Source organism: Cupressus sempervirens, chromosome 4 (assembly GCF_028749045.1).
Source record: "Cupressus sempervirens isolate cs-2001-9-10 chromosome 4, ASM2874904v1, whole genome shotgun sequence".
Taxonomy (NCBI): domain Eukaryota; kingdom Viridiplantae; phylum Streptophyta; class Pinopsida; order Cupressales; family Cupressaceae; genus Cupressus; species Cupressus sempervirens.
This window is the reverse complement of record NC_143121.1, coordinates 74,348,052-74,420,140: the sequence shown is the minus strand read 5'-3', so window position 1 is coordinate 74,420,140 and position 72,089 is coordinate 74,348,052. Positions and strand designations below refer to the sequence as shown.

Genomic DNA, 72,089 nt, shown 5'->3' with positions numbered 1-72,089 from the left:
GATGATTCTATAGAGGTAAATCAAACATTGTATAGATCAATAATTAGAAAATTGCAATATGTTGTTCACAATAGACCTGACATTGTATTGGCAATTGGAATAGTTGTGAGCTTTTTTTGCTAATCCTAAGGAAAATCACATGATGGATATGAAAAGAATAATGAGATATCTAAAAGGCACAGAAGACTATGGCTTATTGTACAAAAGGAATAAAAATTTTGAGCCGAAAGTATACACGGATGTTGATTGGGATAGAAATGTTGATGACAAAGAAGTAGAACTATACTTTACAATCCATAGCAAAAGTTGAGTATGTTACTATAGCAATAAATTGTTCAAACATTGTATGGATAAAAAATTGTTAAAAGGTATGAAGAAAGATATTATTGAATCTATAGTGATCTATTATGAAAATACAAGTGCTATAAACATTTCAAAGAATCTTGTGATGCATACAAAGAAAAATCTTATTGAGATCAAGTATCATTACTTGAGAGAGTTAGTGCAAGATAAAGAAGTGAATCTTGAATATGTGAACACAAAGAAGAAAGTAGTTGACATATTCACCAAGGAATTTAAACATATGCACATGTGTACTTAAGAGGATAGTTAGGGGTCATTCCCCTATCAGAAACAAACTGAGAAGAGATATAAAATTGCATCAAAAAATTTCATCAAAATAAATTACATATTGATCTAGGAGATCACACTTTAAGATCTTCCTAAAGGTGTAGAGTGATGAGAAGTAGTGAGAAGAGTTGAAATAGATGTTGTTACCTGATGAAGAGGAAGTGATACTATAGATTAGAAATAATTGATATTTGCATGAAAATGGAGATGTCTGATAATGAACCTGATATGGTGACTGGAATGTCTTTGGCATTGTTATCAAAGAGGGAGAGAAATATATGAGAAAAAGGGAGAGAAAATATGATAAGGATATGGTGACCATGAGGGAATAATATGATGAATGAAGCAAGAGGGAGTGATACACAAGATGATGAGAATAGTAAGTTGGTATTTAGAGGGAGCATATTTGAGATGATGGATGAGAATCAAAATTACACTAATGAGGATCTACCTACTTGAACATAGAGGAAGTTGTGCAATGAAACACTTGAAGTTTGTTGATTACTTTTTGGATTGCATGGTAACTTAGAAGATGTTGCATTTTGAAGGTGTTTCCATCAATACCAAAGAGGGAGATTGTTGGAACTGTAGTTGTGGAATAATTTTATGTTGTCACTGATGTCAAAGCTTATTGGTAAGACATTTACTAACATTGTAGATTTTCATATCATTTGATTGATGAAGAGGATTTGAAAAGAAGAGATCATGAGTGAAAGGTTGAGTTGAGATGTGAAGGTGTGATGGAATTATAATGGGAACTTGATAAGTTAGTACTTGACAAGATAATGTGCCATTTATTCATTACTTGACAAATAGTATGAGAATATATAGATAAGATAAGATAAGATAAAATTATTAATGTCCATGAAAAACCAAAATGGTTTATGGGACTGAGCATACAAACAGAAGAGCCAGCCAAGCTAAGGCACCAAACGGTGACTGAAGGAACAAGCAACAAGAAGAAAGAAAGACAAGGTAAGGACTAAGGGTCCTTAATTTTCACAAAGAAATTTTTAATAGAGAGGTACATCTATGGATAATCTATAGTCTTCAGATGTCGTGAAGAACCCCTATAGGACTGATGCTGCCTGTAGAGACTGGTACAATGTCTGACAGATCTAGAATGTGAAGTAGTGGAAGGCCTTTTCAAACCTCACAAAGGAGACAAGGGAGAGAAAAAGGTGGTAATGAGTTGATCAGAAGTTTGTCTCTGATGAAAGGACTGTAAGGTATTCTATCGAAGATGGGTGGCCTCCTAAAGATTAAGTGCTAAACACCGCTGATCAATATAACTGAAGAACATCGAGAGAGAAGAACAATCTCTGAAAATGAAATAGAATCTCCCTCTGATCTCATAGTAATGAGGACAATGAAATATGAAGTGAGTCTCGGTCTCAACCTCCATTAGAGTGCATAACTAGCATAATCGATTAGCCTGATCCATATGGTGATCAGTCTGAGCTCTGAGATGATGAGAACCAACCCTAAAAGAGCCCAAAGAGAACCGTAATGCATGATTCCAATGCTAGTAAAGATAGGTAGGGCGAACAACAATACCATCCTGAATAATAAGAAAATGCTCAGCATAGAAGGCCATCTTAGGTCACAAACCACCCAAGGGATAACACCAAGTAGTGGTAATGTACTGCCTATAGATATCATGTCTGACATGCTCATTCAACTCTTGACGAGAGGGAAGAAGATGAGTTGGGGCATCTAGCAAAAACTGATAGGGAGGAAGATGATCAATCTCAATCTCGATTGAACCCAACAAAGAGGTGGCCTAAGCGTACCAGCATCTTGATCTAGCAGAAGTGTCAAATCTCATAATCTCCATCGAAGAACAATATGCCAAAAAAGAGTATCTATGTCGGTCAGCACCTGTCTCCATAAAACCACGAAGTCAATGAAGAAACCAAATCAAGTCAAAAATAATGGCAAGTTTGAGAGGATGAGCACCAAACTCTGCTAAAATAATGTTGTGACAGGTGAATCTGTGACACCTAATGATACGACACAACATAAGTGTCTGGACCCGCTCAATAGAAGCCCAATCAGAATAAATAAGAGAAGGTCCCCAAACCACAAAACCATAGAGGACTGTCGGACAAACCAAGGAATCAAAAAAGGACAACTTGGATGAAATATCCTGAAAATGATGCTTGAAGCATTGTCTCCCTAGCAAAGCCAGGGAGTCCATACCCTTACTAACTCTAGACTGAATAGCAGGTCTCAAACTGAAATGTGGTCCTGAGAACTTCACACAAAGATACATGTAAGAGGGAGTAATCTCAACCTCCTTCCCCTGGAAGAAGAAATGGAGATGAGAGGTCTTTAAATAGTTAAATAGTTAAAGACCATAACCCGTGTCTTAGATAAATTGACCACAACCTGTCGCTGAGTATAGAAAGAAGCAAGACTATCAAGGAGTCTCTGTAAGCTATCAGGAGAAGAGGCCAAGAGAATGACATCATCAGCAAAGAGGAGAATAGAGAACAAACCCTGATGTAAATAACACCCATCTCCTGGTTGAGAGGATTTCATAAGGAAATCCTCCAACTCATCAATATACAAGCCAAACAGTGTAGGGGAAAGAGGACAACCCTACTTCATGCCAATGGTGCTCTGAATTGGATGAGAAAAGCCCTCCAAAGTTCTGAGCCTACCAATAACCTTCTCATAAAGTCTCAAAATAGCAGTCTGTAACATATCTAAAATCCCAATCTCCTGAAGCCGCTGAAATAAAGCCAACCTAGGAACAGAATCAAAAGCCTCACGGAAGTCCACAAAACAACAATAGACCTTCTAAGAGCGGTGTCTAGCCTCCTCAATGATAGCTCGCAGTGTAAAAACATGATCCATAGTCTGGTAGTTTGTCCAAAATCTAGCCTGACCTCTCACCCTACAACCTCGTTGATCAAGCTCACTGGATAACATGGTGTTCAGAGTAGTAGCATAAAGTTTGGCAAAAGTATGACCAATAATAATAGCTATGTAATTTCCTGGATCAGAAATAGGCCTATACTTGTGAATAGGGTAAACGATATGTCTAGACCAGGAATCAGGAAACCTAGTGCAAACCACTCTATTAAAGAGTGTAGGAAGGTAAGATCCAAGAACTGAAGCACCAAGTTTGAAAAGTTCTGCCTGAAAACCCTCTTCATCAGCTGCTTTGTTGCATCTCAAAGATCTGATGGCCTCCATAATGCTAGAATAGGTGAACAAATGGCAATGGGGAGGAGGAGTGGAGTAGAGAGGAGGCTTCTTAGGAATGTCATAAAGCGTCGTGATATGGGAGGTTAGAGAACGATAGTCGAGAGTGGAGGATGGGGGGAGCAGCGAGGGAAAAGGGTATGCCAGAAGATCTAGGAATTCTGGATAAGCATGGAGCAAAGGGTTATGCACTAAAAAGAGGCAAAGGAACATTTCTTATGATGAAGAAAATGCAGATAAGAAACGCACAGATGGGTATAGGCAAGAGACTGAGCCTCAAAGGTGATAGAACAGAGCGATGGAAAGCCTTGCAGTTAGCATCAAACCATTTATTCATAGGATAGGTATTCCGATGGTTACCTATGAGAGAGAGGAGGGGAACGGTGGGGAATAGAAAGGAGAGAAGAATCCCATATGGCAGAGGCAAGAAAATCAAACATGTCTGAGGCAGTCAGCGAGTCATCAAAACTAGCGAGTGACAAAAGACGCCTAAGGTGATAAGTAAAGAGCTCACCTTCACTCTCGGGGTAATGGAAGCGAGTAGGAAGGGAGACGGTACTAGTCCGACAGAGCAAGGGCGGGGAAGGATGGGGTGAAACACAAATAGAAATGCTAAGAAGAGCATGATCGGCTAGCGAAAGACACGAAATGGTGAAACTGCGAATGGAAGAAATGAAAGAAGGAGAGGAAATGACATAGTCAACAACACTCGCACCACCACAATGCAGCCAACAGGTAAAGAGTTCTGATCCAGGAAGGAAGGATAAACCATTTAGGATCAACAACCCAGAAGACTCACAAAGCTAGAGGAGGTGGCGACCATACACAGAGAACGGCCCAAGAAAATCCTCTGAAGTGCACTACAGGCCCATAGTAGTCAGATCTAACTCAAAAATGCAGTTTGAATCAGAGCCATGATCATGTAAAGGGATCTTATGATCCTTGGTAAGAGCATTGAAATCACCAAGAATAACAATATCTCCTAAAGCCTCAAACTGCGAAATACTCTCGTGAAGGTCAAAATAGGGATCACCATCCTCTGGGTCATGAATAGCATAGGGAGAAGAGGTCGGAGGAAAATAACAAACAATAATAAAAATATCTCTTTGTCTATATTTTCGTCGACCAATCTGGACCCACATAAATCTAGCAAAGGAATCAGAGTGAACAACTGACGTAACTTTGAAAATATCATCTTGAACCAAACAAGCAACACCCCCAAACCCACGGACCCCACCAAACATTTGAACCTCATCCCTACACACTGAAAACCATTGATAACCATGATAACCTAGAAGAGGACGCATAGGGCTCTCGTGAGTCTCAGTAACGGCCAAAATATCTGAAGACCCCACCACATCCTGAAAAAGACCAGGTAATGACCATAAAGAGCCATTACTATTCCAGCAGTTGACAAGAAAAGAAGAAGATCTCTTCTTGTTAGACTGTTATCGGAACTGTCATGCCAATTTGGAGGTTGTCCTCTCTACCCAACCAGCAGGAGGAGAATCACAGACCACAGCCTTAAGATTCTAAATAACAACCCATTTTCTAGCACATCTAGCCTCTGCCACAATACCCTGAGCCTGTTTAAGTTCTGCAACTTGTGCCTTAGTAAGATCTTCATCCAGATAAATTTTAGAGGGGGCAGAGAACAACTTTCTCTTCGCTCTAAGGGCATGAAGCCTATCTGGAAAAGAGAAGAATTTGATAAAAAGGATCTCCCCCGTAGATCAAAGACTTAAATCAAAATAAAGAAGAGTTAAGGTGTGGAGCGCATGAAAATGGTATGAGCACCTAAATGGAATTGTTTTTACATTTGTAGATGATCTTATCAAGCTCACCTAGTATGTAGATTGTAGTCCATATATTTGTAAGGAAGTAAGCATCTGCCTCTTGTATTTGACAACTAAGATCTAAGGAGTGTGGATGACTGTATTATGTGGATGACTGGATTATGTGGATGATATCTTGGTCAAATCTCATACATTCATGGATCATCTTGCTGACCTAGAGAAATTCTATGATAGGCTAGCCAAATATCATCTCATGCTGAATCCCAAGAAGTGTGTCTTTGGGGTCACATCTGGCAAGCTTCTAGGCTTTATAGTTTCCAAACGAGGTATAGAGATCGACCCCAAGAAGGTCAAGGCTATCTTAGATTGGTCTCCTCCCTAGACACTGTGACAGCTTCGCTCTCTTCAGGGAAAGCTCCAATCTGTTTGGTGCTTCATCTCCCAGCTTGCAGATAAGTGTACGCCATTTACACATTTACTGAAGAAGGATGAAAACTTCAAGTGGGATCCTTTATGTCAACATGGCTTCGATCAGCTCAAGCAGTATCTCGCCAATCCCCCTATCTTGGTTCCACCAGTTCTTGGTCATCCCTTGATCTTATACATATCAGCAACACCTACTGCTCTAGGGGCACTTCTAGCACAACTTGATGACTACAGTAGAGAAAGAGCCATCTACTACATTAGTAGAACCCTAGTTGGTTATGAACTCAATTACTCCTATGGAAAAAGCTTGTTTGGTAGTTGTTTTCTCAACTCATACGCTTCGCCACTACATGCTAAGTCATACCATCCAACTAGTCTCCAAGATAGACCCTCTCAAGTATATGCTCTCCAGAACAGCACTTACAAGCCGTTTGGCCAAATGGGTTATGCTCCTTAGCGAATTTGACATCCAGTATGTGGATAGAAAGGCAATCAAAGGGCAAGCTATAGCAGATCACCTATCTAATGCACCTCTAATAGATGCATATCCTTTGATCACAGAATTTCTAGATGAGCATATCTACCTAATTGAAGAACAGCCCCCATGGAAACTCTATTTTGATGGCTCATACACATCTCATGGATCAGGGGCAAGAATATTGTTGGTCACACCTCAAGGAGATTATATTCCAGAATCTTTCAAGTTACAATTCCCTAGCACCAACAATATAGCTGAATATGAGGCTCTCATAGCAGGATTAAAGATAGCTGCAAAATGGAACATCACTGAGTTACAAATCTTTGGTGATTCTCAGCTCATCATCAAGCAAGCCCTAAATGAATATCAAACCAAGGACAAAAAGCTATTACCCTACAAAGAGCTAGTTGATCAACTAACCCAACATTTTACAAAGCTTCAGTTTACACAAGTGCCTCGAATACAGAACAAAGCAGTAGACGTTATGGCTACTATCGGCTCACTCTTGGAAATTCCCCAAGCAGCTACGCAATATGAGTTTTTAGTCAAGTAGCTCCTCACACCCGCCTATGTGAATGAGGATTCAAACCATGTTTGTATCTTGGTTGGTCCCCAATCCCCTTGGTACCATGAGATTCACGCTTACCTTAAAGATGGTATCCTATCCCCTCACCTCACACGTACCCAATGCCAAAACCTCATCCAAAAATCATCTCGCTATGTTATCATAGCCAATACCTTATATCGTTGAGGTTATCACGATACTCTCTCTCGATGTTTAGACCAAGACGAGGCCGCGATGGTGTTAAAAGAAGTACACTCTGAACTTTGTAGTGCCCACACGAGTGGTATTCTCCTAGCGCGACAAATCCTTAGAGCAGGCTACTATTGGCCTACCATTGAAGAAGATTCCTATGACTTTGTCAAAAAGTGTCTCCCATGTCAGCAACATGCCAATCTTGTGCACGCTCCAGCACAGGATCTACAGCCTATTGCACCACCTTGGCCTTTCGCTTGTTGGGGCCTTGATCTAGTTGGAACTATCACACCTCTCTCATCTGATGGACATAAATGGATAATAATAGCTATAGACTATTTCACTAAATGGGTGGAAGTAGTCCCCCTAGTCTCAGCTACAGGAGTTCAGGTCTCCAAGTTCATCTTGTACCACATTGTTTGCCGCTTCGGCATCCCATCCACCATCTTCATTGACCACGGAGGTAACTTTGAAAATCTCAACATGGAAGAATTATGTACTTCCTTCTGCATCCATCACTGCTTTTCTAGCCCATATTTCCCACAAGGTAACGGCTAGGTAGAGGCAACTAACAAAACCCTCCTCAAAATCCTAAAGAAAGTTGTCAATGATTCCGGCTGCGATTGGCACCTACAAATAAATCCAGCCCTATGGGCCTATCAAACTTCCTTCCGTACATCCACAGGCACAACTCCATACTCCCTAGTCTATGGTTCCAAAGCAGTACTACCCATAGAGGTTGAACTTCCCTCCTTGTGCATATCTTTGCAAGGGAAAATATCAGATGAAGAATACAGAGTAGCCCGACTCACCCAGCTAGATCTCTTAGACGACAAGCGACAACAAGCCTATGATCATCTCACAGTATATTAAACTCGTCTCAAACAAAATTTCAACAAGAAGGTGCTTCCACGACACTTTCAACTGGACAACATGGTCCTCAAAGAGAATATGAAAGTCTGGGCCGATCGAGAAAAGAAAGGCAAGTTTGAACCTACCTGGCTTGGTCCTTATATTGTCACTACATCCTTTGGCTCCGAAGCCTATCAGCTATCTACACCAGAAGGAGAACTCTTGAATGATCCTACTAACATCATTCATCTCAAGAAGTTCTATGCTTGAAAATCCTTGGTATACTCAGCTTTAAAAAAATACAAAAAAATAGTAAAGAGAAATAAGCATCCAATGGTGAAAACTTGGCAATTCAAGCGCCTTGGATAGGTACCTTGGTGAAAACCTAGTAATTCAGGCACCTTGTGTACTAAGACTAATCCATTATCTATCACTATCCTATCCCTCATCCATTCACCCACCATCCCATAATACACCTACTTGTTCCCTTGGTGTTCCAACCCCATATCCAAAATCTGATGAAGCTTGTAAATACCTTCTATACAGCTTTTAAATCTTGTACCTTAGCTTGTAAATCTTGTACCAAATCTTGTATCATACCTTGTAAATCTTGTACCATACCTTGTATATCCAAATCTTGTCTAAAGCTTGTACCATATTCCAGCTAGTAAATAATCATGTATCCTAGCTTGTATCCTATCACATGCACACAAAGAATCATATTTTCACTTCAGCTTTTTGCAAACCATCTACCTATGCGCCTATCAACTATTGCAGACATCCCACCCTTCACAAACATTTTCATCTCACAAAACCCAAACATGAACAACCCTGTACATTTGTAACATATCTTGGTCTGTCAGCTTATACATCCTCTTTAGCTTAGTACCATTGTACTATCTAGCTTTTGTGTCAGTTCTTCCTTGATCAGCATCTTGCACACATCGTACAACTCTTGGTTAGCTATTCCCATGCATCCTTTAGCTAGATCTCCTGTCACCAAAGTGTTATCCTTCTTAGTTTAGCTTGCCAGATGCATAACTCATCCAGATCCATCAGCTTAGGTGCTCTCCGATAGATCCTTGTAGGATATAGCTTTCCTCATGTCTGATCTTGGTTCGTTAGTACCTCGTCCCACCCATCTCATTGGCAAACAGTTCTCTTTTGGATTTTCACTTTCTTTCAATTTGGAATCTTCCCTTTTGGGTCTTGAAATATCTTTTCCAAGCAATCCTTTTGTTCCCTCCTCCAGGTTGCAACAATCTTCCATATCATGGTATACTGCGAATGGGGCAATCTGAGCATAAGGTCTTGATCAAGTCTTTTGTTTGTTTTTCTTTTCTGCTTGTGGGTTACCCAATGTTGGTTCCATACTGCTTCCTCCGAAACTCATGTGTGATGTTGGGGCAATCCTTGCGTGTTTGTTTTGAGTCAGTTCGTCAATCCTCTGGATGGTTGGTGAAAAGGCCTTGATGTTCTTGGTAACCTTGGCAATTAACCAATAGTCCTATAGCAAATCTAGTGCTCAACCACATGGTGGTAATTCTCTTTGAAGTATCCCCCTGCTCAAAATGCTTCAATGGATTCCCTTCATCTCCATTATCCCCCATCCATATCCAGCATTCATCTCTCCTACCCTAGCTTGTGCAACCGTATCTCTCAGAATCAATCATCACTCTTAGCTTTAGGGATCCACAATCCTAGTCTTAGGGATCCACCCATCAACTCAATCCACCAAGCGTCATCTTTCGAGATCCACAATCCTAGTCCTAGGGATCTCTGAAACCCATCTTCTGCCAATCTGACTCTTTGAAATCCTGTTGCATCAGCTTTACCATCCCATCACCCATATCCCTATCTTGGATTCCTTTTTATAGCACTCTGCTCCTTCATCCTCCATCTCCCCTGAAGTCTTAAGCTTGCTTCCTCTTATGCCTTTGTTAGCCCTTTATCATTCTCCCATGGTGAGAGTTTGAGCTAATTCAACCCCTTCTCTTTGCCAATCTGTGTCTCTGCTCATCTCGATTTCTAGTACTTTTCAAGAAGCTGTTGAGCCTCATTTCTCTCTTCTCCGCCTTCTTGAGGGGGCATCATCTAAGTCTAGTCTCTCCTCTTCTTATCGGAGACTGGGGCAACCTTGTTGCTAAAACATCTTCCTCGTGTCATCTTCATTCGAACTTCTTTGAAATAGTGTTGTCTCAACACTATGTCAAAGAGGGGCAAAATGTAGACACCTAAATTTGATTACATCGCTTTGGTAATCCTATTTAGTTATTTCTAAAGGCATCATTAATTAAATTCCTATTTAAATAATCCTTTGTCATCCCCTAGCTGATTAATTTAATTAATCATCTATAGTCCTAATTGATAAATCAAATAACCTATCATTTATCAATTAAATCCTATTCTTCTATTTAATTCCAAAATTCTCATTTATTAAATAAATCTATTTGATAAATAAAACCCTCAAATCTAATAACCCCTAACCTATCCCTAACCCTTCATTTAGCCTAATCCACCCTATCCACCCATACTAACTAAGCTTAGTCACTAACTCACCCACCCTCATTAAATGCCATCCACTTGCAAATCTCTAACAAGCCTAATCTAATCTTAAACCATCTCTAATCCCCCTCCTAACCTTGTCACATTTCCTAAGTAAGCTTAAGACTTTTCTAAGCCAAGCAAAGTCAACAATCTCAACTCCCTCCAAAATATCCCAACCATAAGCCTTCAATGCTCTTACAAAGGCCATAAAGACTCTTACAAGCCCATTCATTGCTCTTACAAGCCATAATGAAGGGTCTTTATCAAGATATTATCCCTTGAGCCTCCTTTGTTGACTCATCCTTCCCCTTTCCTCCATCCACTCACCTTGTGACATGTGTCACTCCCTGATTAGTGCTAAACAAGCAGAATCCATGTGCTCCCCTTTGAGTACATCCTAGCCCTCCTTAGGCTTTCATCTCTCCTTGCATCTTAGCCCTCCATCCCTCAAGCCCTTAGCCTATAAATTGAATCCCCTCCCAAGCCATTTCAATCACAACCTTTAAGCCAAAGTTATAATGCTAGTTTGAGAACCAAAAGTCATCAACCATACCCTTATAATGCCAAATTGAGAGCTCACAAAGCTACCAATTTTCCATTTTCCATCTCCATTGAAGCTAGTTTTGAGAAACTTGAGCATACATACCAAATCTAAGCAAATAGACTCATCCCCAAAGCAAGTGACCATCCTCATTGGGAGAGCCATTCTATGGCTCATATTCTTATTTGAGGGTTTCACTTTGTCTCTCATATATGTTATGGTTTTTATGCTAGTTAATGCTTTTGTTTTTTAATAGATTAGTATTACTTGCTAACATATTTCTCATATACAATTATGACCAAGAAATTAATCAACCTATGAGTAAAGATAGTGTGATTTGAGATATCGTAAAATGTTGTTCAAAGGTAATTCAAAATATTCTGATAAGCATGGTGTCAACTATGGAAGATTGTTGATGGCATGAATGTAGATCTAAACATAATATATTTCATAGAGTTTATACTATTGAAAATGGACATGTTAATATCAAAAAATTAAGTTGTTTTTAATGGATTATAATATTGTATTTCAAATGAAAGGTAAAAAGTGTGAGAGTGACAATTTTTAATGAACCAAAATATTTTCACTTAAAATATAAGTGGATGTGTTTTACTCTAGATAAATATTTATACAATTTTTTGGATGAGTAAGTATGCTAAAGGTGCAGTATTGTTTTTACTAAAGTAGAAATTAGTGAAATTGTTTACTAAATATTATATTATAAGTGAAAATAGTTTAAATATTTTTGTATGTGTAAAAAATGTTAATACTTTCATTTCATGCAAGAATAAATGGAAGGATTTTGATAATTCACCAAAAAAAAAAAAAATTGTTTGCAATTGAAAAACATTTTACAAAAGGAGAAAAATGGAGAAAATATGCAATCGAATTAGGTATAAGTGTGAAGTGGTGAATGTAATTAAAAAGGTTTATAACTTAGTTAAAAGTACATAAATGAAGAAAATAAAGATTATTTATAATTTATCCACTAATTAACCCCAAGTTAATAAAATTAGAATTTAATTAATAAAAATACATTAAATTTTTATTTCATAATTTAAAATAAATTTTGTTGAATTTGTTTATTTAATAATATATTTTAAACAATTTTATCTTAGAGAATAGAATTTTTGAACTAAAATATATATAGAAATTAATTAAATCGTCATAACTTGTTAATTAAAATAATGAGTTAGTAGTTGTAGAAACATTGATTTTTAGATTTGGTGGACCACAAGATTCTTATAGGTTTATCTAATAGTAAAGTTAATATGTTTATCAATATTTAATATAACTTATTTATGTTAATATATATTTTTAAATAAGCTAATTCACATTTTTTCCCTCTTGGTATATACGGAATTAATTTTATTTCAGTCAATTTTCTTAATTGTCTCAACATTTAACAAACTTGATCCCAATTAAATATGTTTTAAATAATAAGAGTTCAATTTTTTCATTATTGAAATTAATCACCCTTTTTACAAGAAGGTTACTATGAGTGGGTGTACTACTGAGCTTTATTCATATATCCACAAATTTTGAGGTTACTAATTGTTCACATTTGTGTTGCTCTTTAGCCCAATATAGACAATCGATTAGAGACATTTTTCATGGACTAAGTTATGTTTGTTGTCAAATAGGAAGTGTTGTGTGTTTTTGACATATTCTCGAACACTTGAAAATATTGTGTGTTTTCAGCAGGAGTTTGGCTTATCATAGGAAGATTTTATTGTTCCTTCAACATGATCATGAAACAAAACTATTGTGAGTTTTCAACTTTTCACATGATCCCAAATTAATCTAAAGAAATAATAACTTTGGTGTGATCTTATGAAAGACAAAATTGTTTTGTATTTATTACTTCTTGCATAATCACAACTGGATCTAAAGAGATACAAATCTTGTTGTAACATGAAAGTCGAAGGTGTTGTATGTTTTCAAATTTTCACATTATCATGGGTCAATGTGAAGGAAGGGAATTTTCGATGTGATGGTGCAAACGGCGAAACAATGTTTTTGAGCATGTGTTGTCTTTTTCTAGTGTTGTGCATTTTTAGCTTTTTGCATGTTCACAAATAAAGTAGTGGGAAGGAAATATTTGGTGAGAACATGCGCATGCCGAAAATGTTGTGTTTTTTAAATTTTCATGTTTGCAAAAAAATTTGAGAGAAGGAAATATTTTGCGTTAATGTGCACAGGTTGAAATTGTTGTGTTTTTTACTTTTTGCATGTTTGGAAATATTTTGTGGGAAGAAAATATTTGGTGCGAACATTCACAAGCCAAAAATAATGTGTGTTTTTGTCATTGAGTAAAATGGCTTATTGAAGAAAGTTCTTTGGTCCATCTTGGCAAACAATGTTACTCGATATCTTTATTGAATAACATTTTTGTTGTTTCTTCGATATTCTTAGAAAGATGAAAACATTTATATGTTTTTGTCATTGGGTAAAATAGCTTGTCATTGGAAGATCTGTGGTCCATCCTAAGAAATAATATTATCTGATAGCTCTATCAAATAACATTTTGTTGTTTCTTCGATATCACAAAAAAAATTAAAAATAAAATGAAATAAATGTAAGTTCAAAAAATTAATATCTTTGAAAATTCAATAAAAATCTTAAAGATTAAAAAATAATAATTGCATCAATCAAATCAAATAGTTGAGATGAGTTTGCTCCTTTGACAAATACATCTATCTATATCAGTACTTGGCAGTCCTTTGTTTCCTTTCATTTACTCTATTTGGAATGGCTAGCATGCATGGTATATATGCATAGTATGTTTTTGTTGTATTGAGGTGCAATTTGTATGGAGCTTAGCTACATCCTAAAATTTAATATGGAAAACTAACTTGCTTCCCAACGCTAAGTTCGTAATTTCCACATAATGAGTACCCATATGAATAAATCCAATGTTACCATCAATTAAGTTAACTATTTCATTCATTATATTACCTTTCAAATATCAAGTAATCATGCAACATTAAATTATGTTTTTATTGCATAGAATCATAAGATTTTATTTCTATATTCCCCCAATGTTATTTCATGGTCAATATAACTGTGATTGATTTAAGCCCTTTTTCTATAGTTTTCTTGTTGGTTTGCTTCCAAAGTTCAGAAGTTTTACACGCTAGTGTTAATGTTCAAATTTCAATGCAATTATTGTCATATTTCGATGTTTATTAGTTTAAAATTGGTAACATTAGATTATACACCAATTTTTAATTTACAATTCTTGTACATCTTTTTATTGTCCATCTCTTCATATTTTACCTCTTTGGGTTATTATAATAGAGTTAGTGCAATTAATTGTCAATTCTAAAGATTGTCTTGTCCTTCTAAGGCAAGTTGGGAGTGTATTATACATATTGCTTTATCGCCATCATTTCATCCTTAAACATTTATTTTCCTTTTCTTGTCTTAATTAGAAATTTGGCATTAGGATCAATTTCTTCATACTACATCAAACCTATTTTCATAGGCAACCAACCTATTCTAGAGAGTTATATTTTTCTTCCAAGTTGTACACTGAAGGATAACTCAATATTGCAATTGATACTAGGGTTCAAGCTTCTAGGGTGCATTCTTGGGTGTTAACACTAGCCATTTGCAATGTGACCAAGATAAGTCAGTGCCCAACTAAAATGACCATTGTGGCAATTATTTTGTTCTTGTAGCAACACATACTACCTAACAATACCAACAAACAATGGGAACACATACAAGTAATGCAACAACTACTTGACTACATCATTACCTTTTCAAATGCCTACTATAAAAAAAGAAACCACTTGCAGATTGATCAAAAGACCTACCTACCCTTATCAATGAAGGGATCAAAAACATAATGATGTACCACTTGCCACGTCAATACTTTTCAACAAATCTCAGAAGTAAGGAAACCAAAGGAATCACAACCACTTTCAAAGGCAACACCATTTACTTGAAATAGAAATTGCAATGACCATACTAAAACAAGTAACTATCACACATGACACTAAAACTACATCTATCAAAAATGTTACTTGGTGACTTTACCCAATCTCCATGCAAATGGGTAATTTGAGGTAGGAGGATAAATGAATGTGATGTGCATTTCCACACCACTGCCCCATCAAAATTGGGAGCCCTCTCTTTGCATTCCTATTGCATGATTAGGAGAACATTTGAAGTCCTCTTGTCATAGCCAATGTTTCCTTAAAGTACAGAGTTTTGAAAAATCCTTTGTCACCATCAAATTCTAGTAGGTGCAAAGGATTATGACCTCTCAATAATGTGAATTCCTTTGTATCCCAACCTAATACTCCTCTCCAAAGTTTGATTCCATAGGGTTGAGAGAATTTTCTCATCCCAACAACCAAAATTTTGCTCCTCATTTTGTACGAGAAGAGAACGAAGATTGCAATCATCAAAGGATTTCATTAGCGGAGGATTTAGTTGTCCTCCCAACCTCAAAGTTTATGCTCACCCAAAGATTTATTTATTTTTAATTAACCTTAGAAGGCCTTCTTTCAATTTAATAATTTTAGAAGGTTTTGTTTTAGTTAATTTGTTTTTTTTTTGGTAAGTTGGTCAGGCCTTTATGATGATTCAGGCTTCGCCCTTAGCATCTTCTATATAAGAGAGATGGATTATTTTATTTTACAACTCCAAATGCACAACAAAGTCACTCTTTTTTTTTAAATTTTTGACTTACGATTTTGAGTGAGAGAGAGGACCTAGGAGATTGGTGATTGGTGGTATTTAAAAATTAAGAATTTTAAAATGGTTCTTTCGATTTTCTTTATTAAGGTGGAAAATTATTAACAGGGGAAGTCGTAGTTGTTTTTTTTTTTAAATATCATTTTTCATCCTTTGTTTATTTTTTTAGTCCTAATTTTCTTATATTAAATAATTGATACATCACGAAAAAATTATAGCTACTTTTTTCTCTTAGGTGCCATGAGGATTTTAATTAGATTGTCTTTTAAATTGAAATTTTTTTAAAGAAGCTATTAAGTATAATTTGAGACAAAATAGATATATAATTAACACATACAATTTAACCCTTTTTAATTTTCTTTGCTTAGAGAAAATATTAAAAGGCTCTTTTCAAATCTTTAGAAATAAAGTTCACTAATTTACCAATTAATAAACTCTAATCTATTATTTGAACTGAAATCGAATTAAATAGTTTTGATTTTAGAGGGCTAATAAAAGGATTTTGTTTTGGCATGAGGAAACGTGTTAGGAGCTAAGCCATGAAATAAAAAACGGAGAAGTGATGAGATCTCGAGAGTCCAAGTCTGTGCTAGAAGAAGAATTCAAGTTTGAAAATTTCAAATGAGAAGCATTAAACATCAAGGTTATCAAAGACAAATTTGAAGATGAAGATTAAAGATTAAGTTCACAAGGGTGTAGGTGCAAATTCAAGCCAAGGTCATGCAAAAAGTTCCCAAGAGATGGAGACGATGCAAAGGATAAAGCAATATGGGAAAATGAAACATCACAATCACCCTCAAGAAAATGATTTTTGGAATAATTAATCAAGAAAGTTAGAAATGTTGAGTATTAAGAGATATTTTATCTTCATCAAATTATTAAATAACAAGATAAGAATGACAAGGTGTTACTAAGTCATCTCCTCCAATCAAAAAATTCCAATTCCAAGCATAGTCAATTACAGCATGCCAAGTGTCAAATTTTCTTATTGGTTGGAAGAATCGTTGTAATTTTCTTATGGGCTCACGATGTGGTGCCCTCAGATAATTGGTTGTAAATTTGGCAACCCCAATTAGGGTTATTAGGAAGAAATCTCAACTCTTGATCTTGAAACGATCTTGGCCCTTCATTGTTATTGACATCAATAAAAGGCCAAGGTCTTCTCATTCATAATTCATTAGTTTAAGGGGTAGGATTAGAGAGCTAGAGTAGAGTAGGCTAGCTAAGGGAGAAACTCGATTAAATTGTTGCTATGATGCTTTCAAAGTAGTAGATAGTTCATTGGTGGTTCTTCATGATGAATTACTTATTATTTCTTTGAAGTGTTGCACGAGTTCCTAAATCTTTTACTTGGAATAGATTTATTTTCATTATTGAAATAATTTTGTTGGATGAAAGTATTGTGGATGTTTGACTCAAAAAAATTCAAGCCACTAGCCTCTTGTTGATTGTAAGTGTGCCCTGTGTGGTGAGCGGATGAAAACATTTAACTTCAATTGGTGTTCAGTCTTTGGTTTGCATCCAGATAATGGGGTTGGAGAGAGGATATCAATGTGAAAAACCATGTGTATTCCTATAAAAACTTGCACTAAATGGGCAGAATCGTTGGTTAAACTCCATCTAGTAGAGTCCAAGTTCATTCATGATTCCTTTCATTCATACCTATAAGTGGAAGTAGAAATAGAAGTTAGAAATTCAAACTACATTTTCTTTGCAGCAAAATCTTTGGGAGTGCAAGAGTTGATTGCCTTTGAAAAAATAGCAAAAATCTGTTTGTGATAACTAGCATATCACATCATAAAACTGAGTTAAGCCCACGATTAAGAAGGAACACTGAAGTTATTTCATGATCATACGTTGCAAGCTTGGCTTGAGAGATGACCTTATATCAAGAGAGGATTGAGAGTTTGGTGTTTCTCCTTGAAACATTAAATATTTGATTTTGCATGTTGTAGTGGAACAAATCTCACATCAACAAAATGGTAATCCATGAAGCAAAAATTATTAAACATGTAAATCTTCTCAGCAGCCTCCAATGGTCTAACCAATTGAATAAAAAGGAAATGGAACATAAAACAGCTAGGTTTCTATTTTGTATTGTGTAGTTGATAAGTTGGGTAAAGAGTTGTTTTGCACTATGATTTATAAGGACTTCTTTGTACAAATGATGTATTCATGGTTGAATCCAAACAGCTATTTATCATTAGTCTACTTTTGTCTTCCAAACATGCATGACAAAATTGATTGTATTCTCTAAGCTTTCAAGGACTTCAATGGTACATCTAGCAGCTAAGTTATAATGGGGTTGAAGTAGCAGTTGGAGGACCCCACCATGAAGCGAAGGACAATTCCCATCTCAAATTAGCTATTGGCTTTGGACAAAATGCTTCAAGTAGCAAGTTTGATAAGTGTAGCTTCTATATGATGTTTGCACTTCCCTATTTAGGTGGTGGGTTGTTTAGTCAAAGAAAAAGTGTTTTGCATTTAGTTAGAATTTTGTTGGCTTCCCTTTTTCTAATGAAGCTAGCTAAAAAAAACTATAGCAATGATGTGGAGGACTTCAAAGAGAGGGAAAACTTGAAAAGGGAAAGAGCAGGAGTATGTGTTAGAAATGGCAAGATTTGTTGGCATACTTGCATCAAATTCATGGTTGTGAAGCAAGTTCACATTGATGGAACTTTGCACACTGAAATTTCACTTCAATAATATGAAAGCCAAGCTGCTTTCTTTTCCTCTTTTCTTATGTTTATTTGTGCTACATTTAATGGGTTAAAAATGGGTGACATAACTTCAACTGTTGAGCATGCTACAGCTAGTAGCAATGTTGAGAGAAGATCAGACCAAGTGAATTTGTAAGCAAAGGGCCAGCAACATGTAGTTTTACAGAACATTGTATTGCATGCTGGAAAAAAATCATTTAAATAGGTGAAAGGGCAGAAGAAGCAACAAATGGAGCAGAAGTCGCAATATAGCATGACATTTTGCCAGGCAGAAATCCCAATCCATAAAGATATCAAAAATGTCCAAAAAACTTCTTATATTGCTTTGCCTATCAGGAAACAAAATGAATATTTCATGTTGTTAAATTGTTTTTGTGCCAGACACATTCACATTTATTGGACCCAATCTCATTAAAATATGATGATAAAAAATGATGCACTACTAAAAAATTTACAGGTAATCTTCTTGCTTCCCATCAATGATATGTAGAAAGGTTACTAAAAATTTAATGCCATAAAATTGACTTTGCCATTATTAGAGTGAGTCTTCCATGTGCCTCTCACAGCCCAGTCATTGAAGCTTTAGCACCAATAGATTGATCTACAAAAATTGAATCAAGAAACAGAAAAATTATATATCAATTTTGGGGTGATGCATTAGAATGTTTACAAAAGCCATTTTTAAAGGCACACCACTCCACTCAATAAACTACCACCCATCATCTAGGAATCTTCATGTACAAACCTAAAACACTTATAAAACCACCAAAACTGGCATTACATCATTCATATTACAAACATATGACAATTGACATAACACCCTTTAGATACAACTTTTCACAAGGGAATTATTTTTCCCATTAACCTTATATTTACTTGTAGAGTCGTACATAAACAACTGATAGATGTACACCAATAGGAACCATACAGAATCTTTATGTTATGTAAATCTGCAGAAGAGCTATCTTGTTTTTTTTAAACAAACCTTGAAAGGCATGATTAAATAGAAGGCACTGGAATAAAGATATTTTCATCAATGAGTCTGTGGCCCTACAACTATCAATGCTATAGTTTTTGTGTCACTTGGATTTACTTTAACTGTCAAGCTCTCCACTAGAACTCTTATCACATCCCTGCGAATGCCAATATTAGTTGCATACCTACTCAAACAGTAGAAACCACCTGCAATTGCACTCAAAGCAGTTGTGCTTGTAATCAACAATCGCAGAGGAGATGAAAAGACTGCAGTAAAAACACCAATAACTGATGCTGCTTGACCACTTGGACCAACCCCACTTCCATCTACTACAAGCAAACCAGTCTTACAATAAATGGAAAAATCTTCACAATTGTTTTTGAAAATGTTATAGCAACCAAATCCACTCTCAAGCAAGCATTTTTCCCTATGTATGACTATCTCTGTAGAGTCTGTCTCTGCAAGTGTACAAGTTCCTCCTCGAGCTTTTGCAACAAACAAGGCTGATTTGACACCATACTCAAATATGTATAAATTCTCTCCAGCAAGGAAACAGTCAAGACAAGAACATATTACTCCACTGTTCTTTTCTTGATTATTGCATGTTTGGCATCCATTGCTATTCTGAGAAGATCTTGAGCTTAACAACAAGATATTGAGCATAGCATTACCTGTCGCTTCTTCATATCTTCCTCGAATGAAATGAATGACTTGATTGTCCCCAATATAGATACCTGCAAGAAACTACATATTAAGGATAATGTGATAACACATCATGAAAGGTCAAAGGGGATGAACTTGAAGTGTTCAACTATCAGGGCTTCCATAATGAAGACCTAGGTATATTTGAATCCTCAAGGATTATGTTACATGCTACTGAGTACAAATGTTGTGCTTAAAATGAGTAAACTACCACATCCATTCTGTGTGCAGCATGCTTCAACCCCAAAGAGTAATTACTAATCACAAAAATAAGAAAATGTATAATGATTAAATAAAAATTACAAGGTTTTAAACAAAAGTTGTGTTAAATCAAGTTAAAAGGTATTAGTGGACATAAGGACATTCTAATTAATTTCTATTGATTCTTTCTTACTTATTCTTGTTGGTTTTTCGGATCTGCTGCAATGTATTGATCACTAGAGAATCCATCTCAACATGGTTCACTCCCTCTAAATCAATAAGATCGAGATCATCGAAGGTTGACTAAATCACATCCTCTATCTGCTCCCTCTCTTTCAAGGTTGCCTCTAATGAAATGTCAGGTTCCCTTTGAATCTCAATTTCCCCCTTCTTGCAATAACATTCTTGGAGGAAAAGATCAAGGCACATAGCTCTTATAGTATATACAGAAATAAAAGAATAAAAAAGAGACTAACATAATTTTGTATTATGATAATTTCAATGTAATATAGATAAAAATCTAATTTAAATATATACTTTGAACATATATATATATATATATATATATATATATATATATATATATATATATATATATATATATATATATATATATATATATATATATATATATATATATATATATGTTCAATCTTCTAAGTATGTATCTTTCATCTATATTTTCACATATTATTACTTATCAAATAACTAAATACGATCATAAAATTCTTATTAAAATAATAAGTAACCCATACATATTTAATAATAGTAATCAATACCCAATATGTATTTAAAATGTGGCATACCCTTAAATTAACATATTCTTCTAAAGGTCCAATAATGAAAGAAATAGGCATTTACTTGCCTCAAACATCACTTCAAATCTCAAAAAAGTGAGAAGCTTTCCATCTTGATTCTCTCCATTTACTCTAATGGAATCCTTCTCACTCCACATCAACTATTAAATCCCTTTGGGCCCACTGAGTTCAATGCCTACTCATTTTCTATCTTCATTTTGACTAGCAAAAAATTCATTTTCAGAAAACGGCACCTTGTTGCAACACAAATTGAATTGTGTGATTAATGGGGGAAGGATATTGTTCTCCTTCTTCTAAAGGTCCAATAATGAAAAAAATAGGCATTTACTTGCCTCAAACATCACTTCAAATCTCAAAAAAGTGAGAAGCTTTCCATCTTGATTCTCTCCATTTACTCTAATGGAATCCTTCTCACTCCACATCAACTATTAAATCCCTTTGGGCCCACTGAGTTCAATGCCTACTCATTTTCTATCTTCATTTTGACTAGCAAAAAATTCATTTTCAGAAAACAGCACCTTGTTGCAACACAAATTGAATTGTGTGATTAATGGGGGAAGGATATTGTTCTCCTTACTAACAGTCACTCTTCCATGCACGGATATATTTATTCAATAATTGTCCATTCTTCCTTGCGGTCACATATTCTTCATTTTCTATGGGACAAGGTGGCTCCCTTTTTGTTTTTGTCATTATCAGTATATGAGTTCAAGCCTATTATCATCTATCTCATTATAAGCCCGGTGGCAAAAGTAAATTATTGTTTGTAATCATATCTATAAGAACTGTCCGCCTATACATATGCTGATTCGATGGACTGTGCATGTTATATTTAAACATGCATACAAAGTATTGTTAATATTGGTAACTCTAGTGACCCTCTCAAATATTGTTCCTATACTTATTGTTGACTTTCTTAGTTTCTTTCATAGCAACTGAGATAGAGTGCTTATCACATATCGTAGAAAATAGAAGATGCGAATAGAGTGGAGGATTCATTTTTCAAACAAAGACTATGAAAAGTGTGGCTGCCTTGGACCACGTTCGGTTTGCGTATGGACGTCAACAGTATTATTATTGAATAATAATCCCTTCATGATGATGCTACTGCACATATATTTATCCTTCCTTAATGCCTTGTTGACTTGACTAAACTTTCTCATTTTGTATATTTTGTCCATTCACTCGCCTATTTTATCCATGATGCCTGGCGTATTGTCTCTACGTTCTCCTCTATATTTTCAAACATACTATTGCAAACCATTCCTTCCTTTTTTTGGTGCTCACTTGGATATTTCCTTCCTCTCGATTGGAAGTTTACAATAGCAAAGCAGGAATTACTCTATCATCTCTCTTGGGTGATTTCAAAATGTGTGCGGTTGCTATTAGTACCTCTTCTAAATTCTCCGTCTTTAATTTTACTTTCTTACATTCACAATCTGGCTTTAATACCATGTTGGTTTTTCGGACCTCCTACAAATGTATTAAGCACTACCTTAGGTGTGCATTCCAAATGCAACATCCTCTTAGATTTATATATATAGAGAATAGGCCATGTCCCATGTCTATTCATTAATCAGATAACTAATAATAATAACAAATTTAATCCCATATATATTTTTTTATTTTTTTTAAATTTCTTTTTTTTGGTCTCTCATATAACAATGACCTTATATCTCAATAGAAAGAACACACATATATATAAATTATATCTCATATATCATTATATATAGGTTTATCTGACTGAAGCTATCAAACATCAACAATTATTATTGTCTATAGGTTTACCCTCTGAAGTTCAAAATGAAAATGCCATCTGGCTACTATTCCTTAACAACAGCTTGCAGACTTCTAAGATTGAACATTCTCTACCACAAGTGCAATACTCTAAAGCTATTTTGAGTATTTTGAATGGATCAGAATATGTAGAACCCTTTCCACGATGTAGTATTTTTTCTAGGTTACCGATTCGGATGCGGATCCGGATGCGCAGGTGTGTGGTTTTTCTTAGGGGGGTAAGCGGATGCATACACATACAAAATTAAAACATTTGATAGCTTGTAAGTTCAGCAATACATATTAAAAAACATCTATGTTCACGAATCCAGTGCAAATCAGCAAATTGTTTTTACATCCCAGGTTATTTTTACGATTCCAGCGCAAATCAGCAAATTATTTTTTCACATGTCTATACTCTTCCCAGGTTATTTTTGCATGCATTCCACATACTTCAATTTTTATTACTAGCATATATCTCAAAGAAATGTAAGCTAGTGAACATATGATAAAATAATAACCTAGGATGAGCTCAAGCGGTAACAAGTGTCAGACCGTTTGGTGTCCCTGTTGCAGACTGGCCCCTGTTTGATGTATTTGGCAGTCCCTTTGACCCTATGTGGTCTTTTGTTGGACATAAATAGGTTTTCTTATCCAATCTATCTGATTCATACAATTGAATTTTTAATATAGATGCTTTTGAATGGTTGTTTGCTTTTGTCCAAAATTGGCAATTAGAATAAAGCTTTTGGATACTCTGCAAATACTCCAAAAGATCAAACCATTGGATAATAAACAATGAACTTCAATAGAAATGCAAAATTAACCATTATCCAAAGTATCAGAGTTAAGATGTTATTGTTATCCTAATGCAGCAGAAAACCCCATGAAACAGCCATCTAATTGCAAAAGCTCACAACAAATCAGGAAAAAAGGGCAGGCAAGGATGAGAATGAAAATACCCACAAAAATCTTGGATATATTGTTATAGGCTAATTGCCTGTTCAGATTTTAACCAGAATATATAGATTGCAATAAACTGAAATCACAATAACAGAGACCACAAATATTTTCCTGGGAAAACCCTCCTCCACTTGAGGATGAAAAACCCAGCCCCACAAAATATAGACCCTTTAATGTGTGCTCAGCACAATTAAAATATTCTCATGCTTATGATTGATAACTCTCATCAGACAATCAATAAGCCATTTTACAGTTTGATTGCTTTAGCTATGTAAATACACAGATATCATAAGCTATAAGTATCTTACAGATCCTTTTGACAACACAAATGCCTCTTTTACAATCATGATCATACATGATCATGAACAGAGCAATTATGAAACATGAGATACACATCCTACAGCAGATTTTTCTACTTAACAAGTGAATCACAAATATTACTTCCTAAATAATCATAATACCGAAGCAAAGATATTTCCCTTATTATCAATGATAGATGAATGCTTCAGAGTTCAAACACTTAAAAGAACCTTCAACTGCACACTCTGAGATCATGAAAAATCTGAGAATGCACATACATGATTGTCTCTATCTTCAATACTCCCTTTTGATTCTTTCTCATAGACATATGACAGTATCACTAAAACTTAGCACACAACCACAATGCCACCTCTTGATACACAGCCAAGCTAGCAGCTCACAATACCCTACCAAGCTACCAGCTCACGATACACAAAAGAAAAATATTACCCAGATGAAAATCAAAGCTGACGTATACAAAGGTAAAACTTCCTCACTGTTGACACAACAAAACAAGGACTCTCTTTTGTCTTTTCTTGCAATAATACTGAAACGGCATACAATACCAATAGACTCCATGAATACTCATAGACGGGAGTTAAGAAACCACTGAGGCAATTAGTAGGATGAACCAACACCTCCATGGTATAACCAATGCTCAAAGAATATTGATAACTGCCATCATTAGAATTTTGCATGCTCATGATGCCATGTCATCGCACATGGTGCCAGGAGAGATCCAAATCACAAACTGAAGAAATAGAATAATATCACACCATATGATAAATAAGGAGAACATAGAGCAGCGAAAATGCTCTAGCTCATGACCAAAAGAGACACCGAAGGAAGACTGCTTCTGCTGGAACCCAAAGATGGAAAGCCTCACATACAGTAAGGAACGGCTACAGGAACAGCAGCTTGAAGATATACCGTCAGCCATCATGACAGAGAATTCTCAGCAACAGGTATAAACATCTCTGTCACAGCCACTGACTTCTACATCGCCATCTTAGAGCAGGTTGGAGAAAATGCTTACAAGCTTGAATTAGTTCATGAAATGTACACTGATCAATTATAAAAATTTGCACCCAGGATAGAAGTTGGAGATTATCATAAGTGGATAGTGGAACTATTTAATCCTATTTGGAAGCAACCTACTATTTGTGGATGGAACAAACCAGAAATTGGTTTGGGAACCAAGAATGCATGCTCTGAACGGATCACCTATGTTGTATGAACAACAACAACAATTGGTAATAATCAATAGCCTCCATCAAAGCTTGTGTTAAGAATTTTAAAAACAAAATATCCCTAATCAGCATTTCTCACATTTTCTATCCTTTTCCCATGGCCCCCCTTAGATTCTTAGTGCACTGTAATACAAAAATATAAGACAATCTTGCATGTTCATTGTTTCATGTTCCTTATCTTGATCCCACACTCGCTTTGTTAATTGGCTATATCTCATAGTTGAATGCTAATTTAGATTTATTATCCCTAATCAGCATTTCTCACATTTTCTATCCTTTTCCCATGGCCCCCCTTAGATTCTTAGTGCACTGCAATACAAAAATATAAGACAATCTTGCATGTTCATTGTTTCATGTTCCTTATCTTGATCCCAAACTCACTTTATTAATTGGCTATATCTCATAGTTGAGTGCTAGTTTAGATTTATGGCTGCCTTCGTTCTTTACAACTGATTCCTGCATCTTAAGGTTTCTTGGTTTGTATGCAAGCCGCAAGCCCATTCCCACTTATCATTGGATTACTTTGATCAAATGGTCCAGAAGGTCTGAAGTCTAATTTTGTGCGCTTGGGCTTTTAGGCTTCCCCAGCCATCTATCAGGTTCTTTTAATGATTCTCAAGAGTCCATGGAAAAATGAAGTTTTATTGGCATAAGTCCAACCACTGGTCTGTTTTTTGCCGGTGGTGAACCACTTCTATGTGGCTGATTCCATAATGATTGAGGCTCATTTCTAGTGGCAATGAAGAGGTGGATCCACAGGTAAAACAACAGGCAAAGGTGAAATGGACATGATGAAAGCATTATTTTATTTCCCATAGAGCTTATATTAACTTTGTAGTTACTAATTGACAGTTAATAGTTCATAGAGATCTCTCTCTCTCTATGTGTGTGTGTATTCCCCTATTTTTTATGATAGCTGTCCCCTGCCATCCCCAAAAAATTGGCCCAGAACCATACCTGTACCAAAAACATGCCTGATCTCCTAAAATGTCTAAGTCCCCAAAACTCTCTGGACCATAGGAAATTTTTGCCCACCAAAGTGAAGTTGTCTTTAAGAGGATAGTGAATTGCAAGGTGAGACTAAAAAGTCCTTAAATAAAGACAAAATCCAAAATTCAATATGAAATTCCTTGTATAATGCAAACTCTCAAATTGATTCAGAAGGACACATCATTTTATTGCCTTCACCGAAACATGATGGGGCAAGTCTTTTTCAAAAAAATAATGTGATGTGATATCATCGGCTAAAGATATGGGGAGGGAAAGTTGGATCCCCACAACTCCATTGCATCACTCACATGTGAATGTGACAATCTTGCATGCAAGAATGTTTGAATGTGCTTCACCAAATTTGGTGAATGATAAAGCAGGCTTTTGGGTCCTTGTGAAAGCATTTGCAAACATTCCATACTACTAACTTGTTTATACTTTGATGATAGAGGATATGAATTTGGCAAACAAGTACCAAATGACAGGATTGATTGCACAATAGAAATTATTCCCTGTTGTCCTCACCTTGGTCTTCAATTTCAAGAAACAATTTTGTGGGCATTACGTGTCATTTGCAATGAGCAGTTGTGTATCGTTTTCTGAAGAACAAGCAGATGCCAGAGATTGTTTAATTGTGAGAGCTGTCAAAAATGCCACATGGAGTATTGCCCATGAAACTAACATGTTCTAATTCCTCTGGTTGCAGGGGAGAGACCTTTTGCATGGCAGATAACAGATAAGAATTGCAATGCCATGTTCAATATGCAAAGTGGCCAGTGCAGGCGAAATGTAAGATGCATCATTGTTGAAGAGGTTTTGTCACGGATGCCAAGAAGGATTATTTTCACACATCATGTGCTAGCTATGTTCTTGTAAAACTCTTTAGATTTGCTATAGTCTTTCTCTGCCCTAGAATTTATTGTTGGGAAAGTGATTAGGCAGTGTGTCATCTTTGATGAATCTTTTCTCTTAGCAGCTCAAAACAATGGTTTTTGGAAGGGAGATGCTCATGTGAGAGGTTTGTTTCCTCTGGTTTCTCCGTCCAATGGTCATGCATACATTTTTTGTACATGATAACATTAAACTTTCCCTAGAGACTCAGAATTTGTGTTTCATTAGAAATGCCTTGCATAGGCACCAGGGAGCTTTGGGGGCAGCATTGGTGCAACAAATTTGTTCCAAAGTGAGTGCTCTTTTTATTCTGATTCAATGTGATCACTTGCTCGATGACCCACTTCCTGTTCCAGTTTTAGATGACATGGCTATGCAAGAGGATGTTTATGGCTATGCAAGAGGATGTTTATGATAACGGGAGTGCTAGTAACCAACCAATTCATGCCGAGCCAAGGGTAGAAGTGCAACTACACCTTGAGGATAGAATAGAAGAATAAAATGTTCACCTCCCATCCTATTTTGCTTCTTCTAACACTTTTTGCATTGATTTTACTTATGGTCAGCTTTAATGAATAGCTAATTTTATTGCAGCTTTTCATGTGTGTTTAGTTATGGGAAGTACTTTGATAACAGATTGAGTTATTGCCAATCTAGAGTTTTCATTTTGTTAGAAGGTTTTTGAGCCTGTTTGTTTGTTGTTGGTTCTGGTTAAACTTGAGAGTGTAGGCTGAAGATTGTATAGTTTGGTGGAAGGATTTTTGAAAAACTAGTTGATAAGAGCCTTTCTTCACATAATTAGTAAACTATTATATATTAATAATATATCAGGATTTATGCCATTTGCCCCAAAAAAAATGATTAAATTGTAAGTTTGAGAATAAAATTCCTTGTGAAACTTCAAGTTTTGGAAATAAAAATCCTTAAAAGATTTAGGAACCTATAAAATGAAAAGTGAAATTTTTATAGAACGAGGAATTCTAAAATGACAAGTCGATAAAACATTAAGGAAGAAAGGAATTACAAGGAAAGAAACACAAATCCTTGAATGACTTTGGGAATACCAAGTCAAACAATATCAAAAAGAACTTTCCAAGTTCCAACAACACATAGAGTGCAGAAGATACCGGAGGCTCAAGATATGCTCCAATATAAAAAAATAACCAACTTGGCTAAAAACGAAGGCAACTAGTCAACTTCAAGCAAAAATGTGGGGGTCCACAAGAGCATGATAGATGATGAGCAAGTGAGTAACTACATCGACAAGCACACTACACCAACCTCTAACAAGTCACCTGCAAAGCACCACAAACTACAACACCAATACACAAGAAGCCTTTTGTAACCATGTGAGCCTATGCTCACACTATCCTTTGGGCACTGAGCTATATAAATAGGAAAATTGTAATTGATGAATATGGGACTAAAGTCTTTGCAAAAATGGTACTCTTCTAATCATGGGCCCACCTTGAGCATTGCAAAAACCCTAATCTTAACATACTTTAGAAAAATAACAAATATTTACTCCAGATCATAACTAGCAATCGCACCTTAGTGTGCAATGGGTACACCAAATAGATATGGAAGATCCACTAAATATTCGTCCTTTTGTTATGATCCCCCTCATCCTCTCTATATATAATTTTCTCTCCATCAATCTATCTTCTATCTCTCCCTATTTCATTCTCTCTTCTTTATATTAATATCTTCCATACCCCCCCGGTTCTCTCTCTCTCTCTCAAGAGTTTGAGAAAAGTTGTACACAATTTATTATGGGTTATATTTGACCCTGTTCCATTTTATGAACCTTTAAATATGTCAAGGGAGTTTTAATATGCTTGTTATGTATTAAATTTGACTATGTTTCGCAATTACAAATTTTAAGCATGCATGTGAAGTGAATTATCATATGTTAATTATGGCCTACGTTTGATTACGATCAATTCTTCCTATATATCTCTAGATCTCCCTTTCATCTATATCTCTACATCTCCATATTTATTCCCCCATTTCTTTCGCTATTTATATCTATGAGTATGGAATCGATAATTTTAAATGAGCCTCCACTAACAAATAGTGCTTAAAACTATGGTATTTGTAATGTTAAGAGAATAATGCTTGAATATGATCATTTTGTACTCAATATATGCTTCAAGATGAAGACTCGCACATACTATCACAATCATTGCGAACAAATATACTTGTCACAAAATTATACGAAAAATATGTTGCATTGAATGAAATAGACATATGCTTTCATATACAAATGTTTGCATTTTCCCTATCTATCTTAGTCATGTATTATGTCATACATTCATACTATGCTTTGATTTTGTACTAAAAAAATTTAATAACTAAATTTTTTTGATACATTCTTGAAAATGCAAACTTATACTTATCACCATCTTTGTTGTAAGAAGATATACACTAGGCGAAATGTATATTACATTGAATGAAGTAGACACATGATTACATATATAAAAGTCACATTTATCTATATATCTTAGTTGTATACTTCATCATGTATTTATACAATGCTTACATTTTATGGTTGAGTAGTACTTTTAATACACATTTCCTTGATCTTGAAAAGAAAGATATTACTTTCCACAACACAAAGTTTGTTGATTCATCCCATTTAATGAGGCACAGGTGGGAAGTTGTGGAATTTGACTTTACACCTAACAATTGTATTTTCCTAATAGATTCTAAAGCCTTTTTATCCAATCCATTTTGAGAGTAACCTGTGACCAATACAATCCATAAAAACACATTTCTTTCAGGCACCGTGACCAAATTTTCCTATGTCATTTTTACTCTCAAATTTGAATTTATATCTAGCAAGAGAGTTACAACTAAAATATGTGACAACATTCCTCTCTCTCCTTTATGCTTTGACAAATACCACTATTTTGAAGCTCCCATTTTTGTATGGGCAAGGGATGCCAATATGGGTTATAGAATCTGCCCTTATGCCTTCCAACTACATTTTCTTGACTTCTTTCATCAACAACAAAATCATTCCATTTAATGAGATGACATATGTTTGAGGCATTTTTTCAAACAGTTCATGTGCCTTCTCCATTCTTCCACATGTTGTATACATGCCTACCAAAGCAGTTGCAACAACATTTTACAAAACTCATCTATTCTTTATGCTTTGATGGATGTCCATTCCCTAATTGAAATCTCCCATTTTAGCATACACAAGAAGGGTTGTGGAAAAGGTTGTAGCATTTGGGTTTACACTTGCTTGCTTGGATATTTCTTAAGATTTTTCATCAAATCCATTTTGTGTATATCCTACAATAATTGTAGTCCAAAATAGGAAACTTCTTTCGAGCATCATGTCAAATGGACACAAGCAATTCCAGTGAAGAATACAAAGAAAACCAAGAAGGCAACACAACAGTTGCATTAGAGGGGTCCAAATTGGATGATAGTAAAAATAATGAACAATTATTGAATGAGGTGAGAATCATGTCATAGGTGAATAGCAAGAACCCAGTAAAGCTTCAAGGATCTCATTTCAATGGTAACCAACATTCTAACTTAATTCCTTCCTAGAGTGTTTAGCCTAACAAACAAGGCATTATTTTGAAGGGGAGAGCTTACTTTCTAGGGAATGATAACTATTTCAAGGAGTGTATGCCTTCAAGCTATTTGGCATTTAATTTCTCATAGGACTAATAACTCTATTGATTCCATTTTGTGTAAATCTAATCTGTAAACAAAAAGTACAACCATGTGATTCATCTTAGTCGTACACATGTGTTGCTCATCGACAATATTTCCTTTTTTCTTCCCAGTTGAGAGTTTTGTTCTCCATTACAACAGCGTTGACATGACATTTCCCTAATCTTTCAATATTTTTGAGGATAATAACTTCTTTGCAATTGGTTGTTACATCTAAGGGAAAAGTAGAATGTTTTGGGCACAAGAGATCTTGTAACTCTGTGTAAGCAGATGCATTGCCAAACCATGGGACTATAAAGACAATGGTTTTTGCAAGGGAATCATACTACGAAAACAACTCTGCAATGAGATGCAATCATAATTATGAAATCCTTCCCAACGCACTGTTGTTGTTCAAATAGTGGTCTTTTTGTTAGGGTCGTTGCATCAGAACACATTGTAGAGCACCTCTTGCCCCAGTTCACTCATGAATTGTTAAAGCATGAAATCATTGTCAAACTCAAAAACTTGAGGATCTAAGAAGTTCCCCATTCTTGACCCTAAAAAGACCATCACGAGATTGTTGGTTTTCCAGTATTGAAATGACACAGGAGTCATAACCTCATAAACCATGGATTTCACCAAGGGCATGTTCTCCAAAGCTCGCATGGTAATTTGACTACTGCTAGTTGTTCAAATAGATGCACAAACTTCATCCACCAAGTTCTTGTATAGTCGTGTGCCCAATTGCCTGCATGCCTAATTATGAACTGGTTGTATTCAGTAGTGCATATGACAAACTTTGCACGGTCAGGTTCAACATCGTTGATGTTGGAGTCGAAGAAAGCCAACTCTGAAGACGCCAAGATCACCTGCATGCGAGAACCTGTCAAAGAGAAGCCATAAAAGGGGAGAGCATGGAGCAAGGGCAAAAACCCTAAACGGACATGAGAGCCATAAATGCAAACACGATAAGAATGTATTTACAATTTGCAATATGTTATACAATGAGAGAGAGCCCGCTTATAAAGAGCTCATGGAAGCTTGTAGAACAAGCTGGAAGGTGCTAGGAGATAAGTGTGACAACTAGAAGGGAACAAACTCCCGTGTTGTCAACAACTAACCACTACATGCATTAAATACTAAAGTATTAAATAAATGCATGACCTAAGTAAGCTTAAGAAATAGAATAAATAATTAAATATTAATTATTTACTCTAACACCCCCCCTTAAGTGCAACTTAGGGAAATGCCTTAAGCTCACAAAACAAAGATGAATGCATAATGGGTCCCGGCAACGAGGCCATTTTAGGTACCCAAGTACAATACAAGAAAAATGCAACCTCTATAAGCGGGGAAAGAGAGAAAACCACGTGGGAAAAATCCTCCCCCAAAAAGAGGTAAGAACCCAGTGAAGAGCTGAAGAAGTCTCCAACTAGGGAAATTGTCCCCTAAAACAGGAAATGATCATGTAGAAGCAGCATCACTGAAGCATGAAGAGCCGCAAATCTATCAAACTGCTGATCAAAAGAACCTCCATGGAAGAAGAAGGCACGAACCGAGCATGTCTATATGGTAGATGATCCATCTCACCGAAATGCATAGGTAGCCAGCCACTGCAATCGCCTTGTATATAGGATCAACCACTGAATACATAGTTCACACTATCAAACCATCGAACCACAGATGCATTAGAACAACACCATAACCCCCCCTTAATGCAGACGGGGTGTGATGATAGGCAACTGAGAAGGTGAGCCAAATCTCCTGCAAACGAACCAAGAACGAGGAGAGAGGAAAAGAGGTACAGACACCGATAAAGACACGGTCTAACTGACTCTGCATGGGGCTAATGTCGTGGAAGGGACACTCACTTGAAAAAGGGAGAATGCCTAGAACAACAAACAAATAATCCCCCCCCATGGTGCTTTATGAAATAGTGCAAGTACAACTGACTCAAAACAACGTTCATGACTCCCAGAATGCAAAAGTGATAGTTTATCTCAGTGTGAAATAGAAAAGTGCTTCAAAATGATAGCTACAATGATCAAAACTGAAAAAGAGCTGAACCAAAAGAAAGTACAGCCGAAAAGAAAGCAAACCATGCCAGGAAAACGATCCTCGGGCCTAAAATAGTCAAAATATCCACCATATAGCTAAAATGCCAAAACTATGATAGAAAGAGCAGAGGCCAAAAACTAAGGAAAATGACTTCATTTCTGAAAAGATGAGAAAACCAGCTTTCCAAAAATATAAAGTTTTCCAAAAACGGGCATGGGATGCAAAAGATATGCATGCCGGAGTCAAAAATAGAACTTTGGACTTTAATAGAAAAAATGGGCAATAAAAATGCATAAAAACCAAAAAATACCTACATCAAAGTCTTCGTCTCGGAACCAGCTTTCTGGCGCTTCTTTCAGATCGAAAAAATACCTCTGTATGCAAAAGTTATGGCCAAAAAACCACAAGTAGGTCCAAAACAAAATAGGAGAGGTGCATCCAAGGTCTTGGATGATGCAAGGATGATGTCATGCTGATTTCAGCAGACCCAGAGATTAAAATTGACGGTTTGGTAACCGTCGCAGCAAACAAAGTGCCACGTGGCACGCCACATGGTAGGTCCATGTGGCAAAACCGCGTGGCAGGGGTGACGTGGCGGGTTGCCATGTGGCGCCCAGGTCACGTGTCACCCCCGCAGTGGCTGCAGATGCTGACGCGGCGTGCACAACTGTCGGGCGGAGGTGGCCGAGCGGAGGTGGCCGCAGGGCGGCAGAGTCAGGTTGGGCCGCTGGTGGAGGTGGCCGCAGAGCGGCGCCAGAGGATGAGCCGCCGGTGGACGGGAGGCGGGCGGGTCGCGATGGAGCCCGGGCGGGCGGGCAGGCGGTGTGCGCGATGGCGCGGCGGCGTTGTTTAATATTTATTATTTTTTTTATTTTTTACGATTATCACACGTCCGTACGACCATACGGTAAAGCCTTGGAATAAAAAATTTTGCCTCCCGGAGCTCTGTCTCCAAAAATGAAAAATTTTATTTGAATCCTGACTGTAAACGGCCTTCCGGATCCAATGGTGATGTCCGTTTGGTCCCAAAGTGCTCCAAAAAAAATTTGATCCCCCGATTTGAAGAAAAATTGCACAAACAAAATAGGGTTTGTGACTCCAAATCACGGCTTCAAAATTCTTCAACGAAGCTGCAGCAGGAAGGCTCTGATACCATGTTGGAGTCGAAGAAAGCCAACTCTGAAGACGCCAAGATCACCTGTATGCAAGAACCTGTCAAAGAGAAGCCATAGAAGGGGAGAGCATGGAGCAAGGGCAAAAACCCTAAACGGACATGAGAGTCATAAATGCAAACACGATAAGAATGTATTTACAATTTGCAATATGTTATACAATGAGAGAGAGCCCGCTTATAAAGAGCTCATGGAAGCTTGTAGAACAAGCTGGAAGGTGCTAGGAGATAAGTGTGACAACTAGAAGGGAACAAACTCTCGTGTTGTCAACAACTAATCACTACATGCATTAAATACTAAAGTATTAAATAAATACATGACCTAAGTAAGCTTAAGAAATAGAATAAATAATTAAATATTAATTATTTACTCTAACAGTTGAATTATACCATATAGAGTTCTTTTGCAGACATACCAGGGAGTTCAGTTGTAGCTTCATCGAAAGCAATTGCCCACAATACTCCAGTATGGTCTTCGATCTTGACTTGAAGTACATATCTATAATCACATCCTGAAAACGTGGTGAGACACTTTGGGCAGTATCACTTGCAGTCACTATTTTGTTCTACCATTTTCTTACACTGCTTTCCTACTATGACAAGGGGACAAGCTAGATAACAAAATTTCTTCCTTACAACAAAAACAAGGGTCGCTTTGAGAATGCATTGGAGAGGTTTTGAGGAATTTGGACACTTATCTTCAATCATGGTAATAGTTTTCCGTGCTAAAATTAGAAGTGGATCTAGTAGGGTGGGCGTTGGTGTAAGACAATTATGCTCATGTTTGGCAAACCAAGACTATAGTTGGTGTAGAACAAGAATTAGTATGCAAAGAACATTAACAAATAAAGTAAACATTCACAAACCAAAAAACTAAATTCACATATATGCTTAGACAAAGAAAGCAAACAAGAAGTGCAAACCTCACAAGAGAAAACACTCCATGCTTTCTTGATTCTGTAGATGTGTCCTTTTTCTGTGGATGTATGCTCAAGATGCTCAAAAGTTGCTTCAATGGAGATGGGTAATGGCAAATTGGTAGCTTTGTGAGCTCTCAATTTGGCATTATAAGGGTAATATTGATGGCTTTGGTTCTCAAAATAGCATGGTAACTTTAGCTCAAAGATTGTTGATGAAATAACTTGGGATGGGATTCAATTTATAGGCTAAGGGGTAGAGAGATGGAGGGCTTAGATGCAAGGATGGATGAAGGCTTAAGGAGGGCTAAGATGCACTCAAAGGGGAGCACATGGATTGTGCTTGTTTAGCACCAATGGGAAGGTGACACTTGTCACAAGGAGGATGAGTGTGAGAGGGTAGGGTAAAGGGTTGGTTAAAGGCATGATGAGTGGGGTTGAGTATGTAAGAGGGATGTAAGAGGAATGAGTGTGGAAGAGGGAAGAGTGTGGAAGATGGGTGTAAGAGTCATGAGTGGGCTTGTAAGAGTCTTTTATGTTTTGTAAGAGCACTCATGACTTAGTGGTTGGGTTTTTTGAGGGGAGACTTTGGTTTGGATTAGGAAAGTCTTAAACTTGTTTAAGGAATGTGACAACATTAGGGGGTGGATTAGGCTTGGGTTTAGGATTAGATTAGGGATGTTAGAGATGTGCAAGTGGATGGCATTAATGAAGGTGGGTGAGTTAGTGGCTAAGCTTGGTTAGTATGGGTGGATGGGGTAGATTAGGCTAAATGGAGGTTTAGAGATAGGTTAGGGGTTTTTGAATTTGAGGATTTCATTTATCAAATAGATTTATTTAATAAATGGGGATTTTTGGAATTAGATAGGAGAAAAGGATTTAATTGATAAATAATAGATTATTTGATTTATCAATTAGGACTATAGATGATTAATTAAATTAATCAACTAGGGGATGACAAAGGATTAATTAAATAGAAATTTAATTAATAATGCCTTTTTAGATAACTAAATAGGATTACTAAAATAGTGTAATCAAATTTAGGTGTCTACAGTTGGTTGGCTTCTTCAATATCAGGGTTTATAATTAACTATGAAGTGGCAAGTGTGCTTACAACCCTACCATTGTATTCTGCCACACGACCATTTTTACAACAAGCACAGTTGACTTTTGTCGATGATACATTTCTTGTAGTTGTGCACCTTTCATTGTTGCCTATCCCCACAAAGTTATATTGATAGTGGATGTAGAAACATCAATCATCTTGAGATCAAGTGTAGAATTAATATTTGAATTCAAAATCTGTGTGATAGGTGTAAAAGTGTATCGAAGTGTTGGAATTAAGAGGTCATCTTCACATAGAGAAAGTTGTGAATCTTCATTTAAAGTGATTTCAAAATCACTATTCAACTTATTGTAGAACTTGTTTGCAGATTTGATGGTACCACCACACAATGTGTAGGCACTCCCAACTTGGACTTTTTCAAAGTGGAGGTTTGCAACATCATTGAAGCAATTTATCCGAACTTCAATCTTTTTAGTATCAATAATGTCAAAATTGAACATATGAACATTCCAATTCTTTGAGTTGAATTGGTATTTATCCTTCTTCACAATCACACGACCTTTAATAGTCCACATTGTTTGATATGGGTTCAAACTTTTAAATTGAGTGATTATTAAAGTCGACATTTTTTCCATAGAGATGCATCAAATCCAAACATCAATTTAGTAGGAGTCATATGTATTGATGTGCCACTGTGTTCAACATTTGACCCTGTGCTCAATGGACTAACAAAAGACTGTTTTACATTTTTCTCTGGCTCTTTGAATAAGAAGTTAAGAACACCAATGATATCACGTTCTGTGCATAGAACCTCTAGGTTGGAGATTACAATCCACCTATACAGGTAGGTAAAGTAATAATATTAGTAAGGTCACATAATTGCATAATAAAACAAGAAGGGTTTCATTAAATATAATCATAGTAGAAGTTGACTTACCTCGACTCACAAATGGTGGGAATTGAATAGTGGGTGACGTGTATTATAGAACCTTTTTGGATCTTATCTTAAGTTATAAGATCATTAAACTTCCTTGACAAGGTTTCTTTTTGTAAGTGAAGGCCATCGGAGAGCTCTAACTTGTATCTATTTGTTGCTTGAGTTCCTTGTCAAAACGGTGCAGTGCCAAAGACTTGGAGATGTGGTTGCACATGTAAGTTGTCATTGTTGATAAGTCTAATTGCATCTTCTATAAGATTTTGAGACATAACTTGAAGAGATTGTATTTTCCCATTAAGATGAGATAGGGATTATCATTATCTTGTTTAGAATTACAAACATAGAAGTCAAAGAAAAGAATGTAAATTTAGAGGAATATGTGTTTGTCAATATCCTAATAGCCCAAATTACATTAGTAGGGGTGCACCTAAGCAATATACTATGGTACCACTTTGCACGGGAACATAGTGGTTATAGTAGAACAAGAGTAGTTGTAGGTCACTTTGACATGTTTGAAAGAATGTCTATGGTGAAGTGTAGGAGGGAAAGTAATTAGTAACTATAGTGGCCTCCCACTATGAATATAAGCCAAAGAAAATGGAAGGTAACATCAATTTAACTTCATGCTAAAATGATGCATACTTGGAGACTCTTATTTATATATACTTCCTTGTATTAAGTGTGTTGTCATGTATGTGTTGAATACAATGGCGAATAATGTCCTTTCACATTTTCATATACGCTATGAAGTCAAAGTAATATAAGATCCATTCATGTTGTCTACTAAGTAGGAAACTATAATAATGTTAATTGTATTGCGTATCGTAGATTGAAAGCAAAAAATGTACATGTGCAAAAGGAATAGAGGTAAGAAGGCATACCAAGAATATGCAATCCAAAATTAATGTCTTCAACTACAAGTTTTGTGATGCAAAGTGTATTCCTAGACGAGGAGTAATGTTTGCCATAAATAGTTAGTGCGGCTGAAAAAGACATAACTAGTTTTAAAAAATGGTAGACATCTTGTTAAACAAGAAAGGAATAAGAAATTTTGGTAGGGCTTTTAAGAGCATTTGTCAGTAGAAAAATGGTCCTTCAAATTCAATCAAGGTGGGGACAAGTGTTGCAAGGATAACAAGAACTGTGGTAGATCTAGAAAGCTCTCTGAAACATGAAACAACTGTAAAGAATCTTCTCCTCCATTAATTAGTATGCTTCCTCGTTGCAACTGCTACTTTATTTTCTTCCATCACAACTTCTCTTTAGATTGGACTATTATAAATGGTCGTCATTTCATTTCATTTTGCATCAATTTTATTATGTTTTATAAGGCGACCTTAATGATGTGTAATATGCTATTAATATCTTAGCAAATAAAAAATTGAATATATGATGCTTTCCCCAGAAGTGAACTAATCTAGATGCAAAATAATTAAATTTTATAACAATAATAGCGGCCCTCTCCTCATCCATCATCGATGATCAGCATACCATATAACGAATATTGTCTTACATATACACAAAACAAATAATAATAAAATGTAAATGCTTATACAGATGAAGCGATCTAAGTTTTTTTAATACAATGCCACTTTGCATGCTCCACAATTGTTGGAGGATTGGGGATCTAAGTGGAGCCCATATCCTAATGTCATAGGCGCTTCAAGACAGTTATGCAGTAAAACCGAGGAGTGTAGAGAAACCAGTCATAACAGATCCAAGGCCCGTCAAATCTGTGCAGATCAGAGGCACATGAGCTAGGTCAACTATTTGGGTGGTTCTTGAGTAGCTGGGCCAAGAGAGGGCTAGCCGGCAGCTTAGCTCACTTTGAAAGATGGCCTTTATTAAAGGATGGTTGTAATAGAGAAGAGAGGAGAGTGCATGATCATTAACGTATTGCATTCTAGTGGAGAAACTAGGGACATTGGATCCTGAGATATTACTTATTGTAAATTCTAATGTGAGTATTCCACAACTATGTTGTCTAAATCGTAGATTAAACATGTTTTTTCTTTTTTGCTGTATACATAACAATTATCCATGTACTATGCAGTCTGTGAAAAAGCCTTCCTGAAATACCAAAGACATGGAATGGTTGATAAAATTGCTAGTGATGGTGGAGAAGGTGGGACCTTTGAAGGGTTCAAGAAGAGGCTGGAAATGGACTTTGAATTCATGGCAGACGTGGAGGCATGGAGGGGGAAAACATTAGGGCTCCAAGGTTTGTGTGTGGCAGAGTTGAGGGCAATTTTGAGGGAATGATAGATTCAGAAAATGAATTATTTTATAACCGATAATACTGGGTCTAAGTCTACAGATAAAATAATATATAAAATGAGGAACTCATAGTCCATGAAAGGTACTCGTAAGGCACTTATTTGGAGGAGGCATGTGATGAATTATTCGTGATGATAGTGAAGGCAAACATCTTAGTGAGATCAAGTGGGTGAGCAGGCAAGGGAGACCAAACAGAGACCTAGACCATGCGTGTCGGAATCAAATTTGTATGCAGAGTGCCCAACCAAGAATGGGGCATTACCTTCACATGCCTATAACCTGTAATATCAATATAATTCTCTAGATCGAGGAAAAGATCTGTGATGAACTCTATGGGATTGGGTAGGATGTGTGATTTGAACAAAACAGAAGCCAAGTGAAACACTTTTGAATTCAATTGTGAATAACTACAATGCCTTTGAGGTTGCTACTATGCAGCAGGACAGTGACGCATTCTTTTCACACAGATGACAAAATATTGTTTTTTGAATATAGAAAAATGCTTTCAAAAACATAAAACGAAAAAACGAAAAACATGAACTTGAAGTTGCCAGAAGTAGCTGTGATAAGTTGAGATTGTCTGCCAGAAGTAGCTGCAATAGGTCAAGGTTGATTGTGGATACTGCAGAAATGGTGGATGCCGAAAAAATGAACAAAAACTTATCACTATTTAAAGACCCAATATGCAGCCCAAAAAATTAAGCGCAAACCTGTCAAATCATGGATCAGTGGGCTATTCAGAACAAATCCTTTTACATAGTTGCATGCCAAATCTTGTCAAAAATCCAAGAAAATCTTCAAATTCAACATTTAACATTAATGATGATGGATTCAGGTAAAACTAAATTTTCTTTAAATCATTCCAATCTAAAAACTCCTGTAAACAAGCTGATTTCATTGAAGAGTTAATGCTAATATCCATCAAACAGTAGATTGGAGAGTAAATGGAAGATTTAATGTGTATGCCTCTGATGGTAGAGTTAATGTTGATATCTATCAAATCATAGATTTGTTAATGTGTATGCCTCTTCAAGATTTAACATTAACAATGATGGATTTAGGCAAAACTAAATGTGTTTCAAATCATTCCAAACTAACAACTCCAGTGAACAAGCTGATTTCATAGAAGAGTTAATGCCGATATCCATCAAACTGTAGATTGGACAGTAAATGGAAGAGTTAATGCAAATACCTCTGATAGTAGAGTTAATGTTGATATCTATCAAACCATAGATTTGAGACTAAATGGAAGAGTTAATGTATATGCCTCTTCAAGATTTAACATTAACGATGATGGATTCAGGTAAAAGTAAATGTGCTTCAAATCATTCCAATCTAACAACTCCAGTGAACAAGCTGATTTCATAGAAAAGTTAATGCTGATATCTATCAAACCGTAGAATGCAGAGTAAATGGAAGAGTTAATGCGTATGCCTCTGATAGTAGAGTTAATGTTGATATCCATGAAATCATAGATTTGAGACTAAATGGAAGAGTTAACGCGTATGCCTCTGATAGCTATTACGATCAGTCTAAAATATGATCAGAAAATTGTTTTATAATAATTGTTTTGGGTCGGTAAATGCTATTCTGATAGTTGTTTTAAAGTAAAGTCCACCAAGATAACTGAGAGGGAGGGGTGAATCAGTTATCCATTTGGAACAACTCTCAATGTATTTATTAATTATGAAACATGTAAACAGTAGAAAGATAACCATGCTCAATAACACCAGATATGTTAAGTAGGGAAACCCAAAGGAAAACCCCAGTGGGGGTGGTACCCACAAAATGATGTACTAATATAAAAGTTCCTAGTGAAAGGATAGACCCTGTTAGGAGTCAATAAAATACAATCAGTACATATGAGTCCTTGTTAGGAGACTTCAAATCCATGTTAAGAGATTCCAACCTTGTTAGGGGATTCCAACCTTGTTAGAAGTTGATAGGAGCACAACTAAACCCACTATCCAAATAGCCTTAATACTATTCTTTCTAAATAATACAATATGGAATAACAACTGTCCAACCAGCAACTTATCTTGCCAAATCAGTTCCTTTTAAGCTCACTGTGCGTCAAACACACCAAACTCTGCTCTAATCTTCAATAGTTCGCATATCAAGCTCTCACAATGCATATTACAAAGATATGACCGCATACCACACTTTGCATCCAAGAAAAGCATCTTCCTTTATACCAAGTCCTAAAACAATATATTAAGTTAGCCTCCAGGCTTTCTCAATTTAATAATAAGATATTGCAATACACGTTACATTACAATTTTACTTTATCCAAGATTATAGGAAAATTGTCGACTCACAGTCTTCATAGCTTTTCACTCCATGATCTTCTGATTATACCCTTTGAACGAAGGAATCTCTAACATATCTTCAACCTCTGTCTCAGTTTGCTCAAGCCAATTCCATTTCTGTGAGGAGACAAAATCAAAACAACGGTACCTGCTTTGTAGAAATGTTGTCTAAAAGTTGCCTTCACTAAAATCCTCATAACTATGTCCAATCTTCATATTTCCATATGCACTCTTAGCTGTAGCATCTAGACATATTGTAGAACATAACCTCAAGTGTGCATAAGCTGATCTTCAATCCTCGAACCACAAAAAATGCTTCTACCTCTGTAACTCTGTTAATCTTCACAAAATAACTAGTATGTTGACATCAATGACAAACACAGTCATGAATGCAACACATAAAATCTAAATCATATCTCCGACAATGCTAATATACTCCCCCATAGGAATACCATCAGCATTCATGCTAACAGGCTCGACAGGAAATGGTTACCGTTGATAGAAAACAGGTAGGAGACTTGTGTATGCATAAGTGATCTTCCATGAAGATGGTAGAGATAAGGAGTCCACATAAGCATGAAGGAGAGTGACTCAGAGTTCAAAGATGAACGGGACAAAAGATTAAACTGCAGAAATAAAAATAGATTCGAATAGCTGGTCTGCAAAGTTAGTGAAATACCAGAAATTTATAATTTCATTTGAAGCTATCAATATAACACCCTTGCTTGATAAATACACTCCACAATGAAAATATATATTTTCTAAGATCCTCCAAATTTCCAAACCACATTTTGTATTGTAGTATCTTTGTTTTTAATTTGAAACCACTTATACTAGGCACAAAACAAATTTGTGGTTAACGCTATGGTTTTAGCCAGAAGGGTGACAATGCCAAATTTTGTTGTCGGTAATAGCATATTTGCACTAGTGGTGTAGCTTTAGACTACAAACCAGTCATTGCTGATGAATGTGCTATACACCTCTACTATAACAGTTGGTAGTTGTGAGAGAGTTTCTGCTACAAGTACTACATTACCTTGTAGCTACAATGCAAGCATAAGCCTATGCAATACTATGCAACAAGATTTTTTTATTACTTCTTCAACAATACAATTTGCATGAATAAGGGGAAAAATATTTTCTTACAGTTGAGGAATAATGCTCTGATTTTGATGATTTGATACTCAAACTATAAATTCCTGGGACTTCTGTTTGCATAAAAGAAAGTTGGATTCAACCTAAAATGCTCCAAAGGATTATGTATTTTCCAGATTTGGCATGCATCTCTCAAGCTCAAACTATTTTAGATTTGGCCTCTAGTGTCCAAAATGAACATGTCAAAAAGAAAAAATGACATTGTAAAACACTATGACCTCAACTGCGAGCTCAAATTTGCTCAAAAATATGTTCAAAGAAACCTGTAAAAGAAAGCCACAAGTTAAAAACCCAAACTTGGTATTTTGTTAATGCTCAAAAGCATCATTTGATGGGAGAGAAGATCTTATTCACATTCTTTTTTCAAAGAGTTGACCTCTTATCCTAAAAATGAATCAGATTTATGACATATAGCTTTTATATCATATTAGAGTTTGTATGAACAACATAAGTTAATCACAAAACAAACAAATAAAAAGAATAAAAAAGAATTACATTCGGTACTGTAGAGATGAGTTATAAAAAGTAACACACAATATTTGGGCATCTTGGATACATAAATCAAGGAGATGACATGTTCAAGAGGTGTAAGAGTAGTTATAGTTAAGAAATGAGTTAACCCAGTATAACTAAATAGAGATGGCACATAACTAGAAACAATCAGAAATTGATGAAGTAGCTGTGACATTTGCGAACCTAAAGTCAAGGATTACACATCATTATCAGCTACCTAAGTGAGAAAAATTAGATATTCCTATTATCCTAAGAAAATTACTAAACATATTTAGTATCACACTAAGATAAAACATATCCAAGATGAAAAATTGAAAAGTAGTGACAAATCTTATTGAAGGTGGTGACCCTTTCCCTTGTAAGGTATAAAGAGGGGATCATTCCAAGCAAACATCAATACATCATCACTCATTAATGTATCACACAATTAAGCAATCTATGAATCAAACAATCAATTAATTAGCAAAGATCAATTCAACAAGGTGAAATAACAAACAATCAAATTATCATCAATCAATTCACACCTTTGAATCAGAAACCAATCAATTCATCATTAAAACATCAATAATTTATTGGCAGCCTATCCACCCACATTCATTTGTTCAATCGTCAAAAGGAGAAGACATAATAAGAGAAGAAGAGATTATAAACTCAGACTAGCAATCTGGGTATGAACATTGTGTTGCACGTATAGCACTAAAATATATTTTTTCATTGCATTATATAAATGCAGTCCTGAAGTATGATATCATGTGGTTGTTCATATACTGATGCGTAGAAAGACATGTAAGCTGTGTAATTCTAATTAGCTGATAGGCTATTTTATGTGGGAATGACCTCCCACCGGATTCCTCATGTCCCACACCAGAAAACACGCCTTACCAGGAAAAGGAAAATTTGATGCTAGAAAAATATGTAAGGGATGATAAATGATAAAAGCCAAACAACATTTATAACACATCAGATTGCGTTTAAAGTGGTTTTAACACAGTCACACTCCAATTGCATTTAAAGCAGTGTTAATGCAGGCAACACAATGCAAATAAAATATGATAATATGCAAGGCATTCAGAAAAATAAGGGCATTCCAATGTGTAATATGCTCCACCCTTTATTGTGCGAATGGTAAGAAGTTAGGCAAAAAAACTTGGCGAAAGTGTTTCGTGTCCTACATGTTTTTCATCAGATCTCCCATGTATTTGAACCGACAATGAAAATCCAATCTCCTTCAGCATTCAAGTGACAAATCAAATATAAAACTGCAGGATTTTGACATCTTTGGATATATCTAATTACCCTTGGATCAGGTCTTTGTGCTTGGCATTTTAGTTGGTACATGAGTTTATGAATCTTATATGACAATTTTGGTGGCTCACTTTGGGTGGATTCTATGTATGTCTGAAGGTGCTTTTATAAATAGAGGGGCTATTTGTAACAATACATTTAAAGAATAAATTGTAAAATTTATTTTGATAGAATTATGAAATATTTTGTAAATAAATATGTTTGTTTGAAAAATATTTCAAATTAGTTTTTTACTCTGTATTATGTGAATGTGGAGATTGAAGTTTTAGGTATTATAATAATTTTATGTATATGTATCTAATATTAGTCATTAAGAGGTGTGAATTCTAAATAATTATGTACTATGATTACAAAAAAAGTTGTACAATGTTCTAATATGTAATTTAAAAATTATAAAACTTAAAATAAATTAGATACATAGTAAATGCTGAATTTTTTACTAACTAAAATAACTACATGTTAATCTCCCATAAAAATAGTACAAAATGTAAACCTTCCCTTTTCAATTTTTTGTTGATTACATGTTAAAAAATAATATTTAACTTTTAAATATGACTTATTTGAATTTTGTTACACACTTTTTAAATATTATTTCCAGTAGAAAATGTCATACTCATATAATATAATAAAATTCTTTTCCTATTCTTACATGTTAAGAAATAATATTTAACTTCTAAATATAACTTATTTGAATTTTGTCACATACTTTTTAAATATTATTTCCAGTAGTAAATGTCATACTCATATAATATAATAATATTCTTTTCCTATGCTTTAATAGAATCCATATATAATTATAGATATAAATATTGCCATCAAAATAACTAATATATTTTGTAAAACTAAACTCTCAATAAATATTCATCTTCAATACCAAATACGAGAAGAATGAGACCAAGGAGAAGGGTAAGACAAAGTGGAAGAAGAAGAAAAAGGAGGAGGAGGCGAAGCAAAAGAATAAGAAGGAAGAGGAGGAGACAGAGGAGGAGGAGAATAAGAAGAAGAAGTGAAAGAGGACGAAGAAGAGGAGGATGAAGAAGGGGATGAAGAAGAAGATGAAGAGAAGAAAGAGAAGGGGAAGGAGAAGGAGAAGATCGAGAGGGAGCAGAAAGCTGAGACAAAGTGTAAGAACAAGAAAAAGTCATAGGAGAAGGAGGTGGTGGAGGAGTAGGAGGAGGAAGAAGAAGAACAACAAAAAGAGGAGGAAGAAGAAAAATATGAAGATGATGAAGAGGAGGAGGAAGAAAAAGAAGATGAAGCTAAAGATGATTAAGAAAAATTAGTATGAATAGTTGAATTCCACAATAATGTCACCACAAATAGTTAAGAGATAATAGATAGTGTAAAGCTGAAAAAAACTTTTTTTTGAAACTATTGCAAATTTATGAAATTAAAATGATATAAGTTGTGCAAATATACCATATAACATGTAGGTTGTTGGAAACTCTTTTTCAAATGATACAACATACATTGCTATTAGTATAATTATTGCACCTCCTTTTGGTACAAGTGCTAGTTTATATATATTACATTACCAATTCAAGAATATTTTATCATAAGATTTGTTATGTGAAATACTATATGTACTTTCTGATTGCCGTGATTAGCCTTGGTAAGGAAAATGAAGGGATTAAAAACTGGGGGAAACAGTGATAAGGTCACCTTCTAAGCATGCTACCTCATGGTATATTACTAAGAAGTCTTATGGGGCCAAAGGGGAACAAAGGGACTGCCTTTGGGCTTAGGAAGGAGGGAAGGACAACCCGTCATGAATGTTACTCACAACCTCCATCATGCTAAAGAAATGCATGAAGATGCTCAATCATTGGAGGCAAGATAGGAGTAACAAGACTGAGGGAAACAGTGATAGTGTACTGCATGAGATACACCACCTCATATGGATGGTACAGGCCAAATAAGGCCATGTGGGATAATATATGCTCTAGGGCCTAGGGTAGAGAGTCATTAGGACACCTCATCAAGTCATCCTACTTCATCGGTTCTATATGATTGCAACGTCTCAACGTCTCAAATCTGATTCAAGCATTTTTTTTTTTTTTGTTTGATCTGCATTTCTTGTATATGTTTATTTCTAACTCAAGAACATCTAATTGTGAATAATGTTTATAAATGATTTCTAACTTTCTTGCAGGATCTCAATCAAAGCGAAAAGGTATCTTTAAAGCTTATCTGTGTTAAATAAAAAATTGCAATGAAGGGAAAATTTTGGTTGTTCAAAAGTTGGGGAGATTACATACTAATGCCTTATTTGCATTTGATTTTTTTTATAAGCCAAACCATCTCGATCATGGACATGCTTAATAAAATTCTGCGTTAAAGGAAGCATTATTTATCAGCATTCGGTAATGCTTGTAATAGACTATTTGCCAAGGCATATTCCTGCTAATAGCTGAAAATGGTATGGTGGTGTAGGTGATTATAGCAAACGCTTTATTTATGCTCTCCAGGTATTATCTGAGGAACCAATCCTATCGCATATCTGATATATTTAATCATCTGTTTCGAAGCTGGATAAAATAGAATTAGGTTCGAAGCTTTAGTGATGTGCAATCACAACATCACATTAAATTAGAGTTTTAAGGTTTCTTTCATTTTGATGAAGCTGAGGCAAAGATTTCTGGAAAATACTGCATGAATTCGTTTCCTCTGACGTTTCAAGACATGCTACTGGACTCATCAAACATCTAAAAATTCAAGCAAAGTATACAGATCTGTGCCGATAAATCCACCATGTAGACACTTCAAAACTCCCACAAAAATAGAGGGTAAACGTGCCCTAAAAAATATATAGCGTATTTCATCCTGACATATATGTAAAATTATTCAATATGGAATTGGAGCTTGCCGAGCAGCCCACTGAAAGAAAGGGTTGGGAACACAAATAATCTAATATAGCATTTACATGAGAAATATATATACAGTGGTTGAAAATTTGAAAATCGCTTTCCGTGCCTTATATTCCATCTGGAATTAAGAAGACCATTCAAGCAACAAAGGCTACAGTGGAGAATTATTTGAAAGGAAAAGAATGAATGAATGCAAAAATAACGGAGTTAAAAGAAGAGTGGGTACCGTGATGAGCATAAACATAAGTGCACCACCATGAATAGATATGATCTCCCGGCTTCAAATCTTCTCTGCTGATTTTGTTTGAGAATAATCCCATGATTTACTTTGATGTATCTTAATTTTCAATGGAGATTGATATGTTGCCGATGAATGGAGTGGATTCTAATTCATCTGGTTACATGGTCTATCGCAAAATATGGAATATTGCTCGCCGATGGACAAAGTACGATTTCGGTGACTTGTGCGGCTTACTAAGCAAGTTTTGTTTCGGTTCCTCAGTTTATTGCTGCATAGCTTCCGGGCCCGGAAGCGAATGCCCATTGGCTTTATCGGTCTATTGCCATGCCCCCAGCCTCTTCATATCATACCTACTTAGGCTGGGGTCCCATGGGCACCCGCTTGCTTAAAAATAGAGCGAGTGCCACTGAGTTTTTTTAGGAACATTTAGAGGGGAGCGGTCTCATGGCATGACATTTAAATTTGTTTTAAAAAATTAGTTTTTAAATTGAAGAAAATATTAAAAATATAAATTGTGGTTTTTAGAATTTTTGGTAGGATGATTTCAATTTGGAGGGAAAATGAACGGTAGGTTCTTGCCAAGTGGCAGAATTCTTCTTTAAACAGTAGGGGCTATTTCCAGCCTCGCCGCCCCCCCCCCCCCCGCCCCCACTTTTTTGCATCCGCTCAACTAAAAAATAGGGGCTCCTAGTTAATAGGAAAAGATTCGAAATTAAGCTTTAGCCCTCCGAAAATATTATCATGGGACCTCCAGCTCCTTAAATATAGAGCCCAAGCCCCCCCCATGGGACCCCAAGGTTACTATGTACTAATCCATTTGGTTAGTGGAAGATCATCGGAATTGGCTTTTGCATAATGTCGATTTGAAATTTTTTGCATTGAAAATCAAATTTTAGTTATGCTTTTTGAGGAGTGTAAAAACAATAGATTGGACTACTTTAGGTTTTCACACTTCCTACTAGCAACTAGGAATTGAAAATTAAAACCTAGTTATACTTTTTGAGGAGTGTAAAAAAATAGATTGGACTATTTTTTGGAGTTTGCCTCCAACTTCAAGCTTACACATAAAAGTGTGTCTTCCCACTCGTCTTCCCAATGAAACAAACGGTTCAAGTAAAATCTCAAAATAGAATGAAGATTTGCAAAACCTTGATTTGGCTAAATCGACCACGAACCAAACGGACCATATTATTATTTAAATTATTTATTTGCACTATTAACTAGCGCTTGTGCCAAGAACATAGGTGTAAGGATATATCTGATAGTTGCATACGGTCAAACATATCTGAAAGTGATGTGTTCTAATAAGTCAAGGTTTACATCTTATTAGAACACATTACTTGAGAGAAGAAAGACTTATCTATGTAAACAAAAATTGTAGAACATCTTTGAAAGTAGCCTATTCCACCAAATTATTTTTTAATTATGGAACATTGTATTCTTTTGAAACCAAAAATGTCAATGACAAGCAAAGTTTGAATCTTATTGTTCAATGTTAATTATTGTTAGTTGGACAACTGTTATTTCTGACTCGGAAATAGCAGCACTATTTATGGGTAGCTTGGACAGCTGTTCGTCCTTATCTATGAATAGCAGTTGTATTTATGGATGGTTTGGACAGCTGTTTGTCCACTTGCCAAAAATTAGTAAATGGTTATTATTTACTAATTTTAGAGATTCCCTTTTGGACACCTTGCAACCAATTCTATTATTGGCTGTTGAGTTGTCTTAATCTTAGCCGTTGGTTTGATTTAATCTCGGTCGTTGGTTTACCAACGAGAGTAGTATAAAAAGGGGTCTAGGGGGCATTTGGAGAGCAAGGCGATGAAGCTTTGGTGAAGCTGTTTGCAGTGTTAGCAAGAGCACAGAAGGCAGGAAGCTTTTGGAGAAGCAGTTTGCAGTGTTAGCAAACAGTCTTGCAGTGTTAGCAAGGGAGAAGCTTTCGTGAAGCAGTTTGCAGTGTTAGCAAGGGCACAAGAGAGAAGCTTTTGTGAAGCAGTTTGCAGTGTTAGCAAACAGTCTTGCAGTGTTAGCAAGGGCGCAGTGTTAGCGCAGGGATAGCAGTGAGAAATATCAGCGGGAGAAATTAGGAGGTTGTCGGAGTTCTGCCAGTGTGAGGCAAAGAATTTTGTATCTCTTGATTTGCTGAAGTTTAATATAATTTCTCATCTGTAGAACTGGTTTTCCCTTAGGGGTTTTTCCAGGGACAATTTGTCCGAAAATATTGTGTTGATTCTGTTGCGCATTTCTTTTCGTATTTTAAGTGAAGTTGCAGTTGTGTTATTTTTCAATATTAGCTGAGAATTTATTTTCAGCAGTTTAATAATCATTTGTGATAGGAGATTAATAATCAGTGACTGCAATAGTTTGATTTTTCACATGGTATCAGAGCATTGTTAAGGGTAGAAGAGTTTTGCCCTAGGAAAGAAATTTTGATCTCTTTAGATTTATTATTGCTTTAAACCCTTGAGATGGCTTCAGCTGGTTTGAGAGATCAGGATAGATTGGATGGTGCCTCAAATTTTGGTGTCTGGAAGGCCAGAATTTCTTTATTGTTGGAAGAGAATGGTATCAAGGATTATGCTACCAGTGGTGTACCTGTACCAACAGATGCAACACAGCTTGCAACATATAGGAAGGACGATGCCAAAGGGAGGAGGATTATCCTTGATGGTGTCCAAGGATCATATTGTTCCACATATCTCGGAGCTAGATACAGCAAAGAAGATGTGGGACGCTATTCTAAATCTGTACCAGAATGCTACCACTAACAGGAAGTTGATTCTCAGAGAGAAGCTAAAGAATACTCGAATGAATCAGGGAGAAGATGTCACAAGTTACCTCACCAGGCTCAGACTTGTCAAAGATGAGTTAGCAGCTATTGGAGATAGCCCTAGTGATGATGAGCTAGTGAGAATAGCCCTAAATGGGTTTACTAAACAATGGAGTGTCTTTGTTCAAGTTGTCAGTGGACGAGATACTTTACCGAGTTGGGATCGACTATGGACTGATTTCACTCAGGAGGAGTTTAGACTAAGTCTTGTCAATGGGGCCAACAAGAGTCAGAAAAATGAGGTGGAACAAGAGAACGTTGCCCTAGCGGGTAAAGGGAAAGCAAAGAAGGGATCTAGCAAAGGATCAAATTCACAAAGTGAAAAGAAGAAGAAGGACCTTTCTAAGGTTAAGTGCTTTGGATGTCACGAGTTTGGCCACTATGTCAGTGATTGCCTAGAGAGGAAAAAGGGTAAGAAGCAAGTGGCAGCTTCAGCAAGTGCAGAAGAACTCTCCAGCAGAATGGAAGATGAGTTTGCACTCATAGCTTGTATGGTTAGCTCAACCTCACAGTGTGTTTGGTATATAGATAGTGGGGCGTCATTTTATATGACAGGAGTTAGAGAGTACTTCTCCAGTTACAAGGAGGAGGACACCAACATCCAGATTTCTATGGGAAACTTGTCCAAACTCAACCCTGTTGGGAAAGGGACTGTTCAGTTTCAGAGGGAGAATGGAAAGATAATTCCTCTTCATGATGTGTTTTATGTGCCGGGCTTAGGTATGAATTTGATTTCTGTATCTGTTCTTCAGGATAGGGGGTATAATGTACTCTTTAGAGGGACACATGTGTTGATTAAGCACAAGGATTGGAAATCACCCATAACTATTGGAGTTAGGAGTGGTCGCCTTTATAGATTGCAGTTTGATACTCCTAAGGCACTTATGAGCAACAATAATCCTAGAGATCTTGGAGAGCTATGGCATAGGAGGTTGGGCCATATTCATCATGGAGCACTTAGATTGCTTCGTGAGACAGTGACAGGTGTTCCGAATGTGAGCACAGAGCATGACGATACATCTAAGGAGAAAGTTGTAGATCCCACTTTATATAGACAGTTGATTGGTTCGCTTATGTATTTGGTCAACACTAGACCAGATATAGCATTTGCAGTAAACTCTCTTAGTCAGTTCATGGTTGAACCAAAGAGAATGCATTGGAGAGCGGCTAAGCATGTGCTACGTTACTTGTGTGGTACAGTCGAGTATGGGATCAGATATGTTCGAGGTGAAGGTATCAGGTTGATAGGCTATACTGATGCAGATTGGGCAGGAAGTACAACAGACAAAAGGAGCACTTCAGGGTGTTGTTTCAGCTTGGGATCAGGAGTTGTATCTTGGTTCAGCAGGAAGCAGAAGTCTGTGGCTCTAAGTTCAGCAGAAGCAGAATACATAGCAGCTAGCATGGCGACATGTGAAGCTATATGGCTTCGGAAGTTGTTAGTAGCCTTGTTTGGTCAGAAGGTTGAGACTACTGTGATACATTGTGACAATCAGAGTTGCATCAAGTTGTCTGAAAATCCAGTGTTTCATGATAGGTCTAAACATATAGATATCAGATATCACTTCATCAGAGATTGTGCACAAAGGGATACTCAGGAGTTTGTGGGAGCTCCTAGGAAGAGTACTAGACAACGAAGACAACCAGCCAAGTTCAATGACTATGTTAGTCAGTTGGTAAATAGTGAGCCTTCTAGCTATCAAGAAGCTGCAGAACATCAGGTATGGCGAGATGCTATGGTTGAGGAATATTCTTCAATAATGCAGAATGATGTGTGGGAGGTAGTACCTAGACCAACAGATAGGGCTGTAGTTGGATCACGCTGGATCTATAAGATAAAGCACGGTGCAGATGGTAGCATCGAGAAATACAAGGCTAGGTTCGTGGCAAAGGGGTTCTCTCAGAACGAGGGAATAGACTATGAGGAGACATTTGCTCCAGTTGCCAGGTATACTTCTATACGAGCTGTAATCTCACTTGCAGCACAGATGGGATGGCAGATCCATCAAATGGATGTCAAGACAACATTCCTCAATGGTGATTTGAAGGAGGAGGTATACATAGAACAACCAGAAGGCTTTGTAGCACACAGCAAAGAGACCCACGTGTGCAGATTGAAGAAAGTTGTTCGACTACAATACATACCTACAGATGAGCAGGTAGCAGACATTCTGACGAAGGCTTTGGGAAAGGCCAAATTTATCTTCTTCAGAGATAAGATGGGTGTCATGTAGAACAGCTTCCTCGCTAAGAGGGAGTGTTAATTATTGTTAGTTGGACAACTGTTATTTCTGACCCGGAAATAGCAGCACTATTTATGGGTAGCTTGGACAACTGTTCGTCCTTATCTATGAATAGCGGTTGTATTTATGGATGGTTTGGACAGCTGTTTGTCCACTTGCCAAAAATTAGTAAATGGTTATTATTTACTAATTTTAGAGATTCCCTTTTGGACATCTTGCAACCAATTCTATTATTGGCTGTTGAGTTGTCTTAATCTTAGCTGTTGGTTTGATTTAATCTCGGTCGTTGGTTTACCAACGAGAGTAGTATAAAAAGGGGTCTAGGGGGCATTTGGAGAGCAAGGCGGTGAAGCTTTGGTGAAGCTGTTTGCAGTGTTAGCAAACAGTCTTGCAGTGTTAGCAAACAGTCTTGCAGTGTTAGCAAGAGCACAGAAGGCAGGAAGCTTTTGGAGAAGCAGTTTGTAGTGTTAGCAAACAGTCTTGCAGTGTTAGCAAGGGAGAAGCTTTCGTGAAGCAGTTTGCAGTGTTAGCAAACAGTCTTGCAGTGTTAGCAAGGGCACAAGAGAGAAGCTTTTGTGAAGCAGTTTGCAGTGTTAGCAAACAGTCTTGCAGTGTTAGCAAGGGCGCAGTGTTAGCGCAGGGATAGTAGTGAGAAATATCAGCGGGAGAAATTAGGAGGTTGTCGGAGTTCTGCCAGTGTGAGGCAAAGAATTTTGTATCTCTTGATTTGCTGAAGTTTAATATAATTTCTCATCTGTAGAACTGGTTTTCCCTTAGGAGTTTTTCCAGGGACAATTTGTCCGAAAATATTGTGTTGATTCTGTTGCGCATTTCTCTCCGTATTTTAAGTGAAGTTGCAGTTGTGTTATTTTTCGATATTAGCTGAAAATTTATTTTCAGCAGTTTAATAATCATTTGTGATAGGAGATTAATAATCAGTGACTGCAATAGTTTGATTTTTCACATTCAACATAGTAAGGCTGGGTTTTATGGAATAGATGTCTTTAAACTTTAGATAAGAGGTTCTTTTCCCATTCGGCACATTATTCAAAGCAAAATTAATAGAAAGGTTAGTGAGATGAAAACACACTATGGGAAGGACTGACAATTAGAGACAATCCCGCACAAGGTGATATTTATTTCAAATCAAATGTAACCCGACGTGGGAAAATAAACAAAGAAAAAGTTACGCCTACCCGTTTAATCCGTAGTGTTGTACTACAACCAATCAAATGTAATATTTCAAAATCCAACGGCTAAGGATTCAAGTTTACATATCCCCGGATGGGATCGATCGGACGGCCAGGGTAGGTCGAAAAAAGACAATGGGGTAGCTTTAAGATACAGTATAGAATTCTTCACTAAAGTTCATTCTGTGGGAGCGTGAGACCAATTCAAAGAAATTGATTTTAAACTCAAAATGTCTCGAGGGCATCGCCAAGTCTGCAATCAGGAATCTTGCCAAGAGATGAGGCACCAAGTGTATCAGTGGCTTGAGTATTCATAAAATCTTCTCGGAGAATTTCATCAACGATGCAAGACTGTAACCGCTCCATCAGAGGATTCTAGACAGGCAGCCATTGCAATTAATAAGTTTGAAGCTTTAAAAATGTTGATGACGTCTAGTTAATTTTTGCTCCTTGTAGCTGGCTTGAGTTTGATTATTTGTGGCACTTTCAGCAACACCTTTCATGACAACCATTAGCATGATCTGCGTCCCCCACTCAAATCCACACAATACTCAGATTCGCAAATGCATAGTAAGCCCCAATTAACGACTTCAGATTACCAAGGGAAACAAAACTCTAAAATTTAAAGTTGATTCCTAATTGCAAGCGAAAATCGTAAATACACGTTGCAGATTTTCATAAAACTTTGTTGTCATTCCTTAAAATTTAGCAGGAATTCTTGTCGGATACTCTCCTTTATTGATCTGGCTGAGCAAATAAAAGCTTGTGGGGAAATTGTAGATTAAAAAAGTAGGCATACAAGGATACGAGTGACTCCGAGTGCAGAGAGTTTATATGCAGGCAAATCCGATTGTGGATTGTGTTAGTGAAGATGACGACAAATCGAATAACAACGGATGAAATGTTTCTGGCGTCTTTTTGCAGCTTTTTCTCCAGTCACGAAACTTTTTCTGATCTCACCGGGAACGGGGCCGGAATATATTTTACAGTCGATTTTGCCTGAAATGAAGTGAAAGACTTTTAATGAGGTCTACGAGATCACAAGTCTAAGGGACCAGCAAAAGACTCCCTAATCAGTTTGGTGTGAAGTTTCCAGGGTGTCCCTTTTATTATAGATCTGCATAAGTAAGATGGCACTCTTGAATAGTCTTGGTCTTTCGAAAAGTTTTTTTATGTTGCTTTTAAAATTTCTTTGTGTTGGTTGCGAATGTCCTTTTATACAGTGTAATCCTTCACATAGTGCTGCTCTTTTTCCACCACTCCTTTGGTGCAAAATCTACAAATTCTCTCCTCCCACTCTTTCTTAGGGATTTTCCATCTCCTAGTTTCACATCTTAAACGGTGTGATCAAGATCTCAGTTGGGCGATTAAGATTTTTGTCTTTCCTTTGATCTTAACTCCTAGATACTGTTTGTCATCATGCTCACATGTGGGATTAAATTCTCTGACATAATAAAAAATATTCCTACCTAGCTGATTTGTCCACATGTCAAATCTGAGTTTTTCTTCTACCCATTTTTAAATTTTTTAATTGTTTTTTTGGGCACTCTTGGTAGTCAATGTTCCACTTGTTGAACCACTTATCATTTTGTTTTTTCCATGTCCTCTTCCAACGAGCAAGCTCTTCATCAATCACCTTACTAGGCTAGTGATGTGCATCCATTTTACCCTTTTTTTTTAGATAGTTCAACAATCTAACAATTACCGAGGCCTCCACCAAGAACATGCATACCTCTACCAAAATAATCTCGTAAGGAACTGTTGATTTGATTTTCAGATTAGTTGTGATGAAGTGTTTTTGAATTCTTTCAATTTGCTGCCATTTATGCTCGTGGGTTGCCCCGATGTATAAAATCCTATCACATAATGAATTAACTAGCACTTCCACTTGGCGGGTAGGGTGTGCTATACAAACATTTTTGCAGTCTAACTAAACTATAATTGTTGGTTCAATATAACAAAAGAAAATGGCTGAAGTCAAACTGTGACAATGTCTAATATAATAATGGGCCTTGACTTTAGCCTCATAGAAAGTAATCATTAGACTAAAAAAAAGTTCTTTGAAAATGAATTTAATAATGTGCATAATTTTGTTAGAGTTTTGCTTTTGGTTCTTGTCACACACTCTCAATGGACAGAGCCTTGTTATATTCAGATTTATGTGTTGCCTAACGTTGAGAATTGCATTAGGTTCAACTAATTTACATGTCCTCTGTAGATTTAAGATGGCCACTGCATGGACAGTGAACAGAACAACAACCAACTCGTCAATTATAAAACATGCATAACTTGTTTTCTAGTCATAAGAATAATTAAAAAATCCATAAATGTCCCAAAGATACAAAAATATTGATTAGGTGCAACAAATAGAGATGCCAAATGTGTTGTAAAAACAAAGATGCCAAAGATGTATTGATCCTTGTAATTATTGTCATTTGTGCAATAGGATACATGCCCAAATTCAACGAAATATACACTAAAACTTAGCACGCAGCCTTTGCAATAAACATGAGGGGCATCAACACCCAAATTAATTATGGTTGGATTGTAGATCGGTGCCATATTGCAAGCTAGTATGGTCTAAAAGAAATGTCAATCCATTTTGTAACTCAAATAGAATAGGATAACTCTAGGATATGAGATAACCCAAGTCTACAATGAGTTTTTCGTCCATTTGAGACCGCTTGAAATGATACGTAGGATAAATTCAAGAAGGCTAATGCAAAGGGCCTAGGGTTCTATATGTTAACCATTCCTAATTAAGGTTTTAGTCTTGAATCATCCAATGATTCTTGTTTCTTGTCTTTCCACCAATCTAAACCTCCTAAAATTCTGCTCCAACTTACCTCCTAGGTGTAGTTGGTCTAGTGTAGACTTGAACTCCCTTCTAAGACACTAGTCCTACTAGTCCTTCTTTCCCCTTGAATCCTAGCCCTCACTTAGGATCTTATTTTTCCACTACCTTGGAGTCTATTGATAATGTAGATACCCTCCATAACCTTCTTGACCTCATTCAACACTTTTGGTCATAACAAAACCCAAAGGAAACTCAATCTCCTCACTTAGGCTAATTAGGCCTAATGGCTACTAGGTCTAGTAACCTTGTTTTTCTCTCATTCTCCAAATTCTTCCAAATAACCCCTAAAACAAACTTAGGAATCTGGTAGTTATCTCCTAGCACACCAAGAATCCAGATTGTCAAAGCTTTATGACAGCCATAACCCTATTTAGTGCAAAGCCATAGTTTCTAGCCTTTATTTTAGGCCTTTAATCCAATCAGCAATAAAAAATCTCCCAAGCTCTTCAAACTTCATATCAAGCCTCCATTCCACTTGCACATTCAAATTGAGATCCTAGGGCTTCTAGGAACTGCATTAATTCGACCCAACATGATCATGGGTGTGCTCTGCAACATCTCTTGTAAAACTATCCAAGGTCACATACTCCTAGCAATTAGCTTAGGGAATCACTTTTTGGCTTGAGGAAATCCATCACAAAAGTGTAAAACAAAAGAAAAAAGCTATTTACACTATCTAACATATCTCCCCACTTGGTTTCATGCATTTCCTACCATGGGAGATTAGGTTAGAGCCATTTTTACACAGTCAGCCCTGTGAAGGTAAAGTTCAGGCCAGACAACAAGAAAATGTTGTAACTTGGAACCCTTACAACTTCAACACAAAATTGAATATGGAAAAGAACCAAGGAAAGTCAATCTAACAAAAACATGAAATTGATCTCCTATACCAATCCATACAAATTCAGACAACACCTTAAAACAATGGAAAACCCTACAAACAATCCGTATAGAAACTCCACACATGCATAAAATTGATGGTAAACATTCCAAACTTCAAAAAATGATCTTTTATGCTCATATACCCGAGGATGGGTAGTTGCAACCTACCCAACTACCATTTTGCAATTTCTTGCAAAAATTGCAAAAGTTGCTCAAGCAACTTTTGAGCAATTTTGCAACTTTGGAGCAACTTTTTACTCATAAGGCTTTTTGGCCAAATGGGTCCACCTAGGACCATTCTAGGACCCTAGATAGAATACCGAGGACCTATTTAGATAGTCAAAGACCTCAATTACTCATCCCTTCTCATATTTGACCTATTGAGCAACTTTTGAGCAACTAAGACCTAATGAGCATCTTAGCTCTTACAATTGGATTAGTTGCATTCCAAGGACACTTGGAACTTATTATGAGTAACTTTTGAGCAACTAAGACCTAATGAGCATCTTAGATCTTACAATGGGATTATTTGCATTTCAAGGACACTTGGATCTTATTAAACACACTCACACACCTAACTAACCTCTAATCACACCAAAAACTCACATTTAGGGAGGTGCCCTGCACCAAAGGCGTTCACCAAACTCAATCATTCTGAAAAACTCATCAAACACTAAGTTGTAATTCACCTAGGTCATGAAGCATACACAAGGATTCAAGCAACACATAAAACATTAAGTATACATGTGAATATGATGAAGGTACGCTCTGATACCACTTGATGAAGGTACACTCTGATACCACTAATGACAGTACACTCTGATACCACTTGATGATGGGCCACACTACCCTTACCAACTCACAACCAAGAATGAAGACCAAGAGAAAATAAAATGCTTCCCAAAGAACACTTGTATTATACTTTAAAATCCAATAGCAATTACATTAACATTTCTGCAAGATCTCTCAAGATCCAATCCAAACCCAAGCTAGTCTAGATCCACACTCTAGTAGAAACCTCTGAGATCTCAACTTGTGCTCACAAGCCACCAAGCAACCTCCTTGTTTCTAAACCCCGGTCACTAGCTCTTCTCCAACTTTATCCAAGATCCAAGCGTAAACTGCCTCACATTCGGCGCTCTATCTACACACTCACAATTCCACCACAATCTTGTTGTAAACTGCCTCATATTCGGCGCTCTGTCTAAAGACTCCGAAAAAATCTCTCCTCACTTCCTCCTCTTTCACACTTTCCAGCCTTCCAAGCTTTCCAAGCTTCACCTTCCACAACTTTTACCTTTCCAAGCTTTCCTTCCAAAGCTTCTACTTCCCAAGCTACTCCTTCTCAAGCTTCCACTTCTCAGGCTACTCCTTGAGCTTGATTAGAAATGCTCATATGCCTTGCTTAAATAGGCACTTACCACCCAATGCATGACTTATCCACAACCTTTTAGAATTCCACCTACACAATATCTACAACCTTCTACAACTTCCATAACCTTCCACAATATCCCACAACTTTCTACAATATTCATAACTTTCTAGAATTCTACCCACACACCTTGATAAATGGAATGACAACCATTTATTTTTTATTTTTTCTATTATGCCACCTATGCACCTCGAAAATAGAAGTTTCTCCTTTTCTCCTTTTTTCCATTTATTTTACTTTTTTATTATTTCTCCTCTAATTTTCGTCACTTTTCTCTCTCCTCCAGAATTTTTTTTTTTAAAAAATAATTTATTTCCAATTTTTTTTAAAAAAAATTATTTCCAATTTTTATTTTATTTTTTTCAATAATTTTTTCATGCAAGATGCCCCTGCATTAGAATAAATGTATGAATCATACCCAAAAATAGACGTAATTTATCTATATTTTACTTTTCTGGACCAACTTTGGGAAAATCAGGCAAGAAGGTATGGAATCTCTAGAATACACGTACCCAAATCAATAAGATAGATCCAAAATAATTCCTTTCATGCCTTGTTTGCAAAATTGCCTTCCCTACTACCAAGGAACCTTCCCTTGACTATAGAGAATTTGGAAGTGAAAAATGGATGTAGACAAAATGGTCAAGCTTCATAATTTGATAATTCCTCACAATAAAATCTGGGCACCCATTTGTATTTGAAATCAGGTACCCAATCTAAATTAAATACAAATTTAACTCCAATAATCCACGATTTAATATGTAACAAATCGAGGGAAATGCTAATAAAAATGGTTGGCCAGATTCAACTTAACACAACCAAGATATAATTTAAAACATTTAAAAGAACCAGTGATATGTCGATAAAAATGGCTGGCAGAATTCAATGCTTGTCCACCTTTTCACAAAACAAACGAAGTCACAAAGGTTCAAATTCCTATTTGAAAAATAATACTAATTCTTGATGAGCTTTTTATCTTGCTTATGAACATATTTCTTTGTATTCTTCATCCAAAACCATTAAAACATAGACATTTTTTCGTCAGAAGAATTTTTATTCCAAACATTTAATAGAGATTACAAAGCAACAATGTCCAATAATCGATAACACACAAACAATCTAGCACTAAAATCCAAAAGAAGTGCTCGACAATAATAATTCCCTATTAAAAAAATGAAGCAAAACTCAATCTCCTACTAACGCCTTTCAAAGAAATTGGTGCTCAAGGGCCAAATAACATATCAACATATCCAAATACAAAAGAAAAGATTTTGGTGGCCAATTAAGTGAGGAAAGTGATGAAACTAAGCAAAAGAGCCACAAAGGCGACACCTTTATGAACAAAAATGGCAGAAGTGGGAGAATAATTGAGGCCAATTAAAGAAGAAGGAAACCCACAGTTGCCAAATTTATAGCAGACTTTGGCACTTGAATTGTGGTAGTTGGAGAGGTGGTGGACTCTGGGTAATTTTTGGTAAGCCAATGTTTACCCAGTTATAAAATTGTGGCCTCTCGCCTAGCTTACTGTCCACTTAGGCTACTCAGTCATTAGAAACTAGGATCATGGCATGCCCTTCCCAGCGGTGGAGGTGAGGGAATTCTGATAGCCCTATGCAAGTAGGTGCATGAGAAATTGTTGGTGGGCTTTTGCCCAAGTGAAAGCCTATAGACAATTATAAAGTTAATATATTATTATTCAAATTATCCTATCACTTCTATGTTGTGTTTTTAATCTTATGACATTCTTTATTAATACTTTAAATATATTATATGCTAACAATATTTAACAAAAAATGATTTTGAAGTTTTTTTTATTGATATAGAGTATGACTTTATAAAATATTTTTTAATGAATTGCAGAATTATTAGATTAATAGTTTTAATATTAACAAGCAACACAATGTGTCAAAGTGCATCCCTAATGCTTATATTGGTTGAAGAGGCAAAATTTAAAAGAAAATGAAATAATATGCAAGTAAAGTGTATACAAAATGTTTGTATAACACAAGAGAAAGGGCGCTACACATTTGATCACTCAGAGGGGAAGATAAGTCATGGAATTGCTACATTATTTTATCCCCAACTCAGTATGAAAGATATGCTTCCTTGTTAAGGAGAGAGATGAAATAAATGAATAAATGAATGAATCAACCAGACTTTTAAGATATCGCTTGAATTTGATGAAGTTTGATGGTGTTAGCCGATGTATTACATGAATAAATAACATAATTGTTAAAATACTTATATATTGTCTACCAAAAAATAAATATACAAATATTGACAATAGCCTACAACACAATGGTAAATTGTAAGCCTCGTATGTGGGAGGTCTTGGGTTCGAATCCACTCAAGTTTAATAAATAATAATAATTAATCAAGCTTACCAAAATTAGGATTGAGCAATATGATTTATACAATCATGTAAAATAATGATTGAAAAATAGGATTTGTATAATCATGTAAAATTATTATTGAAAAATAATTATAAACTATAGTAGTTGCATAATTCTTTGATATGGTTGGTTAATTTAATTGTAAAATTGGATTGAATGATTACAATAATATGATGAACTAATAATAAATGCAGTAAAAAAGACTAATATCATTATTATTTTATGAAATTATTCTCAATGCATTAAAGTTATCTCTTAATTACATGGGCAATATATAGATAGAAACATTCATATGGTAAAAATTTAAAAATGATAATTAATTTAAATTATTTTTAAAAAAAATTAATGCATATAAGCAACAAATCTTTTTAGCAAGTGTTTTTAAAGAACATTTGATGATATATTTTAAATATTATTTGTATAGATAAACTAATTTATATTTTTTCAATGTTATAATCAATATGTGTATGCTAATATTTTTTTTACCAAATCCTTTATTTGTATTAATGTATTTAACTTTTATATTTTGTCTCCATTCAAATGCAGGCACTGGGGAGGAAAGAATGGGGAAGAAAACCCACGGTCTAGCCTAGGGTGGTGCACCCTTTATACATAGGAAGTACATATGCCTCATTGAATGAGAACTTAGAAAGGAATTCCCTCGTTTACATCAAATTACTCAATTTGACAACTTAATAAGGGCATACCCTTTCCTTAATGTCATTTCTATTGACAAAACTAGATTCTAAAATAGTAGATATGCCGCATTTTGGAGGAATTAGAAGGGTATTCCCCCTTTCACAATAATCGGTACCAAATTGTTGCTTTTCAAATGAGCTACTAATATAACCTAGCTTCTATGATATCTACCCATGTTTTGATTATTCCATTAAAAATATTGGTGTAGAAGAGCATATAATCAATTTATGTTCCTAAACCTACATAAAGATATTAGGTTTGTTTGTTGATGTGATATCCATTAGCCTACATCAGTGTTAGATTGCAAAGACAAGGTTAGAATCCTTAAGAATCTCAATCTAGAAAATAATTTCATATTAAATTACATAATGAAGATCGACCAAAGTATGGAAGACAATCATACATTTCTATTGAGTCTACTCTTAACAGTAAATATGTGGATTTCAAAATGTAATTGTCAAAACCCTTGAAATTTGGTAATATTGTAAAAAATTATGTACATCGAAAACCTCTGCTTCACTATACTTTATACAACACTTTAACAAAACAAGAACAAAAATGTAGTAACTCAAATTGACCTACCACAAATAATAATATTAAGAAGACACACCTTGGAAACTTATCAAAACTATCCCTGAGAAGCAACCTTGAGGAGACTATCGCCAAAATACGAAACCACCAATTGGTTGATCTTTGAACACATATACTACTAACAAATGAGGATCTCATATAGCTATAGTTAGTATAAGAAAACTTGGCAACATCATATATTAAAGAAACATGTGAGATTCTTCACAAATTGAGCAGAAATAAATTAGATCATGTTATGATTTCCATGATAAAGGTTGAATGTACCACAACTCTTTACTAAAGGAGACCATGTAGCCTCACAAAAACCACCCTAATAAGAGTAAATTAAGGGGTATAATTCCTAGAGCACACAAAAATAGATTCTAAGGATCACACTTGAATCAAGAATGTACACTTACTTTGATGGCCAGGCAAGAAGTCACATCACAATAACATTGATAACAAAAAGGAATTCACATGAATATCATATGAGTATAATAGAAAGAAATTAGAAAGAGGCAACAACAAGAAACCCATATTAATTCCAATAAAAATACCATCAACTCTGAAAGATTTGGTGAAGTTGAATACCATGACATATTGAGCCCAACAAACATATCATCACTTTTTTAATACCCACTCAATCAAGGAAACCATTATCTAATAGCCCATACTATCATCATAATTCATATAATCAAAGATGCTCCTCATAAGGTAATAAAAGAGCAAAGGAATTATGATAAGAAAAAACCATCCACATATAACTAAAGGAGAAGAGATAGAAAATTGAAGATAGCCATATGTTACATAGTATAAAGGCCAATCGATATGAAAATCAATGTATCATTATTTTATATATGTGTATATGTTGATTTTGTAATATTTAAAAGACTCACAAATATAAAACTTTAAAAATAATTAAATTAACAATAATAATAAAAGAAAAGGATTTCAAAATATTGAAGAAAAAAAAAAGATATACTAGTTTTTATTTGGACAATGCTATAATTAACATGTTTATGTAATTGATGTTTTATTTGCATATTCTTTTTTTTTTCATAAGTATTAAAACTAGTGATATTTATATTTTTAAATAAAAATGTATGCAAAATAAGAGAAATATCAAATTTATAGATATCTAAGATTGTAAATAAACTAAAATTATCAACTTTATACACTTATATCTAACTTATATTGTTATTACTATTTGCTCATAGACTATGTTTTATCATATGTGTTATTTTGTTATAAATTTTATATCTATATAGTCTATATTATATACAAATTAAGGTACACTTCTCTAAGACCTTCTATCCAAGGGATCCAATAGCTTAGGAACCTTGAATGACAACTTAGAGCTCACTAGTCATTATGCGCAAGAGGTGCAAAATAAGGTGTTGTGGCTCTTAAATGAGGTTATATATACAACCCCTAGCAAGGTGCACCATGAAATGGGATATTCAAAGACAAGATAAATAGTGCTAGTGTCAAAGAATCAAGATGTAATGTAATGCAAAATGTAAAACTAAGCTAAGAAAATGTCAAATGCAAGCTAAACTAATAAGTATGAGAGTGTTACAAGTCCTCTTATTTAAGCTAAATGAGTTAATCTAAAACATAAAAGAAGCTATACTAATGTAAACGAGTTATGATGCTACTATGAAATACAAGTGATGTAACAAGGTCTTCATGAGCTCCAAGAGTACCTAAAAATCCTGTAGCATAACGTTAGTAAAAAAAACATGATATATGAGATGCGGAGAGAGCTCTCCATTTTAAAGATAGACGGACGATAGAGATCAAAGGACAAGAGGGACCTAATCAAGGGTGGAGGATGAAATTTGAATGACCCATGTACACAAAATTTTCAACCAATCGTAATCAAGAGTTAACTTTTGTGTCCCTCAATTGAGACAAAAGCCTTTTCTCTTACTTTTAAATAGGGAAAATGCTTTATGTGTACAAACTTTAGGATAAATGAAAAGTGGGGACTTTTACTTAATTAAAGGGGAGAAAGTTTATTTTAATTAAATAAGAACATGTGATAAGGCAGTCAAACCATAGGTTATATTTGAATAAATGGATTTTTTAAGATTTGATGAAGAATAAGTGATTAATAAATTGAGCAAAAATGCTAGAAAGCAGGCTAATAGTCTAGATGACCATTTTTGGGTGATTATATTTGTCCCTCTTTGACTAATGCGTGATCTATCTAGGAACACATTACGTTAAAGAATGAAGAAGCCAAATAAATAGCAGAGAAATTTGACTCCGAAGAATGAAGTGCAAAGAGAGATAGCAAATCCTGAATGCACACCCTATTAGTGGCAGTACTGAACACTAGGAAAGAGATAAGACAACATCAATACTCAAGACAAGCACTAATATATCAATCCAATAAAGAATAAAAATGAAGAGAAAATGGAAAGGTCAAGCATATGCTCTTGAGAGAATAATAAGCCATAGCGGAAAAATCGCTTGCAGCAATGATAAAATGTTCATGCCGCTCGAGATCAAAATCAAAATGAGATAGAGAAGATGCAAAAATGATCTAGATATGATCAAATAAAGATTAAGAAAATCCCATGATAATAGCTAAGCAATTAAGACCAAAGGAGAGACCACCAAATAGTGAGAATATGCCTCAGTTTGACTAAGTTTGACCAAGAGAGATAAAGCATCAAAATTAGATCAAAGCAAGAAAATAGTGAAGTAAAATGAAATGGACTGAACAATAAGAGTGGAAGAAAGTAGAAATGATGAAGAAATGAAGAAATGATGATTCCCTAATGAGATTTAAATATTAGGCCTCAAAATGTCAGCCAACTGTGTGAAGAAGGAAGAATTTTAAAATACAATTTTGACCATCAAGACAAACTCAAATTTTGATTTCAATCCCAAAAATGGATCCATGATGTCAAATTAGTTAGGGGTACATTTTTCATGCAAATCTGAGGAGTTCAAAAATAAGGTCAAAATATGGTCAAAAGGTATAAAAGGGGCCCTGCTGGGACTCAAGATTGCAAATGGATTTTGAGTACCATATTAAGAAACTTTGCTAAATGAGTCCTTATAAAAAAAAATTGTGCTTATGTGTCAAATTATCATTTTGAGTCATAAGATGTGTTTAAGTGCTCATCACCTTTCATTTAGTATATCCATGCACCTCATGTTGTCAATTTGAAGTTTTGAATCATTTGGTGAGGTGTTGTTGTGAGCATTTGAGAAATCTACATTTTGGCTTAAGTATCAAACATATTTCAGAGGCCTAGTTTGCATTTAAATATCTTACACCTGGTAAAGTGTCATGACTCACCACTTTGGGAGTGTTTAGGATGCATATCAGAGAACCTATGTTCCATATTTCAAGTCATTATGTTATGTTTGATAGGGTTTTGAGTTCCTCAAAGTTGGACTTTTATCTCTTACATGATTTTGCACTTTGCACATTAGTTCAGGAAGCCATGTTTGACAATGAATATGTTATGGCCCATTGAGTATTTTGAAGAAATGGCCATACCACTACATTTTAGTCATAAATGGTATCCTATTTTTGCAATTCGAAGTCCTAATGAATCCATTTGATAAGTTTTGTAAGTTGATTCCATTTGCAAAAAAAAACAAAATTGCCTAATTGTCTTTTATGATAGTTTATTAGTGTTCATGTTTGACTAGCCATACCTTTGACCCAATTGACCCTATAGGGAAAATTATTTTTTCTATTGAATTCTAGGGGTGAGAGACATGTTATGTTTCAGATTTGAGCTTACGAAGAATCTATTTGATTAGGAGACCTATTCAGGATGTTAAAGCTTTGAAACTATGATAGATGAAGCCAAACAGATTTCACTGTTATATTCTATATAGAAAATACTTTCCCCATGTTAGATTGAAATTTCCTACCAATCCATCTGGAAATTTTCCTAAGGTCATTCCATGTGCAAAAATAATTGTTTTGACAAGCTGTCTAACTTTGTGATTCATGGTAGCCAACTTCAAAGGTTTGGAAAATGTACTTAGGATATTGTCATGAGCTAAAAGCATACATTCATATTCTCCATGTGAAAATGAATCAATGTTCTAGGTTTCATTTCCCCAAGTGACCATTTGATTGATTTGCAAAGTCAAAACCAAATGCAATTATTTGTTTCTAACTTGTTGTTCATAGGATCAATTTTGAATGAGCAACTTTGATAGTCAATATCTTTTTACCCAGATGTTGTCATGAGAAGTTTATGGACCATATAGCATTTATGTTAGGTATCAAAGCTCAATCAGGTGTTTATGTCAAGTTTTAAGGTTAGTCTAAGGACCTCTAAACACGAAATGGGCAGTTATCTGAAAAGGTAAAAATGAGTTTTATACTATCAACTAATGATTCACATTGGATTTAAATGGATCATGAAGATAAGTTAGTGGTTTCTAGGTGGGATAGTTGTTTGAGTTCAAAAATAAAAATTATTCATACCCATTGTGGGGCCCAACTAATTTTGTCATAATGTTAAGATGATATTTGGGAAGTAATGGTGTCTCAAGAGATTAAAATAATTTGATCATTAAGAATGTTGTGATCTAAGAGTATTGTTGGAAAAAAAGGTTCTTAGGTCAAAAGAATGAAATCATTTTGGTCATTGTCCAGTTAGCTGATTACCTTAATAACAAAGGATTGGACATCCTTTTGCAATGATTCCATGGTCAGACAACATCATGTGTTTACTAAAAATAGTACATTGACTTCATTTAATTTGTCAACCCAGGAATGTAAACTTGAGAGGATGACTACAAAGTCTATGCTCTAATTCTCCTTTAAGTCATTATAACTAAAGTAAAGGAAATGCTGAAGGAATTCTATACTAGAAACTGAAACAACAACTTAATTGAAAGCTTGAAAGAAATGCTACAACAATAAACCTATCTATTCACCTATGCTATAGGAACAATTCATTGATTATGTTATCAATGGCTATAGAAGCAACAAAATTCTATCTTGCAAAGAAACAAACAAGGAAATGAAATTTATTCTAACAGAATAATTCACTCACCAAGTGGGCCCACTTGGATGAGTGAACATAAAGACAATTAAGATAAAAGGTGTAAACTTGAATTGTGTATTCTATTCTTTCATTCATACTAGAAAGTTATACTAAAAATAGTATTATACTCTGTTCCTATGAATATCAACTGATTCCATTCTTTTTCCAAAACTGTGCTTAAAGCAACAACAAACATTATTTAAAGGAAACTACAACTACTTCCTAACTCTATGATCACTACATTAATGAGGATCAATTACAAACTCATAAAGTTTGAAACATAATTTCCACTAGCCACAAATAAATTCTCCAGAAATATAGCAAATTGTGGAAGCTACATTCGTGCATTGTTTCAATAGAAAATGATGACTTTCTCCACTTGTGATGGTTCAGTGACCCTACCAATTTTGACTTTGGCACTAAAGAGTTGACCTTCGTATACCACAACAAGTACCTAAAAAAGTATTCAATGTGCACACCAATTCCACATACATATATTTATTTCATCATCAATATTCAAAAAGGTGTAAAGTTAAAATTACCACTCTTGCAATCCTATGGCTACAGGAGGAAAATTTCCCAAGATATAACATGAATGAGGGAACATTTATCACCATGCAACATCACCATTTTTTACCATAGATTCAAGAAAATATAGACTAATTATACTATCCATACTTCTACTTCATGTCTTTAACATACATATAACATATACATAAAAACATAAGTTCATTTTCTTAAAACCATAAAGTCATGATTGTTTCTACAAGCTAACTTGCTTAAAATAATATAAAAAGATCTTAAAAAAATGGCCTTTTAGAGGCCCATCATTCCCCCCAACTGAGCTATTGCTGGTCCCCAACAACCATGAAATTCCTAATCCTGGCTTGAACTCTCTAATCACTGATTGTCCTCTCTCCTGGCTCATTCTTGACATAGTCAAAGTACCCATAATTTGCCTTGAGCCTTTTTCATTGCTAAACTTTTGTTGCCATATCATGATATTCTACATCATTGTTTACTACAAGTAGTGGCTACAAGAGAATAGGGGGTTGATACTTTAATGGAAGCCAATGTTTTTATTGATTCCTTCTTAAATCAATATACCATGGAATTCTAATAGTAGCAAGAGTTCAATTCTGAGGAAAGTAGGGTTCTCTTATCTTTAAGTCATGGGGCATTCGTATCTACCTCTACCTTGAAGCAACAATAATTGTCTCAACATCTTGAGAGGAGTGTTGTTCCCAATCTACAAAGGCTTGTTCTCTAACTAAGTAGACTTTCCTGGCTCTAGTAGGGTTGCCTAGAATAGAAATTCAATCCAGAAATGTTCGTTTGGAGTGTTGAAATTTCAGCCTCATGAACAAAGGAATTGTCATTTCATTGTTTCTGTAAGGTGCAACCTAATGTTCCCTACTTATCTCATTCTGCATCCATGACATCATTGCTCTTAATTGCACATCCCTTGTATACAAAAGTGAATTCCACTCTATGTCATTAGGCACTACCAAATTGTGGAGATACAATTCACATAATAAATTCTTTAAAGGCATTGGAACTATTTGGAATGTGTCATAAAACTCATGCAACATTGCAATAGAGGGATTAAACCCTTCCATAATTCTAGTCAACTAAAAATTTAGAAGCTTCTCTTTGAGGAACAATGCATACACTGGTGATGGTGATCTACATTCCTTCAACTCAAGAATCAATCTTGTAACTTGTTCAATTCTCCTTTTCAAAATTGCATTATGGTCTGAGCTCTGTTTCAACTGATAGCTCTATTCATTAATAACCTACTTCATTTTTTCTCTTTCTATCTTCCATTGAGCTCTTTCCCATAATAACTATTGAAACAAATTGATTCTAGTGGACAAAGGTGTAGACAAATTGGGTAGTGGGAATGGCTCCTGATTAAAAATGTATATCCATTCAGATGTCAAATGAAGAATTTTGTTAACATCCTATGGTGTGGAGCATTCTCCTTTACTTATGACAATTTTTTTCACCACATTCTCTTTTGTACTAGATTTAGCTATTGTTGTGGCCAATGTATCAAGCCCATCCTATCTAAGTTTTTCCATTACTTCCTCAAAAACTTCTTACTTGAATTGTGGATAATCTTGAGAAGGTAGGTCTTCTAGATTCTCATCAGTTTCTTGCATAACAGGGATTTCTTCAAATTCCTCAAATGCTTAAAGCTCATCAACCTCCTTATCACTATCAACAATCACATAGTTAACACTAAGGTCAACTTCAAGTGCTAGACTTGGGTTATTGCACTCATTATCAACAACTATGTTTTCTTTGCAATTTTTCCTTAGAAGAGGACTCCTTCTCAACCTTAGAAGATTCTAGGTTAACCATCATAATAGACCCTTTAGCAACCTTATTTCCTTCACAAATTCTTGCACTTCGCCTCGTAGGAGGTGTAGACACACAAGGAAGGTTCTTTCATTTCTTTTTTCTTGCAAACATTTCTATAGTAGGTGCTTCAGGAGGCTTTTTAAAAACTTCTTCTTCTTGTGGGTGTAGGGTTTCATTATTAGCTTGGTGTTCTAATTTTTCTTCCTCATGTTCCATGGCTTTAACTTTGCCTTCCTTAATAACAAACCTAGTCTTGATAGATGATGGGGTCTGGGGAACAATAGCAATTTCTTTGCTTATACTTTTCTTTTTGCTAGCAATGGAGGCATCAACTTTATAAATTTTCTTCTTAGTTGGCCTAGAACTAGAGGGAGAGGCTTTAGGAACATCTTCAGTCCTAAAAATAACCTTACAAAAACCAGTAGTTTTTCTTTCCCTTCATCCAATCCCTTGGCCTCTAGGGCCAACCAACCTAGGCTTTACTTCATCTAACTACAAAAATTCTTCCCATGTCCCAATTGATTGCTTATTCAAGTCTCTTTCTATGACTAATTTTATCAAGCAATGATGGGAAACACACTTATCCTTTCTTGGTTGTACTAAAGAAGCTTGCTTCTTTAAAATATTAAACAAGAAATTGGCAAGGATTACCTTTTTGTAATCATGCCATAGGTGAGCCAGAATCTTGAAATGTAGGGCATGCAAGTATTTGTAGCAACCTTCACAAGTGAAGTATTGAATGTTGAATTTTGTTGGATGGATATACTCCAAAGGTAATGGCAGTCTAGAGGTACCTTGCTTCTTGTCAATGTCCAATAGAGGATCAATATGAATGCTGAACTATGCCCTATCCATTCATAGGTCAAAATCTCCCCAATTTTCTCCTTCCTAAGGTAACCCAGTGACTTCTACTACCACATATTTCATGAATTCAACTCTAAGGCCCTTAACCATTGCAAAACCATCTTCTAGGGTGCTCAAAAATTGAATACCAACCTCCTTGTTAAATCCCTTGAGACTAAGGGAGTAATCTAACCATCCCCTTCTTCGGAACATTTCACAACTAGCCACGTCACCCAACAAAACTCTATGATCAATTGGTTCATACATCTGGAGCCCTCCACCCATTATTTCTTCATAACAGAATTTTGGCAAAATCGCTACATTTTTAGAGTTTCACAATGGCAAGTTAACAAAATTTGCAATATTATAGTATTAGACAGAGAAAATGGCATATTGTCACTTTGTGCTTCATAAAGATTTTTAATGCACATAATCTCATGATATCCTTCCTTACATGTAGTCTCATAATTTCCCTTGTGTATAGGTCTATTACCCCGAACATGTTGCCCATTATCATTAAAAGTTAAGGTCAACTTAAATATCCTTAACTTCCTTAATGAAGCAATCAAAGTAGGATAGGTCATCATTGTGTGACAACAGCCATCTCATAAGGCAATATCTTTTAAAGTTTACATGTTGAGTGAAAATTTGAAAATTTGGAAACATGAAATATTCCCCACCCCCCCCCCCCCCCCCATCTAAGTTTAGGCATGGGTCCC

General features: G+C 35.7%; 1 protein-coding gene across 2 annotated transcripts; it reads right to left on the bottom strand.

Moving 5' to 3' along the window:
* Positions 1-18,967: 18,967 nt before the first annotated feature.
* Positions 18,968-48,395, bottom strand: LOC149560008 (protein LEAD-SENSITIVE 1-like). Of its 2 annotated transcripts, none has more exons than XR_016363647.1 (2): positions 48,014-48,395; positions 18,968-19,268 (listed from the first exon to the last, which is right to left on the bottom strand). XR_016363647.1 is itself a non-coding variant. In XM_089824409.1 (2 exons), the coding sequence occupies exons 1-2, from the start codon at positions 48,105-48,107 to the stop codon at positions 19,701-19,703; spliced, it is 771 nt and encodes a 256-aa protein (XP_089680535.1). In that variant the 5' UTR covers positions 48,108-48,395; the 3' UTR covers positions 19,278-19,700. The 2 variants fall into 2 exon arrangements, 1 of the variants encoding a protein (XP_089680535.1); XM_089824409.1 differs by lacking the exon at positions 18,968-19,268 and adding an exon at positions 19,278-20,377.
* Positions 48,396-72,089: the final 23,694 nt, after the last annotated feature.

Coding starts and splice junctions, on each gene's coding strand:
- LOC149560008 (XM_089824409.1), bottom strand. CDS start 48,107: ATGGGATTATTCTCAAACAAAATCAGCAGAGAAGATTTGAAGCCGGGA. Junction 20,378..48,013: donor TTATGTTTATGCTCATCACG/GTACCCACTCTT, acceptor AGTTTCTTGCAG/GTATCTATATTGGGGACAAT.